At 40.1% G+C, this 66,995-nt stretch overlaps 2 protein-coding genes across 2 annotated transcripts; both read left to right on the top strand.

Moving 5' to 3' along the window:
- Positions 1-8,652: 8,652 nt before the first annotated feature.
- Positions 8,653-9,420, top strand: LOC112734731 (uncharacterized). The gene has a single exon (XM_025784177.1). It carries the CDS (start codon positions 8,653-8,655, stop codon positions 9,418-9,420), a length of 768 nt encoding a protein of 255 aa, XP_025639962.1.
- A 2,141-nt stretch (positions 9,421-11,561) lies between these two features.
- Positions 11,562-12,188, top strand: LOC112734729 (uncharacterized). Its single transcript, XM_025784175.1, has one exon. The coding sequence runs from the start codon at positions 11,562-11,564 to the stop codon at positions 12,186-12,188; it is 627 nt and encodes a 208-aa protein (XP_025639960.1).
- The last annotated feature ends 54,807 nt before the right edge of the window (positions 12,189-66,995 follow it).

Genomic DNA, 66,995 nt, shown 5'->3' with positions numbered 1-66,995 from the left:
CAGTACCTGACTTCCGGAGGTAATTTCTCTTTCCTAAACACCAATAAATGAGGATATTTAGTTAGATTTTTCTTTTGTAGAATAGGATAAATTGCATAGTAATAGGTTAGTTGCATGCATGTTCTGCTTGATTGAAAAGATAATAGATTTCTTCGAAGACCCTATCTTTGGAACAAAATTTCACTAATTTTAATCAAAATTTTTATGCTAAATTTGATTGAAGTTGTATTTGGAACATAATTTTTGAGCTAAAGAACACACAACCTATGAGATTTGAGCCTTTATGAATGGTTACATTATTTAACTATAACTATTTTATTCTTGTGTGTTTACTTCTCTATAATTGTAATCTATATTTTGTTTCATCCTCTATGTCCAATGTTTATTATATTTATATGTTTGCATATGATTGAGGCCATTATTTGTTTAGCCCACTTATCCAAATTAAGCCTACCCCTTTTAATTATCTTTGTTAGCCACTTTGAGCCTTTAAATCCCATTTATTCTATATTTTACCACATTACTAGCTTTAAGCGGAAAAACAATTATATATCCCAAATTGAATCTTTGGTTAGCTTAAGATAGAATTGTGTGAGTCAATCAAGTATGGGAAATTGTGGAAACAAAAAATAATAAGGGAATGTGTTATGATAATATAATGGGATTTTGGATACCTACTCATGTGGAACTATAAGAATTAAAAATCTATGTGCATTGATAAGCTATGTTTATTTTTATGTTAATTAAAAAAAATTAATAAATAAATAAGGGGACAAAATTATCCCAATGTTAAGTTAAGAATTCAAAGGTCAATGCATGTATGATAAAATTAAAATAAAAGGTTGAAACATGAGTATTGAATGTGAAAGGAATTTCTGGGTAGCTAGGTATGCATTCTAAAGTTATATAGAATATACATAGAGGTTAGGCGAAAGCTTGGGTTAATTAAAGATTCAATTTATAAGCTTACTTAGCCATATATATATCCTTACCCTTACCTTGGCCCCATTACAACCTTGAAAAGACCTCATGATGTTTGCATTGGTATATTAAATGTTGTTGATTGGTTAGGAGAAGAACAAAAATTTAGAAAGCATGATTAGAGAAGGATAGAGTAATTACCCTATACACTAGAGAGACTAGAGTGTACATACATCTTCAGTGAGGGTTGAATGCTTGAAATTTTATGTTCCCTTCTTTCATGAGTTGTCTTCTTGCATTTTTAGCTGTTCTTGCTGTATAAGAATTGAATTAGTGGAATTTGATTTGTAATTGTTTTTGAAGAGCTTATTTACTCTTGATCAAGTGGACAAGAATCATATAGTTGCCTTTACATATATGGGTTGCATTGCGTTGCATGAGTTTCGCATGTTCCTACTCATTTATTTTATCTCCTTCAACTAAGCATGAGAACATGCTAATGTTTAAGTGTGGGGAGGTTGATAAACCACTATTTTATGGTTTATATTGTGTTTAATTGTGTGGTTTTATCATGATCTTTACCCACTTATTCATATGATTAGCATGCATTTATATTTCCTTCCTAAATTTATTACATGATTGAAAACTTGCTTCCTAGAGACTTTTAATTATGTATTTTAATTCTCCTTTATTCCATGTGATGCTGTGATCTGTGTGTTAAGTGTTTCAGGCTTTATAGGGCACGAATGAGTTGGAGATTGGAAAGGAAGCCTGCAAAAATGGAAGGAACACAAGAAATTAAGGAGATGACCAGCGAGAAGTGACGCGACCACATGGCTCACGCGACTGCGCGAAAGAGAGGAAATCGTAGTGACGCGGCCGCATGGCTGACGCGACCGCGTGGATTGGAATAGCATAAGTGACGCGGAGGCGTGGACGACGCGTCCGCGTGGAGAAGCAAAACGCCGAATGACGCGTTCGCATGAATGACTCGATCGCGTGACGTGCGCGATTTGCATAATCTGCAGAATCGCTGGGGGCGATTTCGGGCCCTATTTTGACCCAGTTTTTGGCCCAGAAAAGCAGACTAGAGCCAGGAAACATGCAGAAACCAACAACAAGATTCATTCCGTATAGTTTTAGTTTTTTAGATCTAGTTTTCCTCTCCTCTAGGTTTTTTCTCTCTACACATTCATAGTTTTTAGGATTCTTATTTTCGATTGCTTTTTGCATTGGGATTTTGAGAAGAGTTATTACCTCATCAAGACTTCGTCATTCTAGTTCGTTTTCTTTACTTGGCTTTACTCTTCCATGTCCTTTAATTTACTTAATTCTACTATTGGATTATTTTAGAATTTACTAATACAAGAGTTATTTTTATTTTTAATTGATTCTTTTGAGTTTTATTTATCATGTCTTTCTTTAATTCCCTTTCCTATGTTATGAGTTCCACATTCACAATGAGTGAGTAGTTCCCTAACTTGATGGGGAGTTGATTGAAAGGAACCCTTGAGTTGGAATGCTCAAAGGAAAAATTATAATTGGGTTTATTATTGGATTGCCCTCTAATAACTAACGCCAGTCCTTCCAAGTAAGCAGACTGGGACCTGTGAATAGAAACAGCATTTCAACTTGTTTGACTTTCCCTTACCTAGTAAGGGATAAATAAACAGAACAACCCCCAATTATCAATTAATCTTGAAAGTACTGCAACAAGAATAGGGCTTCCAACTAATCTACTCCCAGTCAAGGCTTTTATTTAAATCACATTAATGCTCTGATTTAATTTTCTGTCATTCAACTCAAATCTTTTTGAAAACCATCCGATTAATAAAATAGCACACATTCCTGGGAGACGACCTGGGATTCATACTCCCAGTATATTAATTTTAATTTCTGTGACACCCTTTTTTAAATTGAAAAGCGGATTTCTGGTTGGTTGAGGACTATACTTGCAATGCATTTCTTATAACAATTCTTAACTCGCCAATTTCCGCCCACATCACCCATGCATTAGCATAGAACTCTTGCACTATTAGGATCCCAACCTCTTGGTTGGAATTGGTTAGGACTTCCCAACCTCTTGTCCGGATCTCTCTTTGGATTTCCGGATCCTCATTCTTCTTGAGCCTGAAAGGGACCTCAGGGATCACTTTCTTCTCAGCCACTACTTTATAGAAGTGGTCTTGGTGAGCTTTGGTGATGAATCTCTCCATTTTCCAAGATTCAGAGGTGGCAGCTACTGCCCTTTCTTTCCACTTTCTAGAGGATTCTCCAACCTTGGGTGCCATAAATGGTAATGGAAAGAAAAAAGCTAGGCTTTTCCAACACCAAACTTAAAACTTTGCTCGTCTCCGAGAAAAAATAAAGAAAAGAGAATAATGGAGTAGAAGAAGAAGAAAATAGAGGAGGACAGAGGGAGAGAGAGGGCTCGGCCGTGGGGTGTTTTGGTGGTGTATGATAGGTTTGTGTATGAAGGGTTAGAATGAGGGGTATTTATAGGGAGTGGGTATGGTTGGGTTCGGCCATGGGTGGGGAATTGGGATGGAAATATGATTTTGAATTGGGTGTGGGTTGGTAGGAGTTATGATGGTTTTGGGAAAGTGAAATGGATGTGATTGGGCTAGGATTTATAGGAAAGTGTGTATGAAAAAGTGTGAAAATAATAAGGAATAAGTGGGGTAGGTAAAGATGTTGTGGGACCCACTGGTCCGGAGAGGCTAGGGAATTCATATTCCGTGCCTTCTGCACTGGTGGTTGAACGCCCAGGGTCTGCTCCCTGGCTGGCGTTCAACGCTAGCTATGCTGCCATTAAGGGCGTTGAACGCCCAGGGTCTGCTCCCTATTTGGCATTCAACTTTAATAACACTCCATTCAAAGTGTTCTATTTTCACTGCTGACAATTCTGTCTCTGTTCTGACTGCTTCACATGATTATGAAGCTAAAAACAAAACTTTAAAGAAAATAAAATTAAGAAATAGAAATAATTATTTAAGTTGGGTTGCCTCCCAACAAGCACTTTTTTAACGTCATTAGCTTGACAGTTAGCTCCTTACGGAGGTGCGTATGGGCTCAGAGATTCGCCCCTTACAGTGAACTTTCTTTCTATCTCCTCATGAATGAGCTCCACATGCTCTAGAGACAGGACGCGACTCACTGTATATAGTATGACCGGTTTCTTGGTGAAGACAACTCTCATGCCAGGTGAGAGGCCTTCAGTTGGGACTTTCTTGTCCCTCCAGCCTCTAGGTGCTTTCTTCCTAGTACCTTTGTGCTTAGAGCTTGTTGATGGCTGCCCAACACCAAACTTAGAATTGATGTCTGGGGGCTCTGTGAAGCTCTGCACAGAAAGAGAGGGTCAGAACACTAGGTGTTGCACAGTTATCTCTCTTTTCTCAGAGGGAGAGTTAGGATGAGGCATCTTAAACAAGATGTGATCCTCCCCTTTTTGTAGAGTCAGTTCTCCCTTAGCCACATCAATGATAGCATTGGCAGTGGCTAAGAAAGGTTTTCCAATGATGACAGAGTCATCCTCATCCTCTCCTATGTCCAAGACTATGAAGTTTGCAGGGATGTAGTGGTCTTCAACCTTTACCAAGACATCCTCTACTAAGCCATATTGCTTCTTCATTACCTTGTCTGCCATCTCTAATGAGATGTTTGCTGCTTGTACCGCAAAGATTCCCAAATTCTCCATTACAGAGAGTGGCATGAGGTTTATACTTGACCCTAGGTCACACAGTGCCTTCTCAAAGGTCATGGTGCCTATGGTGCAAGGAATCAGGAAGCATTCAGGATCTGGAAGCTTCTGAGGTAGCTTCTGCTGAACCAAAATATTGAGTTCTTTGGAAAGCAATGGAGGTTCTTTGATGCACCACTATTTCATGGTACATTTTGTGCATAATTAAGAGGATTTTATCAACATTCTATCACACTTATCCATATAAAATGCATGGTTTTGTGTTTCGTTCCCAGTTTTGCTTGATGGTTGAAAACATAATTTTTAGGCCCTAAATAGGCTATATTTTGATCTCTCTATTACCATTTGATGCCGTGATCTATTTGTTGAGTGATTTCAGAGCTTATAGGGGCAGGAATGGTCTAGAAGAGGGAAAGGAAGCATGCATAAGTGGAAGGAGTATAAAAATGGAGTTTTGGAGCAGTGGCACCGATGCGCACGTGCTGCCGACGCGCACACGTGGGAGTTGGATCTTGGATTGGTGCGCGAAAAGGGACGCATATGCGTGGTTAGCCAGAATTTTCATCGACGTGTATTCACGCTTGACGCGTACGCGTGGATCGCAAAAACCCATCGACGCGTACGCGTGACCCACGCGTACACGTGACGTGCGCACGTGACCTCTTTAATGAAAACGTGACCGGCGATTTTAGGGGAGCTTCAGACCCAGTTTTGAGTAGAATTCTGGCAGGAAAAGACATAAAGGACCAAGGATTGAAGGGGATTATGATATTTTACACATTTTTAGTTAGTTTTGGGGGAAGTTACATTTTTTAGAGAGAGAAACTCCAACTTCTCTCTACGTTTTTGGCTTTCTCAATTTCAATTACACTTGGATCCTTTGGTTAGATCTAAACTTTGATTCAATTTTACACTGTTCTAATTGTAGATCTTTCTCTTCTACTCTCAATTTAGTGCTCTTGTTACTCTAGCATTGTAGATCTTGGATCTAGACTTTGTTACTTTGATTTCTATGAATGCATTGAGGAATTTCATGTGCATTGTTGTTAATTGTTTGATTGTTGTTAATTGTTTGCAATAGATAGCTTTAATTTACATTCTCTTCTCAATTTTATGATGTCTTCCATTATTGCTCACCAATTACTTGAGAAAATGTCAACTATAGCTATGGAGTAGATTTTCACTCTTAGCTTAGAGGTTGGGTAATTGGAGACACTTGAATTGTCAAGGTCTTTTGTTGATTGACAATTGAAAATTGCTAATTGATTTGAATGACACTAACTCTAGTCTCTCCCTAGGATTAGACTAGGACTTGTGGACTCAAATTGATTATCTCTACTTGACTTTCCTTCATAGCTAGAGGTTAACTAAGTGGAACAATAACCAATTGATGTCACAATTGATGGAGATAATGATGATAGGACTTCCAATTCTCAATCCTAGCCAAGGCTTTTATATTGATTGATTGTCATTCACTCTTGCTTGATTTCATATTCTTGTGTCCCTAAGTTCATTGTTATTTTTTCATTACCTTTATGCAAGCTTGTTTACATTTCTTGCATTCAAACTCAAATACCAAGAGACTCCTAGCCAATGATGTGCACCTTAGGGCAACTCCTAGGGAGAATGACTTGAGACTAATACTCTCGGTTATTAATTTGAATTGTGGACACACATTTTCTTTGTTTGCTGCGTTATAGCTTGCCGGTTTAGACTATACTCATGACGAACTTATTTGGTAAAAATTCTATACCGACAAAATATAGCTCATCAAAATGGCGCCGTTACCGGGGAGTTGCATATGTGTGCCATGTTGTTGGTTAGTGTAAATATGTGGATATGTGAATACTTGCATTTTCATTGATTGTTTGATAGTTTGATTGTTACTTAGGATTAATGTTTGTTTAGTGCATCTTATTGTTATGAGCTCTATGCTTCTTCCATTAAATGACGTGTTCACTACCGGATCCATGCTTAGACACTTTTGATCCCGAAATTGAGAGAACTTTATTCCATATTAGGCAAGCTCGGAGACGGTTAGCCTTTGGAGGTGGTGAAAGGGTTCCTACCAATTCACCAACCTTATCCGAGGTTGAATCGGAATCGTCATTCGAAGAAGGAACGATACACTCTTCCATCGATACTACTAATACCTCTTCTATTGATCTAGGTAATGAAACTATGGCCGCTCCAAGGAGAGTCACTCTTAAGGAAGCCGGTGCTCCGGACTTTGTTCTTCAACCGCTTTATGTGCGTCATCTGGAGTTAAATGCTAATTTTGAGCTCAAGACCGCCTTAATTAATCTTCTACCCAAGTTTCATGGAATCTCCGCCCAAGACCCTATTAGACACCTTAGAGACTTTCAAAGTGTATGTTCAACAACTAGGCGGGAGGGTTCCGATGAGGTTGCTATTTGGTTGTTTGCCTTCCCATTCTCACTTGAGGGAAGAGCCAAAAGAGTGGTTTTACACTTTGCCCGATGAGATTGTTGGTGATTGGAATTTTCTTAGAAGGGAGTTCTTAGATAAATTCTTTCCTCTGGAAGTGACCGATCGATTAAGGAAAGAAATTTCATGCATTGTCCATGGTGAAATGGAAACTCTATACGAGTATTGGAAAAGGTTTCGGAGACTTCTTAACTCATGCCCTCATCATATGATTGACACTCTAGTGTTGATTAGCTATTTTTGCCAAGGAATAAAACCACAAGACAAGATCCTCTTGGATGCCTCAAGCAATGGTTCCTTGACAAAGTATAGAATGGCGGAGGAGGCATGGCAATTGATCACCGATTTGGCCGAGTCCACCCAACACGCTAGACAAATAAACCATCATCCAAGAGCCATAAATGAAGTTTCTTCTAGTGGTGAGACCGCCGCCCTTACCAAGACCTTGGGAGAAATGACAAACATTCTCAAGCAACTCCAACTTAATCAACAACAACCTCCACCCCCTCAACAGCAAAGTCAACAATTGGTCCCCCAAAGAGTGTGCAGAATTTGCTCTTGCTACTCCCATTACACCGATGAATGCCCAAACCTCCAAGAGGATAATACCTTGGCGGCTACTAATGCCTACTACAATTGTCCAAACCAAGGGTATCACCAACAAGGGGGCAATTTTAATCAAGGGTGGCAAGATAACTCCAACCAAGGATGGAGGGACAACTCCAACAAAGGATGGAGGGACAATTATAATCAAGGAGGAAGGGACAATGGAGGAAACCAAAGATTGAACAACAACAACAACCAACAAAATCGATACGAACAAAGCCCTCCATACCAAAACCAAAACCAAGGAAGAGCCTACCAAACCTACCAAGCACCTCATCAAAGGCAAGCACTGCCACCCAACCAATCACAAGCCCCCCAAATCACTTATCCTTCTCCTTCTTCCAACCAAGATGAGACACTCCGCTCAATCCTCCAAGGACAAAAGGAGCTTCAAACAACACTTGTCTCAAGCCTTACCGGTCTTACTTCCACGCTCCAAGCCTTTATTTCCCAAATGGAACCCCCCCTCAAGCTCTACCTCTACCTCTAATGTTTAACCCTCAAGATCAAGTGCCTTACCCTCTCAACCGTTACCCAACCCCAAGGGTGGCATAAATGCCATCACCTTGAGGCCTGGCACCAAATTGCAAGAGAGAAGTTATGAAGAGCCAAGTCCAATAGAGGTCGTCCAAGATGAGGATGTGGTTGAGATAGAAGAAGTCGAAGAAGAGGATGAGGCCCAAGAGGTAGTGGAAGACGTGATTGCTTAACCAAGGGGCAGAATCTCTAAGGATGGGGATGTCGTGCAAGAAGCTACTCCAATTCCGTTTCCTACATTGGCAAGGAAGACCAAGAAGCAAGTTGAGTTAGACCCCAAAATGATGGAGATGTTCAAGAAAGTTGAGGTAACCATTCCTCTCTTTGATGCTATCCGCTAAGTGCATAAATATACAAAGTTTCTAAAGGACTTATGTATGAACAAGGAGAAAATTTGTGAATTAGAAACTATTCCATTGGGGAGCTCAATTTCTGCTTTAATGGATGGTGTACCGGAAAAGTGTGGTGACCCCGGCCCTTGCCTAGTAAGTTGCACCGTAGATGGAGTCCAATTTGTTGATTGTATGTGTGATCTTGGCACTTGTGTGAGTATTATGCGCTTGTCCGTCTATGAGGTCTTAAAGCTTCCACCGTTGAAACGGTTGGCCGCCCGATTTGTTTTGGCGGACAAAAACATAATTTCCATGGTTGATATAGCGGAGGATGTTCTAGTGAGTATAAAGGGGTTAGTCTTCCCTATTGATTTTCATATTCTTAAGATGCCCCCTAGTGACTCCGGTAGGACATCATTTATTTTGCTTGGGAGGCCATTCTTGAAGACCTCCCGGTTCAAATTGGATGCATTTTCGGGCACATACTCGTTTGAGATCGATGGAAGAGAAGTGAGCTTTAATCTTGATGAAGCCATGAGAAATCCACCGGAGGATCACTCTATCATCCGGTGTGATTTGATTGATAATGTTGTAGCCGAGGTTCACCAAGATAATGTTGATGGGAAGAGTATGATTCAAGACCCAAGCGTGGCGAATTCCCATGTATGTGAAGAAGATGCCTTATCACCTCTGATGATACCGGAAGACAAAGTGCCAAGTCATGAACAAAATGTGGATTTGACGCCACTCCTAACCCACCTAAAATATGCCTTTCTTGAGGAGAACCAAAAGTTCCCGGTAATAATTGCAAGGGAGCTCACCTCCTACCAAGAGAAAAAGTTGCTTAATATCTTGAGAGGAAAAGAAGGCCATTAGGTGGAGCTTGGCGGACTTAGTTGGCATTAGCCCCCAAGTATGTGAACACCAAATTTTCTTAGAAGAAGGAGCCAAACCCATTTGATAACCTCAAAGGCGTCTAAATCTTACCATTCTAGAGATTGTGAAGAAGGAGGTCACCTGGTTATTAGAAGCGGACATTATCTATCCGATTTCGGATAGTGAGTGGGTGAGCCCCATCCAAGTGGTTCCAAAGAAATCCGGTGTTACTACAATCAAGAATGAACAAGGGGAGCTTATAGCCACAAGAGTTCAAAACTCATGGAGCGTATGTATTGACTATCGGCACTTAAACTTGGCCACTAGGAAGGATCACTTTCTGTTGCCCTCCATCGATCAAATGCTTGATCACCTATGTGGTAAATCTCATTACTATTTTCTAGATGGATATTCTGGTTATTTTCAAATCCACATTGCTCCCGGAGACCAAGAAAAAACAACCTTCACATGGCCTTTCGGAATGTATGCGTATAAAAGAATGCCATTTGGTTTGTGCAACGCACCGGCTACGTTCCAAAGGTGCATGATGACTATATTTGCGGATCTTTTGGAGCAATGCATGGAGGTGTTCATGGACGATTTTAGTGTTTATGGGGACTCCTTTGATCCTTGCCTAGACAATCTTGCAAAAGTATTAGAGAGTTATACTAAATCAAACCATGTGTTAAATTTTGAGAAATGCCATTTTATGGTTAGACAAGGTATTGTTTTAGGGCACATTGTCTCTAATGATGGGATCTCTGTTGATCCGGCAGAGGTCAATGTTATTTCTAGTTTGTCTTACCCCTCTTCTGTGAGGGAAGTTCGTGAATTTCTTGGACATACAGGTTTTTACCAGCAATTCATTAAGGACTTTAGTAAGGTAGCATTACCTCTCTCTTGATTATTGCAAAAGGATGTGGAATTTCAATTGAGTGAAAAGTGCATGGAGGCATTTGACAAGCTCAAAATTGCTTTGACCCAAGCTCCCACAGTGAGAGGGCCAGACTGGGCTAGACCATTCGAAATCATGTGTGACGCCTCAAACTATGCGGTGGGAGTGGCGTTAGCTCAACGCGAGGGTAAAATTCCTTATGTCATTGCCTATGCCTCTAAGACTTTAGATGGAGTGCAATCCAATTATACTACCACCGAGAAGGAATTGTTAGCTATTGTCTTTGCCTTGGATAAATTCCGGGCTTATTTACTTGGCTCCAAGGTGGTAGTATACTCGGATCATGCGGCATTGAAATATTTGTTGGCCAAAAAAGAATCCAAACCAAGGTTGATACGATGGGTGTTGCTATTGCAAGAATTTGACCTTGAAATAAAAGATAGGAGTGGTTCGCAAAACTTAGTGGCGGACCACTTGAGTTGCCTTAAGCACACAAAGGGTGATTCCACTCCTATTAATGATACCTTCCCTCTTGAGGGCTTGCTAGAAATATCCGAAGTTATCCCCTGGTATGCACCTATTGCCAATTACTTGGTTGCTCACACCTTTCCTCCCGATTTCTCTCAACTTCAAAAGGATAAGCTTAAAAGCAATTCCAAATATTATGTATGGGATGACCCGTACTTATGGAGATGTGGTGCCGATCAAGTAATTCGAAGGTGCATACCACAATCCGAGCATCAAGCTATCTTGGAGGCTTGCCACTCTTCCGAGGGTGGTGGCCATTTTGGTCCTCAAAGGACGGCTCGGAAGGTCTTGGATTGCGAATTTTGGTGGCCTACACTTTTCAAAGATGCATCTCTCTTTTGTAGCTCTTGTCCACAATGCCTTAGGTTTGGAAATATCTCTAAGAAGAATGAGATGCCCCAACAAATAATGTTGTTTTGGAAAATTTTTGATGTTTGGGGTATTGACTTTATGGGGCCTTTTCCAAATTCTAATGATTTCATGTATACTCTTCTAAATGTTGACTATGTTTTCAAGTGGGTGGAGGCAATACCCACTAGAACTGATGATGCTAATGTAGTGCTTTCTTTTGTTCGGAATAACATTATTTGCCGCTTTGGATCACCACGAGCAATTGTGAGCGATCAAGGCTCACACTTTTGTAACAAAAGGATGGCAAGTTTAATGAAGAAGTATGGCATCATCCATAAAGTGGCCACGGCATACCACCCCCAAACAAATGGCCAAGCCGAAGTCTCCAATCGGGAAATCAAGCGTATATTTTCGAAAGGTTGTGAAGCCTCATAGGAAGGATTGGAGTTCTAAGCTCGGCGATGCGCTTTGGGCCTACCGGACCGCTTACAAGACGCCAAGCGGTATGAGCCCATTCCGGTTGGTCTATGGGAAGGCTTGCCATCTCCAGGTAGAGATAGAACATAAAGCGTATTTGGCCGTAAAAGAGTGCAACACCGGATTTGGGGTTGGAGTTGAAAGGAAGTTACAGTTAGTGGAGCTTGAGAACCTTCGATTGGAAGCCTATGAGAATTCTAGGCTCTACAAGGGGAAGATGAAAGCGGTGCACGATAGAAACATTAGAAAAAGAGAGTTTAGAGTGGGAGAGTTAGTTCTCCTCTATAACTCTAGGTTGAGGTTGATGCCCGAAAAGTTGAGGTCAAGGTGGGAAGGTCCTTATAGAGTGGAGAAAGCGGAACCATATGGAGTCTACCACCTAAGGCACCCTTCAAGCCCCAACTTCTTCAAAGTGAATGGTCATCATCTAAAGCTACACCATGGAGAGAAGATGAAAAGCAACAAAGAGGTTGAAGTATTCCTTCTTGAGGACGCACCCAAAGGCGAGGAGATTTGAGCTCATGACTGTCCACCTTAAAGACGTTAAATAAAAGTGCTAGGTGGGAGACACCCCACCACGGTATGATCGTTCTTTGTTTCTAGTTCATTGTACATAGCCTTTTTTTGAGTCTTTGTGCTTTTGTGATTGCTTGACTTGTGAGTTTGTTCTTAGTATAATTGCTTTTTGCTTGAATTTTGTGCTAAATTGTTCATGAGGAGTCCATTGATAATAGTTTGATTGAATTGAGATGTTGAAGAAATGCTTAAGGTTGAGTGTTACATGGTATTTTTGATGTTTTTGACCCCTTTAGCATGCATTACTACCAATTTTGTGCTTTAATTGACTCTCCTCATGTGTATGAAAAAAAAGGCATCCACGCGTAAGCGTGACAGACGCGTGCGCGTCGATTGCACATTTGCAACTCTCGGTACATTTTCCCAAGAGTTGCGCGAACATCGCGTGAACACTGTGCGAAACGCGTAACTCCAACCCACGCGTATGTGTGGGGCACGCTTACGCGTCATCTTTCCTCCCTTCCCATCCACGTGTGCGCGCTTATGGCGCGTACGCGTCGGTTGCTTGGCGTGCCAGCCCTGGTACATGAAACCCGAGAGTTGTACGAACCTCGCGTGAACACTATAAGAAACACGCAACAGCCTCCACGCGTGCGCGTGCTTTGGTGCATACGCGCCCTTTACCAGTCTACTAACCCACGCGTACGCGTGGATGGCACTCGCGCGTCCCTCTTTTTTCCCGCTCATCCGCACGTACGCGCATATGGCGCGCACGCGTCGTTTCCACGACGCCACTTATAGTGCAGCGTACCCTGTTTGAGTTTCCTTCTTCCATTTTCTTCTTCTATTCCTTCTTCCTTTCTTCTTCACCCCTTCCTATCACCCTCTCTCCGCTAACTACCACCGGCGGCATCACCTACCGCCGATCACCACCTCCGGCGGCCCCACATTCTCTCGTATCTCTTCCTTTTATTTCTCTTCTCCTATCTGCACTTGCACTACACCTTGCCTCCTCTCTCTACTTAATGTTTTCCACTACTTCTTCTTTTCTTCCTTTTGTTTAAATTTTTCTCTCCTTATTTGCATTCCATTGTTTTTTTCTCATTTCTTCTTAGTTACATTTTGATTAATGCATTCATGTTTATTTACTTGCTTTCTTTTCCCATTTTCCATGGGTATTGAGGTTGGACTTATCTCTTGCATTGATGGGTTATTTTTATATGTTTTGACTTCTTTGTGATATGTGGTGTTGTTTGATGATTGGTATTGCATTTTGGGGGTACTACATTGCTAAATTTCCTCCACCTTCTTATTGTTTGAGGGTTGCACACCAAGTGTTCGATGAAAGGCACCAATGAGTTATTGTTTCAAATTTGACACTATGCTTTCAACTTGGTGCCCTTTCTCATTACACTTGCTTATCTTTATGTGCGTTGAGCCTGTTATTCTTTATGTTTCTCATTCACATGCTCATTACCTATGTCTTGCTTCTTTGAGGCATATTACAAGAATATTAGTTCCACTTTCTCTAATTCCACCTTACTTCATTTGTATCTCATTGCTTCTTTGAGTGTATGACTTTCTTGTGATTATTCCCTTCTTGCATATGCTACTTTGTATTATTATTGATGCTTGAGCTTATTCCTCTCATGCCTTTTACTGCATGCTTATCTCACTCTTGCATCCCATTCTAGTGCATTGCCCCATGTTTCAATTGTTGTCTTGCTTGCATGTTGCAGCTGTCATGTTTTCAAGACACCCATTCTTTTGTGGCGTTTGTCTCACTTGCAAATTATAATTCAAGTGTTGTTTCTTTGAATTTAATGTCTTCTCTTTTCCTCCCCTTTTTCAGATGGCTATCAAAAAGGACAAGGAAAAGGCACCGAAGTAGCCGCCTACCAAAAGGACACCTCAAAGATCCACCGCCAAGGCGCACCATGCGCCCAAAGCTAAGCCTCTCCCCAAGAAGGCGCGAAGCATCATTAATATTGATGAACAAGAGAAGGACAACCCTGCGAGGGATCCCACTAGGTTTCCCAACCGCTATTGTGAGCTTATGTTCCCATCATGATTGCAAGGAATTATCATTCTAAACCCCTTCTTGCCCCTCCAGAGCATATAATTCAGTTTGTCATACCTCGCATTGAGCGGCAGCAATGGGGATTTCTCTTGCGAAGACCACAAGAAGCCAATCTCTCGTGGGTAGTGGAGTTCTACTCCAGTTACCACTCTCCCTCTCTTCAGACTATTTTTGTGCACCGGAAGCAAGTCCCAGTCTTGAAAGAAGCTATTCAAGGGATCCTCAAGGTCTTGCCATGGCGGCTGAGGTAGATGGTTACCAAGAGGTCCTACACCAGCGTGATGACTTTGATTTTGTTTTTGATTGGGATGCTATCCGCCGAGTCATTGCTAGACCGGAGTCATTTTGGACCCGAGGGAGACTTAAGCCCTGACCTAAGGGCATTCTTGTGTGCTATTTTACCGTAGAGGGTCGAGTATGGACCCAGATCTTGTCTCATTATGTGTTTTCCAGCACTCACGAGACGTTGATCACTGCTGACCTAGCCCTGCTAGTGTGGTGCATACTCACGGAGCAGCCGGTCGACATCGCTCACCTCATCTGCCAAGCCATGGGTCGTGTTCATGCCAAGGGTAACCTCTCTTTCGCCGCCCTGGTGACGGAGTTAGTTGCTGCTGCTGGTGTTCCCCAGGAGACTAAGGATCGAAAAGTAATAAATCCGGTAGAGGGCGTCATCATCCTAACCGAAAAATATCTCAAGCCTCCCATGGACACCACAAGCCTTGACATCACTCCCCCGTCCACCATTCCTACTACCTCATCCGCACCACCAAAGTCAACCCATCAATTGCTTGTGGAGCTTCATAAGAAGATAGATCGATATGAGAGGCGTAACAAACGTCGATTTGCTTACGGAAGAGCCGGTCATTTCCACATCCGCTTCAGACCACAGTGAAGCAAGCACTAAAGGCTCGGATGATGGAGAAAGTGACCTCGATTCCCCTTTGCGTATCACCCAAGGCACGGAGGACTGTGCAAACTTTTAAGTATGGGGAGGTCGGTTACCGACTTCCATAGGTAACATCTCTTCTCTTTTCAACTCCCATGATTTTGATTTTTTTCATTAGTTAGAATAAAGTGCATGGTTATTTTTTGTATTTGAATACTTCTTGCATGTTAGGACTACTTGGTTAGTTAGGGTGATAACTTCTTTTCCAAGAAATCATCTATAGGGCACACTACCAATTTGAAAAAAATTTTGTGTTAATCTTGCTTGAAGGATTTATTTTGGAACATGGTTTTTGAGCTAAGAACACAAGCCTGTGAGCTTTGAGGCTAATTGTGTGGTTACATCTTATAACCACTTATTCCCATTCTTGTGTGCATTGTTCTCTTTCTATGAGTGTGATCTTTGATTTGTTTGATTCTTTATGTCCACTATTCCATGTATGAATGCATATATATAATTGAGGCCATCATTTCATTTAGATCACTTACCCTAAAATCCTACCTTTCATCAACCATTGTTAGCCAACTTTGAGCTTATTTTAATCCCCTTTGTTCTCAATATTAGCACATTACAAGCCATAAAGCGAAAAATAATGAATGACCTTAATTTGGATCTTTGATTAATTAGCTTAGGCTAGTGAGTGTATGCATCATTCAAGTGTGGAGAAACTTGGGGCATTGGTTGGGAAAAGGTGTGTGTTGTATTTTTATTGAAAACATTGGGAATTAGGTACATACTCATGTGTTAATTAAATGTAAAACCATATGCATTGATGTTTTTGTATATGCTATATTGCAAAAAGAAAAGAAAAAAATGATGATATATATATATATATATCAAAAGAAAAAAAATTAGAAAAAGAAAAAAAAAAGGGAAATAAAAAGGGACAAAATTCCCCAAAGTGAAGTTCAATAATAATCAATGCATATGTGTTGTGATAAAAGAAAGAATGCATGAGTATGTGAAAGAGTGAAGAATGGGTAGTTAGGCTTGTCTTAGATTGTTATAGGTTGTTTTATAGGTTAGGTGGGAAGCTTATGTTAATCAAAGATTCAAATTTCGAGCTCACTTATCCATATATAACCTTACCTTGACCCTAGCCCCATTACAACCTAAGAAAAGACCTTATGATATGTGTACGCATGCATTGAATAAGTGTTAATTTTTAGATGAAAAACAAATCTTAGTAAGCATGATTAGAGGAGGATTGAGTGAATCAACCCTAAACACTTGAGCGACTTGAGTGCAAACACTTCCGGTGAGGGTTTGATGATCAACTCTTTATTTCTGGCTTTCACAATCTTTCTTCATGCAAGTTATATACAGTTCACTTTGATGATTGAATTGGTAGAGTCATGAATTATTTTTGTCACTTTGGCCCTATGTGCTCATATGTATATTCTTGGGAGTTGATTCACCTTTACCCAAGTAGGTAGATACATTTGCATGAGTTGCATGCATATAGGTAAATTGCATATCAATAAACCCCCTCTCCTATGTTCTTTGATCTTTCAATCTTTAGCATGAGGATATGCTTGGTTTAATTGTGGGGAGATTTGATGCACCACTATTTCGTGGTACATTTTGTGCGTAATTAAGAGGATTTTATCAACATTCTATCACACTTATCCATATAAAATGCATGGTTTTGTGTTTCCTTCCCAGTTTCACTTAATGGTTGAAAACATGCTTTTTAGGCCCTAAATAGGCTATATTTTGATCTCTCTATTACCATTTGATGTCGTGATCTATTTGTTGAGTGATTTCAGAGCCTATAGGGGCAGGAATGATCTAGAAGAGGGAAAGGAAGCATGCATAAGTGGAAGGAGTATAAAAAAAGAGTTTTGGAGCAGTGGCACCGACGCGCACGCGTAGCCAACGCACACACATGGCAGCTGGATCTTGGATTGACACGCAAAAAGGGACGCATATGCCTGGCCAGCCAGAATTCTCATCGACGCATACGCGTGACCTACGCGTACGCGTGACGCGCGCACGTGACCTCTTTAATGAAAACGTGACCGGCGATTTCAGGGGAGCTTCAGACCCAGTTTTGAGTAGAATTCTGGCGAGAAAAGACATAAAGGACCAAGGATTGAAGGGGATTAAGATCTTTTACACATTTTTAGTTAGTTTGGGGGAAAGTTACATTTTTTAGAGAGAGAAACTCAAACTTCTCTCTAGGTTTTTGGCTTTTTCAATTCCAATTGCACTTGGATCCTTTGGTTAGATCTGAACTTTGATTTAATTTTACATTGTTTTAGTTGTAGATCTTTCTCTTCTACTTTCAATTTAGTGTTCTTATTACTCTAGCATTGTGGATCTTGGATATAGACTTTGTTACTTTGATTTCTATGAATGCATTGAGGAATTTCATGTTCATTGTTGTTAATTGTTTGATTGTTGTTAATTGTTTGCAATAGATAGCTTTAATTCACATTCTCTTCTCAATTTTATGATGTCTTCCATTATTGCTCACCAATTGCTTGAGAAAATGTCAACTATAGCTATGAAGTAGATTTTCACTCTTGGCTTAGGGGTTGGGTAATTGGAGACACTTGAATTGTCAAGGTCTTTTATTGATTGACAATTGAAAATTGCTAATTGATTTAAATGACGCTAACTTTAGTCTTTCCCTAGGATTAGACTAGGACTTGTAGACTCAAATTGATTATCTCTACTTGACTTTCCTTCATAGCTAGAGGTTAATTAAGTGGAGCAATAACCAATTGATGGATATAATGATGATAGGACTTCCAATTCTCAACCCTAGCCAAGGCTTTTATATTGATTGATTGTCATTCACTCTTGCTTGATTTTAAATTCTTGTGTCCTGATGATTGGACTTTTGTGTGGTTTAGAATTCACAATTGAATTCTCGTTGCAAGTATAGTTTCTAAACCAAGCAATAGTCCTTTCATACAAAAATTTGTTTGTCACAAGTACAAACCCCTAAAATCTATAAACCGAAGTATTTAAACCTCGGGTCGTTCTCCCTAGGAATTGCAATAAAGTGTCTTGTTATTCGTTATGGAGTATGTTTTGGGGTTTTTGGGATAAGAGGCATGAAAAGTAAATGGCAATGAAAATAAACTAACAACTAGAAAGCTCTTGGCAAGGTTGTGAGAATTAGAAATCCTATCCTAGTTATCCTCCTCAATTGTGACCACAATTGTCCATTGCTACCACTTAGTTAACCTCTAATCAAGGAGGAAAGTCAAGTGGATGAATTAACTTGATTCCACAAGTCCTAGCCGACTCCCAAGGGAAAGACTAAGTTTAGTGGTATCCAAATCAATTAGCAACTTCTAATTGTCAATCAACAAGGGAATTAGATAACTCAAGCGTCACTAATTACTCTACCATAGCCAAGAGGAACAAATTCTACACTAAAATCCAACCAAGCATTTTATCAAACACTTGGAAGGAATAAAAGTAAAGTAAAGTAAATTGATAACAACAATGAAATCTAACAACTACTTATTGCAAGGAATTAATAACAACAATCAAAAGAAACACAATTATTATGAATTACCTCAAATTGAATTGGAAGAAAATAGAAGGAACAAGAGTAGATTTACAATAAAGCATGGAAACAACATAAAGGAAATTACAACAAAATAATAGAGGAAGATGAATGTAACAACAAGAATTGAGAATCAAAAGTAGAAGAAGGCATGAATCTAAATCTAGATCTAAGAACTAAACCTAATCCTAATCCTAATTCTAGAGAGAAGTGAGAGCTTCTCTCTCTAAAACTAACTTTCCCTCCAAAAATTAAACTAAACTAAACTAATGTGTGGAAGTATGTAAAGTATGATGATTCCCGTTCAATCCTTGGCTTAAATAGCATCAGAAATGAGTTGGATTGGGCCCACAAGGCTTCTAAAATCGCTGGCCACGGGTTGCTTTAAGTGAAGCATGTGCCACCATCGGCGCGTCCGCACACCGTGCACGTGCGCGCCCCTATGCGCGAATGCAACTATGGCAAATCTTATATCATTTCGAAGCCCTAGATGTTAGCTTTCTAACACAACTAGAACCACATCATTTGGACCTATGTAGCTCAAGTTATGGTCGTTTAAGTGCGAAGAGGTCGGCTTGACAGCTTTTGCGATTCCTTCATTTCTTCATGAGTTCTCCATTTTTACATGCTTTTCCTTCATTCCCTTGATCCAATCTTTGCCTCCTAAATCTGAAATCACTTAAAAAACATATCAAGGCATCTAATGGAATCAAAGGTAAATCAAGATTAAACAATTAAGGACCTAAAAAGCATGTTTTCACTCTTAAGCACGATTAAAGGAGAATTTACAAAATCATGCTATTTCATTGGATAAATGGGAGAAAGGTTGACAAAACCCTCTAAATTCAACACAAGATAAACCCTAAATATAGGGTTTATCATGTCCCTTAGTTTATTGTTATTTGCTCATTACCTTTATGCAAGCCTGTTTACATTTCTTGCATTTAACCTCAAACACCAAGAGACTCCTAGTCAATGATGTGCATGATGAATGGATTTTTGCTAGTAAAGAATTCACAATAAATTCTCATTGATAGTATAGTTTCTAAACCAACAAAGAATTCTTTCATACAAAAATTTGGTTGTCACAAGTAACAAACCCCTAAAAATAATAACCAAAGTATTCAAACCTCAGCTCGTATCTCAAAAGAATTGCAGGGAAGTGTTCTTGTTATTGGTTATGAGATGTATATTTTGGGGTTTTGAATAAGGAACAAAAAAAGTAAATTGCAAGAATAAAACTAATAGCTAAGAAAGCCCTTGGCAAGGAATGAGAACTAGAAGTCCTATCCTCATTATCTTCCTCACTTATGACATCAATTGTCCATTGCTCCCACTTAGTCAACCTCTAGCTATGAAGAAAAGTCAAGTGGATAAATCAACTTGATTCCTCAAGTCCTAGTCAACTCCTTAGGAAAGACTAGCTTTAGTAGAATTCAAATCAACTGGCAACTTTCAATTTTCAATCAACAAAAGAGATTGACAACTCAAGAGTCTCCAATTACTCAACCAAAGCCAAGAGGAGAAAAATCTACTCTAGCATCGTTTCAAGCATTTAACCAAACACTTGGAAGGCACAACATAAAAACAGAGAAAACTAGCTAAACCTAAGAATCCTAAAACCTAGAGAGAGGTGAGAGCCTCTCTCTCTCTAGAAACTACATCTAAATCTAAAATTCTGTGAATGAAAAGTTGTCTTTCTGTCTCCCCTACTCTGCAGCCTCTATTCTATGTTTTCGGGCTTGGAACTGGGCCAAAAGGAGCCCAGAAATCACCCCCAGCACTTTCTGCAGATTGCAGCACGTGATGCTTTGTCACGCGTACGCGTGGTCCACGCGAATGCGTCGCTTGGTAAAAATCCTTATCACGCATACGCGTCGCTCGTCTTCTATGCCAGTCACGCGTACGCGTCACTACTAGCTTCTCAAAACATCATTTTCTTGCGTTCCTTCCACTTTTGCATGCGTCCTTTGAAGAACTGAAGATTGATGGTTTAGAAGTTATAATAAACTCTCGTTGTAAATATAATTACTAAACCAAGCAATCAACCTTTCTTACAAAAGTTTTGGTTGTCACAAGTAATAAACCCCTTTGAAATTGATAACCGAAGTATTTAACCTCAGGTCGTCTTCTCAAGGAATTGTAGGGAGGTGTTCTTATTATTGGTTATGCAAAGGTATGTTTTGGGGTTTTGGATCAAGGTAAAAAGTTAGTTAAATGACAAGTAAAATAAAATAATAATAATAAAATAAATAACTATAAAATAGAATCTTGGCAAGGTATGAAAAATTAGAAGTCCAGACTTAGTTATCCTTATCAATAATAATAAATGTTGAATCTTAATTCCACTTAGTTGACCTTTACTAAAGCAAAGGAATGTCAATGGACTAATTAGTTTGATCTTCGAATCCTATTTATTTCCTAAGAAAAGGTTGGGATTATTGAAGTTCAGTTTAATTAGCAAAGATAACAGTTATCAATTATGTTGAGCTAAGATAACTCCTGAGTTACTGCTTTCTTAACCAAGGCCAAAAAGGAAAAAAGTAAATTTGTTGGAATAAAAATGTCTTCAGATGGGAATAACAATAATGTAAACAAAAGAAAGCAATAGTAATCTGAAATACCTCAAATAACATTAATTCAAAATAGTAATCTGTAACATGGAAGAGTTCATAAATTAAATTAGAAAAATAAATAAAAGGAACATTGAACCTGGGAAGAAGTTGAAATAATAAAGTTGAAATAATAATACATCCTAATTCCTTTAAGAGGAATCCTAATCCTAAATCCTAAGAGAGAGGAGAGAACCTCTCCCTCTAAAAACTACATGAAAAGTGAATTATGGAAGCGTGATTATGAATGGATGCATTCCCCCACTTTATAGCCTCTAATCTGTGTTTTCTAGGCCGCAAACTGGGTTAGAAACAGCCAAGAATTCGCTGGTTGCGAATTCAAACACGCTGATTTTCATCACTGCGACGCGGCCGCATGGGTCACGCGGTCGCGTTGCCTAGTGTCAGAGCAACTATGGCATATTATATATCAAATCGAAGCCCCAGACATTAGCTTTCGAACGCAACTAGAACCGCATCATTTGGACCTCTGTAGCTAAAGTTATAGCCGTTTGAGTGCAAAGAGGTAAGGCTAGACAGCTTAGCAATTTCTCAAACTTCTTGTATTCCTTCCAATTTTGCATGCTTCCTTTCCATCCTCTGAGCCATTCCTGCCCTGTAATCTCTGAAAACACTTAACACATATATCAAGGCATCTAATGGTAATAAGAGAGAATTTAATATTAGCAATTTAAAGGCCCAGGAAACATGTTTTCAATCAAAGCACATAATTAGGAAGGCAAATGTAAAACCATGCAAATAGTATGAATAAGTGGGTAAAGAGTTGATAAAAACCACTCAATTGAGCACAAGATAAACCATAAAATAGTGGTTTATCAACCTCCCCACACTTAAACATTAGCATGTCCTTATGCTAAGGTCAAGAGAAGCTATAAAGGAGTGAAGTAGAATGATAGAATGTATGAAATGCAACCTATCTAGATGAATGCAACTACATGCAAAATATTTCTACCTACTTGGTTAAGAGTAAATAAGTTCTCCAAGAATAAATATGAACTGGATTTCACTAATTCAAATCATGAAAATGAAGTACAAATAGACTTGCAAGAAGAAAATAGCTCATGAAAGCAGAGAACAAGGAATTGAGCATCGAACCCTCACTGGTAGTGTATACACTCTAATCACTCAAGTGTTTAAGGTTCGATTCTCTCAATTCTCTACTAACCTTGCTTTCTAAGGCTTGCTCTTCATCTAACAATCAACATAAATTTAATGCACAGATACACATATCAAGAGGTCTTTTAAGGGTTGTAATGGGGTTAGGGTCAAGGTAGGATTGTATTTGGCCAAGTTGACTAAAATCTGAATCCTTAATTAACTTAAACTTTCCACCTAACTTTAGACAATCCATGTAATCATAATACCACATCTAACAATCCATTAACTATGTTTTCCACATATTCATGCATTCTAATTTCAAGTACAGTACATATGCATTGCTTTCAACATTTACTTTGGGGCATTTTGTCCCCTTTTTTCTTATTTGCTCTTTTTCTTTTTTTTTTCTCTTTTTCTTCTTTTTTTTTCTCCTTTTTTTTTCTTTTATTATATTTTTTTCTCATTTTTTTAATGTATATGATTAAATTTTTGAATGCATGACATGTTCTAAACATTTCTTTCACATTTTCAGAAAATTCTAACATAATCAATTCTCAAACCAAATGTTTTCAATCCCAATTTTTCCACACTTAATTCATGAGCACTCTCACTAGTCTAAGCTAACCAAGGATTCAAATTAAGGACATTATTATTTTTCGCTTAGAGTTAATGATGTGTTAAAAATAAAGAACAGAGGGGTAAGAATAGGCTCAAATTGGTTTGCAAGGGATAATGAAAGGGTAAGGCCATATGGGTATGTAAGCTCAGTGAAACAAAGGCCTCAATCATATAAGTGCATGCATACATCAAACCATGGAAATATAGAATTAAGCAAGACAAAGATCACAATTTTAGAGAGAAAAACACACACCAAAAATAAAATATTGGATGGTAAAATGCAACCAATCAAATAGGCTCAAAATCTCACTGGTCTTATGTGTTCGGGCTCTAACCCATGTTCCAAAATAATATTTCTTCAAACAAGTGTAACATTAAATTTTATTCAAATTAGTGAAATGCTCTAAAAGGTTTCTTGAAAAAGAAAATATTACTTCAACCAAGGGATAAAATATGCAAAAAAATCAAACAAATATGCAATTAAACATGCAAATGCAGCAACTAACAAGGAAAATAAACCATTGGTGTTGAGATAGAAGAGTAACTAACCCATGGAGATCGGTATCGACCTCCCCACACTTAAAGATTTGCACCATCCTCGGTGCATGCTGAGATGTGCAGGTGGACAGGTTGTTCCAACTGATGCTTTTCTTAAAGAATTGTGAAGATGGACTTGTTTGTCTCTCCCATGTAACGTCTTCCGGTTCTCTTCCTGGTGGCCATCCTGAAAGAAAAAGGGAAGAAAAGTAACCCAATAATAGAGATAAGAAAATAAATGAAGTATGGTTGGGTTAATGCCAAATGATAAGGGTCTCAACGGTGCCATTTTGAAGAACTGAAGATTGATGGTTTAGAAGTTATAATAAACTCTCGTTGTAAGTATAGTTATTAAACCAAGCAATCAACCTTTCTTACAAAAGTTTTGGTTGTCACAAGTAACAAACCCCTTTGAAATTGATAACCAAAGTATTTAACCTCGGGTCGTCTTCTCAAGGAATTGCAGGGAGGTGTTCTTATTATTGGTTATGCAAAGGTATGTTTTGGGATTTTGGATCAAGGTAAAAAGTTAGTTGAATGACAAGTAAAAAAAAATAATAATAATAAAATAAATAACTATAAAACAGACTCTTGGCAAGGTATGAAAAATTCGAAGTCCAGACTTAGTTATCCTTATCAATAATAATGAGAGTTGAATCTTAATTCCACTTAGTTGACCTTTACTAAAGCAAAGGAAAGTCAAGGGACTAATTAGTTTGATCTTCGAATCCTATTTATTTCCTAAGAAAAGGTTGGGATTATTGAAGTTCAGTTCAATTAGCAAAGATAACAGTTATCAATTATGTTGAGCTAAGATAACTCCTGAGTTACTACTTTCTTAACCAAGGCCAAAAGGGGAAAAAGTAAATTTGCTGGAATAAAAATGTCTTCAGATGGGAATAATAATAATGTAAACAAAAGAAAGCAATAGTAAACTGAAATACCTCAAATAACATTAATTCAAAATAGTAATCTGTAACATGGAAGAGTTCATAAATTAAATTAGAAAAATAAATAAAAGGAACATTGAACCTGGGAAGAAGTTGAAATAATAAAGTTGAAATAATAATACATCCTAATTCCTTTAAGAGGAATCCTAATCCTAAATCCTAAGAGAGAGGAGAGAACCTCTCCCTCTAAAAACTACATAAAAAGTGAATTATAGAAGCGTGATTATGAATGGATGCATTCCCCCACTTTATAGCCTCTAATCTGTGTTTTCTGGGCCGCAAACTGGGTCAGAAACAACCAGAATTCGCTGGTTCTGAATTCAAACACGCTGATTTTCGTCACTGCGACGCGGACGCATGGGTCACTCGGTCGCATCGCCTTGCGTCAGAGCAACTATGGCATATTATATATCAAATCGAAGCCCCAGACATTTCCAACGCAACTGGAACCGCGTCGTTTGGACCTCTGTAGCTAAAGTTATAGCCGTTTGAGTGCAAAGAGGTAAGGCTGGGCAGCTTAGCAAAACATCTTGTATTCCTTCCACTTTTGCATGCTTCCTTTCCATCCTCTGAGCCATTCCTGCCCTGTAATCTCTGAAAACACTTAACACACATATCAAGGCATCTAATGGTAATAAGAGAGAATTTAATATTAGCAATTTAAAGGCCCAGGAAACATGTTTTCAATCAAAGCACATAATTAGGAAGGCAAATGTAAAACCATGCAAATAGTATGAATAAGTGGGTAAAGAGTTGATAAAAACTACTCAATTGAATACAAGATAAACCATAAAATAGTGGTTTATCATCCTTCCTGCCCTATAAAGCCTGAAAACACTTAACACACAGATCACGACATTGAATGATAATAAAGGGTAATTAAAATTGACAATTTAAAGGCCTAGGAAACATGTTTTCAACTATATCACAGAATTAGGAAGGAAAATGTAAAACACGCAATTTATATGCATAAGTGTGAGAATAATGGATAAAATCCGCTCAAATCAATACAAAATAAACCGTAAAATAGTGGTTTATCAGTGTACCTTAGGGCAACTCCTAGGGAGAACAACTCGAGACTAATAGTCTCGGTTATTAATTTGAATTGTGGACACACATTTTCTTTGTTTGATGCGTTATAGCTTGCCGGTTTAGACTATACTCACGACGAACTTATTTGGTAAAAATTATATACCGACAAAATATAGCTCATCATTCTTCCTCTAAATGCTTTGTACTAAATAATTTTGCATTCAGCTTTATAAGAGCTCCTAGGTACCGAGCAACTTGCTCTTCCTTAGTGTCTTCATCCTCATCAGAGGATGAGTATTCATCAGAACTCATGCACTGCAGAAGTGCATGCAAAGGAACTTCTATGGTCTCTATAAGAGCCTTGGTTTCCTTTAGTTCTAGGATAGGGATTTCTTGAGTGGGTATTGAGCACTTAGAAGGTGTGCTTTTACTAGTATTCAACGCCAGCTCTGATAGCTTATTGGGCATTGAACGCCCATTCTGTGCACCCTTACTGGCGTTAAACGCCAGTCCCTTTAGCATCTTGGGCATTGAATGCCCAGCAGGGGTATCCTAGCTGGTGTTGAACGCCAGCTTCCCTGCCTGGTTGGGCGTTGAAAGCCTGGCTTGCTGCTAGGATGGGCATTGAATGCCCAGTGAGGGGTTCCTCACTAGCATTCAGTGCCAGGCTTGCTACCAAAATGGGCGTTGAACGCCCAGTGAGGGGTTTCTCACTGGCGTTCAATGCCTTCCCATTCTCTCCAGATTTGTCCTCTACCTCAGTGGTTATGGCCTTGCACTCTTCTCTTGGATTCACTTCAGTGTTACTAGTAAGAGTGTTAGGAGGAGTTTCAGGGATCTTCTTGCTCAGTTGACCAATCTGTACCTCCAAATTTCTGATGGAGGACCTTGTTTCATTTATGAAACTATGAGTGGTCTTAAAGAGACTAGAGACTAGAATGGCTAAGTCAGAAAGGCTTTGCTTAGGAGTTTCCATGTTCCCTTGAGAAGATGGAAATGGTGGTCTATTGTTGAACCTATTCTCGTTCCTTCCACCTTGATAGTTGTTGAAACCTTGCTGAGGTTTCTGTTGATCCTTCCATGAAAGGTTAGGATGATTCCTCCATGAAGGGTTGTAGGTGTTTCCATAGGGTTCTCCCATATAATTCACCTCCTCCATGGTGGGTTGATCAGGATCATAAGCATCTACATCAGGAGATACTTCTTGGGTACTGCCAGCTGCAGTTTGCATCCCAGTCAGATGCTAAGAGATCATGTTGACCTATTGGGTCAAGATCTTGTTCTGACCCAATATGGTATTCAGAGTATCAACCTCAAGAACTCCTTTCTTTTGAAGTGCCCTATTACTTACAGGGTTACTTTCAGAAGTGTACATGAATTGGTTATTTGCAACCATCTCAATGAGTTCTCTAGCTTCTGGAGGGGTTTTCTTCAAGTAAATTGATCCACCTGTAGAGCTATCCAATGATATTTTGGATATCTCAGACAGACCATCATAGAACACGCCTATGATAGACCATTCTGAGAGCATGTAAAGAGGACACCTCCTGATCAGTTGCTTGTATCTTTTTCCAAGCTTCATAGAGGAATTCACATTGTCTCTGTTTGAAGGTTTGAACTTTCACTCTAATTTTGCTCATCTTTTGAGGGGGAAAGAATTTAGCTAGAAAAGTATTAACTAGCTTTTCCCAAGAGTCAAGGCTCTCTCTGGGTTGAGAATCCAATCATAACTTACCTCTATCTCTTACAGCAAAAGGAAAGAGCATAAGCTTGTAGACCTCAAAATTTACTCCATTCGTCTTAACAGTATCACATCTGCAAGAACTCAGCTAAGAACAGATGTGGATCTTTCATTGGAAGTCGATGAAACTTGCAGTTCTGTTGCAGAAGAGAGACTAACTGAGGCTTAAGCTCAAAATTGTTAGCTCCAATGGCAGGTACATAGATACTTCTGCCATAAAAGTCAGAGGTAGGCATGGTGAAGTCACCAAGAACCTTTCTTGCTTCCTCTTGAGGTTCGGCCATGTCTTCCCTTTCTTGCTCCTCCTTAAAGTCCTTTCAGGTTCAGGATTAAGAGTAAAGAGCGGTTCTTTATTCCTGTTCCTGGTCATAAACAAGAAAAGAAGAAATGAAGCTTCTATGTCTAATTTGAGTATAGAAGGCTCCCAGTGAGATGTGAAGAAAGAAGAAGAAGATAAAAAAGTGAAGATGGAAAATGAGAGAGGAGAAGAAGAATACTTTGAAAATAGGGGAAGAGGAGTTCAAATAAATAGAAGTAAATAAGAGAAGAATTAGAAATAGAAAAGATAAATAAGAATTAAAATATTTATTTTATTTTATTTATTTATTAATATCGAAAATTAAGTTAAATAATTTAAACAGAATTGAAAATTAGTTAGTGTATTTTCGAAAACAGAAGAGAGAAAAGAAGAAGAGAGTTTTCGAAAATAAGAGAGAAGAATTAGTTAGGAGGTTTTCAAAAAGAAGAGAGAGAAGATAAGTAGTTAATTAAAAAAGATTTGAAATTAAGATAAGATAGAAGGTTAGAAAAAATTTAATTTTAAAACTGTTTGAAAAAGTCAACAAGATAAGAAAAGAATTAAAAAGATTTGAAAAAGATTTTATTTTAAAAATTGAAATTAGAAAAGATAAGATGAAAGTTTTAAAAAGATTTGAAAAAAATTTTAAAAATATAATATTTGAAATTTGATTTTGAAAAGGATAAGATATTTAAAGTTTGAATTTTTAAATTTTTAAACTTTAATTTGAAAATTGAATTTTAAAATTTGATATAAGAAAGATAAAATTTTTGAATTTGGAAGAAAGATAAAAAGATAAAATATGATTATGAAAAAGATAAGATTTTTGAAAAGATTTGAATTTTGATTTTTAAAACTAAGATACGATAAGAAAAAATTTTGAAATTAAAATCTGAATTTTTATTTAAAATTTTTGAAAATTAAGTTAAAATAAAAATGCAAAAGATATTTTTTTATTTTTGAATTTAATCTGAAGAGAGAAAAACAAGTAAAAGACACAAAACTTAAAATTTTTAGATCTAGTGCACTTAATTTTTGAAAATTTGGAGGAAAAATACAAAGGGACACCAAACTTAAAAATTTTAAGATCAAAACAAAAAGAAAACACAAAAACACCTTGAAGATTGAGAAGAACACAAAGAACAAGACTCAAAAACTCAAAGAACACAAGAACATATAAAAGATACCAAACTTAAAATTTTTGAAAACCAAACATAAAATTTTCAAAAATTATAAAGAAATACACAAGAAAACACCAAACTTAAAGATTTGACACAAGATTTAACCAAAGAAACAATTTATGAAAATTTTTTGAAAGAAAGACTCATAAAAATAGAAAAACACAACAAGAACAAAAACAAAAGACTCAAACAAAAAAAGAAAAATATTTTTGAAAAAGTTTTTTTTTATTTTTTTCGAAAAATAAAGAAGAAAAAAATAAAAATAAAAAACTCAAATAAAATAAGAAAAATTACCTGATCTAGGGAACAAGATAATCCGTCAGTTGTCCAAACTCAAGAAATTCCCGGCAACGGTGCCAAAAACTTGGTGCACGAATCCCCACACTCCGTACAGCTGTACTAGTAAGTGCACTGGGTCGTCCAAGTAATACATGAGCGAGTCAGGGTCGATCCCACGAGGATTGTAGTTTGAAGCAATCTATGGTTATCTTACAAAGTCTTAGTCAGGCAGATCAAGAGGCTATTCTTAATTTGTATTTGTGAGATCTAAACTAGGTTGACATGTAAAAGGAATAATGTATAAAATACTTTATGGATTGGAATGTGAACAATAATAAGAACATGGTTAAGGATTGGAGTTGCTTTGTCTTTTTGAATTAACTCTGGTATTCCTGTCTCCTTTGCTTGGGAATGATTTCTTCTATGGCAGGCTGTATGTGATCAACGGTGTACGGCCGCGGTCGACAACCTCCTCCAGATCTGAACACCAGGGTTAGTGTGCATCCAGTCTGATTGAGGGTGAAGTTCTTACAGTCCATTCTTCTTAATGATCCTACTCAAAATGCCACAGACAAGGTCGGATCTTCCAGATCAGAGAATGCTGCATCTTTGGGTTCTAGCCTTTACCACTGAGACGCTAATCTCCCCAAAAATCGGCTAAACTGGTGTCTCGAGAAGTTCCCAACGAGGTCGTGGATTAGCTGAGAGATGTATAAACATAGCTGGCAGTTCGATGCTTTCTTGGCTCGTATTCACACGAACCCAAGTAGACACGGGTGGTTGTCAGGCATGCATTCTTAATATGATGAACAGAGCTGATTATCATGGATCATCCTATTCACCATGTTGAAGAAAGAGTATACATCTTAGAATTAAATCAAACACGGATCGAAGGAAAACAGTAGTACTTTTATCAATTCATAGGACTCAGCAGGGCTCCTCCCATCAACCTAGGAGGTTTAAAAACTCATACTGAAAGGAAAATACAATGTAAAACTCGAAATATAGATGTAAAGTATGTGTCCTCCCCTTGTGAGATGTAAAATAAGTCTTAAATACTAAATAGATGACTAGTAAGGGTAAAAAAGTCTATTTAGCGCTAAAATCCACTCTTGGGGCCCACTTGGTGAGTGTTTGGACTGAGCTTTGATGAAATCCATAAGCTAGGGGACCTCTAGGGTGTTGAATGCTGGCTAGGGATCCTCTCTAGGCGTTTGGATGCTGATCTCTGCTCTTTGGGTGCTGGACGCCTGGAAGGGGGCAAGAGGCTGGCATTGGACGCCAGTTTTAGGCCTTCTAATCTAAAGCAAAGTATGAACTATTATCTATTTCCAGAAAGCTCTGGAAGTTAGCTTTCCATAGCCGTTGAGAACGCTCAATTTGGACTTCTGTATCTCCAGAAAAGCTCCTCCGAGTGCAAGGAGGTCAGATCTGAATAGCATCTGCAGTGCTTTCTCTGTCTCTGAATCAGATTTTTGCTCCAGCTCCTTAATTTTAGCCAGAAAATATCTGAAATTACACAAAAATACAAAAACTCATAGTAGAATCCAAAAATGTGAATTTAACACTAAAACCTATAAAAACTTAATAAAAACTAAACAAAACATACTAAAAACTATATGAAAATGATGCCAAAAAGGTTATAAAATATCCGCTCCAAGGTCTGCTCCCTGGCTGGGGTTTAATGCCAACAACACTCCATCCAGAGTGTTCTGTTTTAATTGCTGAACAATTCTGTCTCTATTCTGACTGATGCACATGATCATGAACCTAAGGAATTAACTTAAATAAAAACAAAATTAAGAAATTAAAAGAAATAGAAAAAATTATTTAAGTTAGGTTGCCTCCCAACAAGCACTTCTTTAACGTCATTTGCTTGACGGTTAGCTCCTTACAAAGGTGAGTATGGGCTCAGAGATTTTTCCCTTATAGTGAACTTTCTTCCTGTCTCCTCATGAATGAGCTCCACATGCTCTAGAGACAGGACACGACTCATTGTATGTGGTATGACTGGTTTCTTGGTGAAGACAACTCTCATGCCAGGTGAGAGGCCTTCAGTTGGGACTTTCTTGTCACTCCAATCTTTAGGTACTTTCTTCCTAGTACCTTTGTGCTTAGAGCTTGTTGATGGCTGCCTAACACCAAACTTAGAATTGATGTCTGGGGTCTCTGTAAAGCTCTGCACAAAAAGAGAGGGTTGGAACACTAGGTGTTGCCAGTTATCTCTCTTTTCTCATAGGGAGAGTTAGTATGAGGCATCTTGAACAAGATGTGATCCTCCCCTATTTGCAGAGTCAGTTCTCCCTTAGCCACGTCAATGATAGCATTGGCAGTGGTTAGGAAAGGTTTTTCAAGGATGACAGAGTCATCCTCATCCTCTCCTATGTCCAAGACTATGAAGTTTGTAGGGATGTAGTGGTCTTCAACCTTTACCGGGACATCCTCTACTAAGACATATGGCTTCTTTATTGTCTTGTCTGTCATCTCTAATAAGATGTTTACAGTTTGTACCTCAAAGATTCCCAGCTTCTCCATTACAGAGAGTGGCATAAGGTTTATACTTGACCCTAGGTCACATAGAGCCTTCTCAAAGGTCATGATGCCTTTGGTGCAAGGAATCAGGAAGCGTCCAGGATCTGGAAGCTTTTGAGGTAGCTTCTGCTGAACCAAAGCATTGAGTTCTTTGGAAAGCAATGGAGGTTCTTCCTCCAAAGGCTTTGCACCAAATAGTTTGGCATTCAGCTTTATAAGAGCTCCTAGGTACCGAGCAACTTGCTCTTCCCTAGTGTCTTCATCCTCATCAGAGGATAAGTACTCATCAGAACTCATGCACTGCAGAAGGGCATGCAAAGGAACCTCTATGGTCTCTATATGAGCCTTGGTTTCCTTTAGTTCTGGGATAGGGGACTTACCCATGAAATTATTTCGATAGATTTGTAGAACTCGACGCGGTGGACGCGAGGCCGCAAACGGTGCGGCAATCGGAGCTTGGATTAGCAAGATATGGTAGTTAGAAGTGGAGGTTAGGGTTTGAATTCTTTTCTTCTCTACCTCTTGGCTATTTCAGCGTTGTGCTGAATGGGGAAGAAGAAGAGTGTTCTCTTCTTTTGGTGAGTGTGGTAGCTTGTTGGGCTTGGGCCCGGTTCAATCGGTTCGGCCCGTTCGGCCTAATCTTGGGCCAAATTCTTTGAAATTAGTGTCGAAATTCTTGTTTTAATGAGCTCTATCCTAATTTAATATAATATACACATTTTTAATTTTCTTTATTAAAATTTAATTTGTTGACTAATTATTTACTAATTCAGTGGGGTTTACAAAGAGATAAAGAGAAAACGAGTAATATAGATACAGTGAAAAGAGTAATCAGAGCAGAGTAAAGAGATACAGAGAACAGAGTAACCAGAGCAGAGTAATGAGATACAGAGAAAAGAGTAACCAAAGCAGAGTAAAGATATAAAAAAATAAGAGTAATATAATAAAGAGATATTTATTTGCATGTTTGTTGCTTGAGACAACCCAGAGTTCTGTAGGGAATCTAATATACCTACAGCCATTTTCCATTTTCCCAGAGCAGAGCAGAGTATATATATTATCCTGCGAATAGAAAGCAGAGGCTATCTCAAATGAGCAGCTATTGATATATGCACATTTATTAGGAACGGAAAATCGTATCGGGGAAATCGTGGACTCGTGACCAGATAAATGTCGGGATTGCGGGCAGCTAACCGACACATGAGCTCATGGCCTATACTAGGGCTAGTCATGCATCATTCTTATCTGTGCATCATTCTCTGTTGCATTCCTTTTTGTGTGTGATCTATTTCTCTAGAATTGTCTGCTTGTATGCTATATATGTGTTTTATTTTCTTGTAATCTTCTGTTCATGTTCTGTGTTCTGTTTTCACTATTTTCTCTATTTATCTTTATCCTTTGTTTAGTGCCTTGCTGTATTCTGTTATTTGTCTGCTAATCGACACCGAATTAATGAATGTAACTAATAACCCCGGCCCTACTAAGAACTCCCCAGTTCTTACCCCCATCTGTCCCTTCCTCCCCTCCAGATGGAGACGGGCGTGATATTCTATGAGTTCGAGGACCCTTATATCTATGAGGATATCCAGTATACCACAGTTACTTCATTATGGGATTAGAGCCTCGTATCAGATGATATGCGTTACAAGGTCGAGACTTTTAACTTCTTCTGTCTAGCCTGCTTTTTGACTTCGATGCTCCTTACGACTTTCCCTTATCCTGGTTACACCTTGACACACTTGGACATCCTTTTCCCGATGGTCCCAGACACCGTATACCAGCTCAACCCTTGAATAAGGCGGCACCTGAGCCTATCATTCTTGATGAGCCCGAGATAGTTGGAGAATATATAGCTGTGATTCCACCAGAGTGGGACTTTCTCCCTGAGTCGATTCCTGACTTTCCACAGCATGATGAGCTGGCACAACTGAACGATGGGGTAGCTCCTATATACGCGAACGGACCTGTGCTCACGAATGGTTTTGTACATAGTGACAGTAGTGCTTTTAGTGGTTCTGAGTGTATAGCTGTAGCTGCTGACGACAACGAGGAGGAGGACCCAGAGATAGAGATAGAGCAGGATGACGAGATGGACGAGCCTCATGACAATCTACGGAGGGGCCACGTGTAGATATAGACTGACAGTAGTAGAGACATTCTTTTGATGACACTCTAGTCTGACATTGACTTTTTGTTAGTCTTTCACTTATGTTAGTACACCCGAGAGCCCACTATAAAGTGGTTAGGCTAGCCTGGGTGCCAGTTTAGCGGCTTTTTGTATGGGCCAGGCCCTGGGAGTGTCGTGTATATGTTACCTATATAGGTTTGATGAGGATGTAAACTGACTTGATCTTTTGTAAATACTTCATGTTTTGTTATAGTGTACATGATGTATATTATCAACTGTGTTCTCTGTTTCTTTATGCTTCTTTATTATTTCTATCAATGTATGCCTATTTATTTTACTCCATCGCTCGCAACAATATATGTTACGTAGAAAAAAATTACTCATATATTGGCTACGTTCTAACAAGGCAGGCTCATATGTTAAATAATAGTTAATAACTAGGAAGGATAAGTTGGTAACACTTGGCTTCTTGTATGACCATGGCATATTGGTATTTGGGTCATTACATGTTACATGCTAGGATGAATGGGCAAGGATAAAAAACACACCTTCAAGGCCTCAAGTTGCCAAGAGTAGTATGTAACACGCTACAAATGTGAAACATGGTCCCCAAACATGCCAATGATCACTGGGAACCTTCAAATTTATATCATTGATTAAGTCAAGAGAAATTGAATTACCAATGAATTGGAGTTCAATTACTTATGATTTGCCAAAGATCTCACTTTGCATGATTGAGAAGGGAGTATCATTAATCATGAAGATTAAACATCTCCAACTCTTAATGTTTTAATTCATATTACTCTTCCCAGTCATTCGCTTGCTTTCTTATAATTCACGTTATTTAATAGCTTTCCTTTAATTCTTGTCATTTAATTACTCTCTTGATTCCCTATCTTTAATTCCTTCAATCTATTTATTGAAATTTAAATTCTATCATTTATTGCTTTCATTTAATTACCGTCAATTAATTATTTTAATTTACTACCCCCTTATACGGATTCTAGAAACTCAATATTCGTTAAACTACCGGCAAGTGCACTGGATCGTATCAAGTATACCACTGTGAGTGGGTTATCGTTCTCATGAGGATTAATAGATCACGCAACTTTAATCAATTGGCTATTCTAGTTAAACAAATCAAATTCGAGAAGATTCAATCAAACATCAACATATAACTAAATACTTGGCAGTGAAGTAAATAACTAAAAATTAAAGAGCAAGGGAATAAATTATGAAAATGAAAGAGCAAAAAAATAAATGACTGAATTATAATTGACTAAAAGTAATAATTAAACTAAGAACATAAGAAAGAATTAGATGTATGGAAGAGATGAAGATTGGTCTCTAATTTATAACCATACAACTCTTAAGATCTAGATTTAGTTGATTAAATGTAAATTCAAATTCAAATTTTCTTCAAACTATAATAGAAATTACATTTCTAACTAACTCATGATCTTCATGTTTGCATTTTGGATTTTTTTTTCTTAAGGAATTATGGGCCCAGTTTTGTTGAGTGAAGAAAGGGTTGAGTGGCGTGCCATGCAGGTGCCACTTTGGTGGCACGCCCAAGTTGCTAAAGCTTTGGATCTCCACTGTAATTTTTTTGCCCAGATTGCCATGCCAGAGACACACCCAATGCACGCCCAAGTTGAAGAGCTAGCGTGCCACTTTTGAAGCCACGCCCTTGGCAAGCCCAAGATGGAGGATTGGCATGCCACTTTAAAAGACACACCCAATGTGGAGTTAAGAAGGATTGCCCAGTGTACCACACCCTTGGCACGCCCAGGATAGTGCTTCTATAATAATGGCGCAGCGTACCATGCCAAATGCACGCCCAATGCACGCCAGATTGGAAAGATTCGAAGACGTGTGGCTTTTGGCACGCCATTGCGATGCCACAGTGCATGCTAGTGTTGACGATTCTTGGGACACCCTTTGAAAATATCTCCTAGCGTGCCACGCCAGAGACATGCCCAGAGGCACGCCAGGTAGAGATGGGAATTGGCTTGAGAGCGTGCCACGCTAGATACACGCCAGTATGCCCGTTAGTGTTGAAGACTCTTGGGACACCTTCTTGAAATATTGCCAAGCGTGCCATGCCAGAGATACGCTTAGTGGCATGCCATATGAGGTCTCGAGGGTGTGTGACTTTTGGCATGCCAACCACATGCCATAGTGCATGCCACACTCAAATTGACTTCAAAGGCTCCTGTCTTGTTAGCCTAGCGTGCCACGCCCTTGGCACGTTGGTGCGTGAAATATAAAACTCCGTACAACTTAACCGGGAAGTGCACTGGGTCATCCAAGTAATACCTCAGGTGAGTGAGGGTCAATCCCATGAGGATTGTTGGACTAAGAAAGCAATGGTTATCCTACAGATCTTAGTCAGGAGAATAGAAGGTTGATTGATTATTGTTGAATATGCATAAAATAAATACAGAAGCAATAAAGAAATAGCGAAGAAACAATAGTGAGAAATCAGTTGAGGCTTTGGGAATGCTTCATCTTTCTGAATTAACTTTTCTTACTGTCTATTCCAATAATTAATGATTCATTCCATGGCAAACTGTAAGTGATTAACGCCATGTCAATGGTCATTAATCTGCTCTGATCCACATCAAATGCCACGTCAATGGTCATTCAATCTGAACAAGGGTGAAACTCTAGCAATTCAATCTCTGTTGATCCTACTCAAAATGCCACAGATAAGGTCAGATCTTTTGGATCAGAGAATGAAGCTTTATGATTCTAGTCTATACTAGGAAGGCCCTATTCGCCCCAGATTCGGTTGAACAGATGTTCCCATGTCCCCAACGAGTGCGTGGATTAGCCGTCTAAGAGACGTATTCTCAAGCCTATTGTAACACCCTAATTAGCCTAAGCTTTACCTCGCACCGTAAAGCAAAGGTTAATCAAAGGTTACGACATTTCTAAGCTCATACATATAATGTATAAAAATAATTAATATAATCTAGAAGCCCGATGAAGGATATAACTCAAAAACAAGATTTAAAAGCTCAAAACATACTAACGGAGCTTCTAAGTTAAAGCACAAGAAACAAATATAATATAACAAAAGATAATAGTATAATATCATAAGAATCTAGCCATGGCTCGCGGAGTTTAGGCCGGCTAGTCATATATACAGACAAACAGAAATCTAAAGTTTAAAATAGCTTATACAAGTTTCTCTCTCAATACAAGCCTCTGGTCAAAAGCAAAATACAAAAGTGAGAGATATATAAACAGAATAAATAAAAAAGACTCCAAGAGTAACAGGGTCCTCTGCTTCTGTTACCATCTCAGCAACTCACCGAGGTCGGTTGTGACCCGCATCTGAAAAACACAATAGAAATACGGTATGAGAACCGGAGGTTCTCAGTATGGTAGCAGTGCCCAGTGATGTAGGATATAAGACCCCGGGATGCCAAAGGCAATCCTAGACTTCATATCCATCATAAGATTCATCTTAGGCATACTAAAACAATAAAGCATAAATATATAAATCTTAACATAAATAAACAGGGTACTCTATCTTAAGGAATTTCTATTCTAACCAAACACCGCAGTCCCACAGCCTTCACCAACCTATCCTCCATGCGATCCCATCGCCACCGCCTTCCGAACCTCCTCAATCCCAGTAGAAATTACAATTATATACAATGCAAGTAAAACACAAGTATTGGCATGTAAGCCAAATAATTCAAACAGCAATTAGGCATGTTATTCAATTAGGCAAGCAATTACAAGTCGGCAAAGCAAACATACAGATAGAAGATATATGATGAATGCCTGTCCTACTGGCTGTGATATCACATTGTCGGCTCAATTGCCAACCCGACACATCTCCATGGAGACGTTACCCTTCGGAATCATCATTGGGAACCCCCGAGATATGGTGTTCAGATCACCGTCCAGAATTTTGTGCCTGCACACTCTATTGATCCGAAGAGATGCGAGCGGGATACTCTTACCATAGACCTCACATCTCAATGTAAGCGGGATTAACCACCGTCCTTATGCCACCGCTGCTACCTCGACAGGAGGGATTAACCACCATCCCTGTAGGGCGCATAGCGTCTCATAATCTCAATATAAAACAGTAGTTCAGTGGTTTTTGAGAAAACATTTTCAATACATCAATGGTTTATCATTGCATATTCGAGTCCTCGACTCATCTCAACCACCGTCAAATCAACATTTCCATTCCGAGTCCTCGACTCATCTCACTACTGTCAATTTACATTTCAGTTCCGAACTCAACAGTTCATCAGTTCTCATTTCACATACCAGTCTACCTTCACACGCCATCAGACCATCCTCAGTGCACCAAAAACCTAAGCCTCCGTTTTCTAATTTTTCAAAATGACATCAACTAAATCTCTAAAGTTCTTTCCCATGTTATCATACCCAAAATTATGTCCAAAAGTCTTAAAATAGTGTCATAGAAGCTTACAATCTTGTTGGGAAGGTGAAATAGTTGAAAAAAAAATTTAAATTTGAGAAACAAGGCGTGTGCGTACGCACAGGGGTGTACGCGCGCATGCCCAGGAAGATTTTTAAAAGTGTGCGTACGCATAGGTATCAAATTTTACAAGGTCTGTTCGCTCGCACAAGGTGTGCTAGCGCCCTTAACAGACTGCTCTTCCATACTTGTGCGTGCGCACAGGGCTGTGCATACGCACAGGTTGTAAAACTTCGTTGGTTATGTGCACGCACCAGCTGTGCTAGCGCTGTAAACAGAAAGCCTTTCCCTGCCTGTGCATGCGCACAGGTCTGTGCGTGCGCACAGGTTTAAAATTTTGCAGGGTTGTGCGTGTGCACAGGTTTAAAATTTTGCAGGGTTGTGCGTGCGCACAAGGCTGTGCATGGGCACATACCAGAAATCACAAAATTCTGCAACTTTGCAAAATTTTAGATTTTCAACACCAAATTTTGAATGATCATAACTCCTTCTACAGAAATCCAAAATTTTCAAACTTTATATTAATTTGAATATTTTTCAATGAATTTTAATTCTATACCAATTTCAACCAATTTTGAAAACTGAGGCATAAGTTATGATCAGACAAAGTTCACCAAAAACCAACTTTTACCGACACTCACAGAATCTCAATTTACCAACTTTCACAAACCACATCCAACCAAAATAATACGAAACTTCCAATTACAACACAATCTACCCATTTGGGTCACCATTCATCATTCACACAAATTTTCCATCACACATCATCATTCTCAATCTCAATTATCAAACATATAACATTACAAAAAAATTTCCCACCAATACATTCACCAATCATCATTCTATCATCAATTTCAATATCAATATTCCATATCAAACTACCAACATTAATATAGCAATTTATCAATCATTCCGAATCATCAATTACCATACAACCATTTCATCAACATAACCAAAGCTCATCAATTCATCATAAATCATCATACCTCAACATTTAACAACTCAACAACCATTTTAATTCAAACCTATCCTATAGGTCACTATCCTAAGTGTCCATGAATATTATATACCACATAGAGAAAACCGAAACCATACCTTGGTCGATCCCCAATATGCACCAAAACCCCAAATTGAGCTCAAGATAAGCTTTCAACCACAAGCAAGCCTTCAAATTCCATTCCGACAAGCTCCAACAAGTTCCAAAGGCTTCTAAACTCACAATAAATACGCTATAATACACATAAATCATCACTAATCAACCTAGGGCTCAATTTAATCATAATCTAACAAGGGTTTAAAGAGACCTTACCTTACCCAATAGTTTTGGGAAGCCAAAACCACAAGCAATCAAGTGCTAGAGTATACCTAAACACCTAAAACACAACATTTCACTCAAAACCATAACCCAAAATTCGAATTTCTCAAGGGCACGAAAACTGGGCAGAAAAATTCGAAAATCTTACAACAAAGCTTGGATAGAAGTGACGGGCTCGGCGAGAGCTTCGCGTAACCGCTGACGGTACGCGAATCGGAGTACCGTAACTCAAGATATCGCAGATTGAAGTGAGGAGTGAATAGTGTTTTAATGGAACCCTCACTCTCTTTTTCAATCGCACTTCAGCTGGGTTTTGGTGTTTATGTGGCTGAAGGGTTCACTTAAAGGACCTATTTATATGTTGGGCTTGGGCCCAACTTGAGCCCGGTCCAACCCATTAGCGTTTTTAGCCCGTTTGGCCCAACTTCGGGCCAAAACTTTAAAATTAACGCCCAATTTTTGACTTCTATTATTTTTCTAAGGTTTCTGACTGTTTTCACTTTTTCTCAGGTAGTACTGCGAAGACTTGAACCGGTTCAACCGGTTCAACTGCCGGTTCGTGGTTTTTTACGATTTTTCGCAGAAAACACATTTTCTGACTCAAAAAAAGCCACTGAGTCCAAAAATCATATTTAAATCCTCTGATTCCCGTTCTAACTTTTTAGATTCTATTTTGGGGCAATTAATTATCTTATTAGGCGGCTAATTAGTCGCGGTTCTTACATTCTCCCCACCAAATAAGAAAATTTTCCCTCAAAATTTAGTGATTACCTGAGAAAAGCTCGGGGTAATCCTTTCGCATCTTGGACTCCAATTCCCAAGTATGCTCTTCAACTCTTGCTTGCTCCCAAGCAACTTTAACCAATGAGACTTCCTTTCCCTGCATTTTCTTTACACTAGTGTCATCGATACACACTGGTGTACTTGAAAAGTCAAGTTCTCCCTCAACTCGACTGACTCAGGTTCTAACACATGAGCCACATCCGACGTGTACTTACAGAGTAGTGACACATGGAATACGTCATGTAAGTTAGACAGATGAGGTGGCAAGGCTACTTGATATGCCACCGGCCTGAATCACCGTAGAATCTCAAACGGTCCAATGAACCTTGGATTCAACTTCTTGGTTTTTATCGCTCTTCCAATCCCAATTGTCGATGTAACCCTGAGAAACACGTGTTCTCCTACTTCAAATTCTAATGGTTTCCTTCTTTGATCCCCGTAACTTTTCTGTCGACTCTGAGTGGTTAAAATCTTTTCCCGTATCTTCTTAAGATTCTCCGTAGTCTCTGCTATCAAATCATGTACTAAAACGCTTGCTTCACCATATTCATACCAACAAAGTGGAGATTGGCACTATCGTCCATACAAAGCCTCATACGGAGCCATCCCAATGCTCGCATGAAAGCTATTGTTGTATGCAAACTCCACCAATGGCATGTAATGGTCCCAACTTCCGGGATGATCCAATACACACGCTCTTAACATATCTTCCAACGTCTGAATAGTCCTTTCTGACTGTCCATCCATTTGTGGATGATATGCGGTACTGAGACATAGTTTCGTACCGAAAGACCTTTGGAAAGCTCCCCAAGACCTTGATGTGAATTAGGGATCATGGTCCGACACTATGCTCGATGGCACACCATGCAACCTTACGATCTCCTTGATGTACAATCTCGCCAACTCCTCCATTGAACAAATGACGGAGCTCTCAAGTTGCGTCGATAAAGAATTTCTCAATAAAGTCGCATTGCAAGTATAGCTCTACCAACAACAATCCTTGAGTATCAAATTTAGAAAGGGAATTGGTTGTCACAAGTTCAACCCCAATAAAAATTAACCGAAGTATTCAAACCTCGGGTCGTCTCACAAGGAATGGGCAAACATGCGCTTCAACATTGGTTAGAAATCCGGGGTTGTGAGTCATGAGCAAGAAATTAAATGAGAAATCTTAACAAGCAAGTAATCTTAAAATGCAAGAAACTAATTCAATTAACCAAGGCAAGATATGAGCAATTCCAAAATAATGCGATAACATTCAATGTAATTCTACACCAAACTAAACAACAACTAACTATAACTAGAATAAAGCAATCAAGAATTTTTGGTTTTCGAATATGAATAATAAAAGCAACTCTTGGCTAGACATGGGAATTGGGGTCACTATCCTTGCCTAATAACCATATCTTGACAATTATGAGGAACCAAACTCATTAAGTTTACTTCTATAATTGAAGTACGTTAAATGGTTTGCTCAACATCAACCCATAAGGTCTAACCTCACTACTAATTAACCTAGTAGTAGGCTAGTGTCAATGGCTATCAAATTGACCACTAAGGGTTCCCAAATCATCAAATCTATTAGACCCAATAACTCAAGTTTACCCAATTCCCTTAGCCTAGGCCAAGAGTAAAAAGAACTACTCCATAATCAAGGTAAACAATTCATCAAACACATGGTAAGCATTAACAAAAGACATGTTCAAAATGCAATTAAATTGAAATTAACAAGTACCCACTAACAATTATCAACATATAATCATTCAAACAACACAATTAATCATGGAAATCATCAATGTAACATTAACAAGTTAAGATTCACAACATTCATGCAATGGGTATAAAATGACAATTGACAAGAAATCATAAAACTAACACAAGATCTAAGCAAAATTATACTAAGGAATTCAAATTAAACATTCAAACTAGTAATTAACAAGATCCAATTTAGAATTCAACAAGGGAAGATAAAATTAAAGCTAGATCTAGAGAGGAACAAGGGTTTCTCTCCCTAGAAGAACAAAGAACCAAAAACTAGCTAAAATTGTGTCTAAGTGTAAAATGATTGATCCGCCTTTTCCTCCTTGCATCCTTGGGTCTTTTCCATGCAGAAACAGCTTGAAATTGGACCTCCCGAGCCTCAGAAATCGCCAGGCATGATTTCCTTTAATGAGGTCATGTGCAGCTTTCGGCGCGTGCGTGCCGATTGCTTTTGTGATCCACGCGTGCGCGCCAAGTGCGCGTGCGCGTTGGTGGGATTTCTTTGACCCGCGCGGATGCGTCCATCCGTGCGCGCCGCTCCCAGCTCTCCTCATCCATGCGTGCGCGTGAAGTGCGCGTGTGCGCCGGTGCTGAAGTTTTCAAAATCCAAATCTTCATGTTCCTTCCTCTTATGCATACTTTCTTCCTCCCTTCTAGGCCATTCTTACCCTATAAGTTCTGAAATCACTCAACAAACATGTCACGGCATCGAATGGCAATAAAAGAGGATTAAAATATAGCAATTCTAAGGCAAAATAAGCATGTTTTTCATCATAGAGCAATATTAGGAAGAAAACACAAAACCATGCATTTCTTGTGAATAAGTGCAAAAAATATTGACAAAACCTCCCAAATTCTACACAATATAAACCACAAAATTGGGGTTTATCAAATCTCCCCACACTTAAACCAAGCATGTTCTCATGCTTAAAATAAAAAGACCAAAGATCATGGTGAGAAAGGGTTTATGAAATGCAAACTACCTAAGTGAATGCATGCAACTACTGTAAAATCACCTATCTATTTGGTCAAGGGTAAATCTATCCACCAAGAACACATATGAGTATATAGGGTTAAAATTATATGTAGTTCATGGATCCTACCAATTTGAACATCAACATAAAGTGCATACAACTTGCTAAATGAATGCTTATGAAAGCCGGGAATAAGGAGTTGAGCATCGAACCCTCACCGGAAGTGTATCCGCTCTATTCGCTCGAGTGTATAGGGTTCGTCACTTAATCCTCTCCTAATCATGCTTTCCAAGATTTGTCTTTCATCTAACAATCAACAATTACTTAATGCATGCTTACAAGTATCATGAGGTCTTATTCATGGGTTGTAATAGGGCTAGGGTGAAGGTAAGGATGCATATGGTCAAGTGAGCTTAAAATTTGAGTCCTTGATTAACCTAAGATCCCACTAGACACATAGAACAACCTATACAACTATAATACATTACCTAGCTACCCCTTAAGTTTCACTTTTTGCATACTCATGCATTCTTTTCAATTCACATCCCATATGCATTGTTTTTATTATTTTGTCTTGGGGCATCTTTGTCCCCTTTCATTGCTTTCTCTTTTTCTATATTTTTGTTTCTTCTATTTTTCTATTCCTTTTTCTTACATTCTCATATATACACATAAGAATTTTTCTCTTTTTTCTTTTTTTTTGGTCCTCCTTTTTTTTCTTGGGGTTTCATGTACAAAAGTTCCAATGCATATGGTTTAATCATCCAATATATGAGCATGTTCCCAAATCCTATAATTTTCTATTACAACTACAATGCACCTCTTTACATCTACCCAATTTCCCAAGTATACCCTCCCATTTGAATGATACACACCTTCACTTACCTAAGCTAATCAAGGATCCAAATTTAGGGACATTTATGATTTTTCACTTAGGGTTGTTGATGTGCTCTATTTAAGAACAAAAGAGGGTTTATCATGGGCTCAAAATTGGTTAGCAATGGTAGATAAAAGGGTTAAGGCCATTTGGGAGAAGTGACTATTGAAACGACGGCCTCAATCATGTAAATGCATTCATACACAAGTAATGGACATATAGAATCAGACAAAGTAAGGATTATAATCATAGAGAGATAATAATGCACACAAGAATGGAAAATAATGGTTAGAAGATGTAACCATACAATAAGCTCAAAACTTACATGCTTGTGTTCTTAGCTCAATCACTATGTTCCAAAATACATTCTTAAAGCAAGTTAACTACAAAAAAATTTTCAAAATTTTGTAGGTACGCCGAAATCACAGTTTCTTGGGGAAGAAGTCATTATTTTGACCAAGCAACTCTATATAAACTAACTATCATGCAAGGAGTATTTACAAGCAAAACTAACTACATATACAATGTACTATCTACTAAGCAAGAGATAAATCCATGGGTATTGAAAGGAAGAGATTGTTACTTATGGAGATCGGTCGAACGACCTCCCCACACTTAGAATTTAGCACGGTCCTCCGTGCTACTAACAACGCGCAAAGGGCGGTCGGGACCGGAACCGTCACTATCACCTTCATCAGAGCTCCCATCACTTGTGTTTGAGGTGGATGTGAATATTTCGGGTTCCTCCATGCTAGGGGTAACACAACGCAGAAGCTGCTTGATGTAAGTGTATCGGCGTTGGTTGCGCTGCTCATATCTATCAATCTTCCGGTGTAGATCTTCTATCCTTTGATGTGTGGATCTTTGTCGTGGTGGTGATGATGAGGTAGAAGGGATAGTAGATGGAAGGGCTATGTCAATGCTTGGGTTGTTCATGGGAAGCTGCAAATATTTTCCTCTCAGGACAACGTCGCCCTTAGCCGGAACTATAGTCTTCTTGTCCTTCGCTTCCCAAGGAACACCCACAGCAGCAACTAAGTTAGATACCAATGTTGGAAATGGCAAATTACCCCGGGCGTAGACTTGACTCATCGCTTGCTTGACAAGAAACGGAATGTTCACCGGTCTCTCCGTGAGAACACACCAAACAAGCAAGGCGAGATCCGCCGTGAAGGAAGACTTGTGGGTGCTAGGTAGCACACAATGAGATAGGATCTGGGCCCAAGCTCTAGCTTCTATAGTGAGGAAGTGAGCGTCAATGTACTTGGGCCTCATCCGGAGTCGACCTTGGGTCCAAAATGCCCCTGGCTCAGCAATGACTCGGAGGATCGAGTCCCAATCGAACCCAAACTTTTCTCACTGACGTAAGACTTCTTGGTAGCCATCCATGTCACTTGGTACCGGTAAGACATTAAGAACTTGTTGAATAGCCTGTTCTGAAACTGAGACTTGCTTCCGGCGCATGCATACCAATTGAAGAGAGGGAAGATGGTAGTTAGTGTAGAATTCTTCCACCCAAGAGAGGTTGATCTCCCTTGGTTTTCTCAAAAGAAACTCTCATTTTCGGTGTTCAACGCGGGGTAGAATGTAAGGAGACACTTTGTCCGGTGGAGCGAGTAGATGCTCAGGATGATAGTTCCTCACAACTATGGAGGGAAACATAAGTTCACAGAAGCGGTTGGGAAACCTTGAAGAGTCCCTTGCCAGTTTGCTCTTCTCTTTTTCATAAATAGGAGCGGGTGCCTTCGCCTTCTTAGATAGGGGTTTGGCTCCTAATGAAGAGTGCGCCTTAGAGTTTGGCCTTTGAGGTGCCCTCTTTGTGGCCGATTTCCTTGGAGCTTTCTCCTTACCTTTCTTGGTAGCCATCCTGAAAAAGGGAGGAGAAGAAGGAAAACATTAAACCCAAAGAATCATCTCAATTAAAGCATGCAAGTGAGAAGTAGTACCCAAAAGGAGTTGTTCAACAAAACATTTATAGAGGAATGGGTCACCACAGTTGGCATGGGATGCAAGAGTAAGTAAAGCATGCAATATGGCATAAGAAGTATGAGCTCAAGCATCTATCACAAAAAGCAAGTCATATTCACTGAGTAACTAATTAGCAAGCAAAGTGCACTCAATGCATATAGAAGAAAGAAAGTGAATGAGGAGAAGCACCAAATTGAAAGTACATGATAAAAATAAACCAAAATGGCATTCATGCATTTCCTCGAACACTTGGCGTGCAATTAACAAGAAATGAACAATTATAAAAACTCAATCAATTAGAGGCCCAAAATGGAACATCAATCATCATATAACATCACTAACTCACAAAGATAATGAAAAATAACAAGAAGATCTATCAAAACAAATCAAAGTTCAAGTTCAACATCCAAGGAAAACTAAGAAGAAGAAAAAGTAAACAGACAAAAAGCAAGTAATGTAATAATGCAACTAAAAGAGGGAATTAACAAGAAACATCTAAGTAAAAGAAGAGATTAAGAAAAGAAAGTAAAAGAAGTGATTGGAGAAGAATTTGAACCTTGATATGTGTAGAAGAACAAGGTTGAGTTTTCTTTTGTGAAGATAAGAAAGAAATAGAAGAGATGTAGTGCCACCGGAAGAGGTGATGGTCGCCGGTGAGTGGCCGGAGACGGTGGTGAAGTATGGAAGAAGAAGGGGAAGAAAAGAGAGGTGATGGAGAAAGAAGAAGAAAATAAGAAAAGAGATAGGAAAGAGATAGAAGCAGGGCACACAGCTTTAAAACTGATTCGCGCAACCGACGCGCGCGCGCACGCTGCGCTGGCCCGTCGGTGAGGGTGAAGCGAAGGACACGTACGCGTCCTAGGCGCACACGCGTGAGGGCAGTTGTGCCCCTAGCATGGAGTTGGCACAAATTAGGCCTAACTCTCGGGTGAGTTGTACCAGGATGTTCACGCAGTACAAGCGCGCGGACGCGCACAGTGCGCGGATGCGTGCCTGATTGAATTGGCGACTGGCGCGGACGCACCAAGTACACCGACGCATGGGTGCAGGCACATAATGGGCACACTCATGGCACAACTCTTTGGTTTTTTGTACCAGAGATGTCAAATTGCACCATCGGCGCGCGCGCGCACAGTGCGCTTGCGCGTCGATGGCTAAATTACAAAGGGCGCGCAGGCGGCAAGCACGTGGACGCGTGGGTGCCTGGCGCGAGATGGGCATAAAGTGGGCATGACTCTCGGGTTTTTGGCCTAGGAATTAGAAATGCACCACCGGCGCGCACGCGCCATGTGCGCCGGCGCGCGGATCCCTTTTTTTCCTTGTTTTTTTGTTTTTTTTTTGTAAGCATAAAAAAAAGAGCTACTCTAACACATTCTTGGCATGTGTTTAAGCTAGTAGTCAAGAGAACACTTCACAAATTCATGCATTATTCCAAACATAGCATTCTCTCTACTTCAACAATTCATCCATACCAAAATGATGAAAATCATACCAAAATGATGAAAATATATGAACATCCTATTTTTCCAACAAGAACAATAAAACTAGCATTCCTATGAAATCAACAACATCAACAAGGCACAAAATTCACAAGAATCCAAACCTAAAGACAAGATGGTATACACAAGGAAGATCTTACCACGGTGGGGTGCCTCCCACCAAGCACTTTTCTTTAACATCCTTAAGTTGGATGCTCAGTCGCTTAAGCTTCTCCTTCCTTAGGTGCATCCGCCAATAGGAACACCTCTAGCTCTTTTGGGAGCTTGTAGCCATGATACTTCTTCACTCTATGTCCATTCACCTTGAAAGTTGCTTCACTTTTGGGATCAAACAACTCCACCACTCATAGGACTTTATCTCTTTCACCTTGAAAGGTCCTTCCCGTCTAGAGCGGAGCTTGCCAGGCATGAATCGAAGCCTCGAGTTGTGGAAGAGAACCTCATCACCTTCTTGAAAATCCTTCTTCTGGATGTGATGGTCATGAAATGCTTTAGTCTTTTCCTTGTAAATCCGGGCATTTTCATACGCTTCGTTCCTCAAACACTCGAGCTCCTCTAGCTGTAATTTTCTGGCCACTCCTGCTTGGGTTAAATCCATGTTGCACCGCTTTACCGCCCAGTAGGATTTGTGCTCAATTTCCACCGGAAGGTGGCATGCCTTACCATAGACGATCCAAAAGGGACTCATCACTAACAGAGTCTTGTAGGCCGTTCTATACGCCCATAGTGCATCTCCTAGCCGGAGGCTCCAATCCTTCCTTTGTGGATTGACTACTTTCTCCAAGGTTTTCTTGATTTCCCGGTTGGACACTTCTGCTTGTCCATTGGTTTGCGGATGATAAGCAGTAGCAACCTTATGCGACACTCCATAGCACTTGAGCAATGCCTCTACTTTTCTGTTACAGAAGTGGGATCCTTGGTCGCTCACGATTGCTCATGGCAACCCATAACGGCATACAATGTGATTCCTAATAAAAAAAATGACGGTATTGGCGTCGTCAAGGCGGGTAGGTATTGCTTCTACCCACTTTGACACGTAGTCAATCGCTAACAGAATATACAAATACCCACTTGAGTTGGGAAACGGCCCATAAAGTCAATGCCCCATACATCAAATATCTCACAGAACAACATAGGTTGCTGAGGCATCTCATCCCTTTGGGATGTGTTTCCCGACTTCTGACACTGATGGCAAGACACACAGACATGGTTAGCATCCTTGAATAAGGTAGGCCATCAGAATCTACAATCCAACACCTTTTTAGCGGTCCTTTGTGGGCCAAAATGGCTACCACATTTGGATGAATGGCAAGCTTTAAGAATGGGTTGATATTCAGATTCCGGCACACATCTTCGAATTACTTGGTCTACACCCCTCTTCCACGAGTGAGGGTCATCCCAAATGTAGTATTTGGAATCACTCCTCAACTTGTCCCTTTGGTTTTTAGAAAAGTTGGGAGGGAAGATCTTCGCAACCAGGTAGTTTGACATTGGGGCAAACCAAGGAATGCTATCCGACACAGCATGCAAACTATCCAATGGGAATGAGTCATTGATCGGAAATGGGTCAAATTTTAAATTCTCAATGCGGCTTAAATGATCCGTAACCAAGTTTTGAGACCCACTCCGGTCCCTAATCTCAATGTCAAATTCTTGCAAAAGCAAGATCCAACGTATGAGTCTAGGCTTTGACTCATTCTTTGTCAATAAGTACTTTAAAGCTGCATGATCCGTGTATACCACTATCTTGGATCCTAGCAAATAAGATCTGAATTTATCTAAAGCATGAACAATAGCTAGGAGTTCCTTTTCAGTAGTGGTATAGTTGGATTGTGCTGCATCCAGCGTTTTAGAAGAGTAAGCAATGACATAAGGGAGTTTACCATCGTGCTGTGCAAGCGCGGCACCTACAGCATGGTTTGACGCGTCGCACATTATCTCGAATGGCAACGTCCAGTTGGGGCCTCGCACAATCGGTGCTGTGGTAAGACCTTTCCTTAGCTCTTCAAAAGCTTTCACACATTCAATGTCAAACTCAAAGTCCACATCTTTATGGAGTAGGCGCGACAATGACAAAGCAATCTTGCTGAAATCTTTAATAAAGCGCCTATAGAATCCTGCATGTCCTAAAAACGAGCAGACCTCCCTCACAGATGAGGGGTAAGGTAAAGTGGTGATAACATCGACCTTGGCCGGGTCTACAGAAATGCCTTCATGAGATACTACATGTCCTAACACTATACCTTGCTTTACCATAAAGTGACATTTTTCAAAATTCAAGACAAGGTTAATGTCAACACATCTAGCTAAGACCTTGGCCAAGTTCTCTAAGCAACAATCAAATGAAGTTCCATACACATTGAAGTCATCCATAAAGACTTCCAGATAATTCTCCATCAGATCGGAAAAGACACTCGTCATACACCGCTGAAAGGTGCCAAAAGGTTAAGTGAATATGGTCTTTTCCTGATCTTCAGGAGCAATGTGAATCTGGAAGTAACCAGTGAATCCATCAAGAAAACAATAATAGGATTTACCCGCCAAACGGTCCAATATCTAATTGATAAAGGGCAAAGGGTAGTGGTCCTTCCTAGTAGCGGCGTTCAATCTTCTATAATCAATGCACACTCGCCACGCATTTTGTACTCTTTTGGTGACCACTTCACCATCATCCTTTTTAACCGCAGTGATGCCCGATTTCTTGGGAACAACCTGGACCGGGCTCACCCATTCACTGTCAAAAATTGGGTATATGATACCCGCATCAAGTAGCCTAGTGACCTCCTCCTTTACTACATCGAGGATAGTTGGGTTGAGCCTTTTTTGCGGTTGCCTAACCGGCCTAGCTCTCTCTTGGAGAAATATACGATGCATACACTTGCGAGGGTCAATCCCCACAATATCATCTAGGCTCCATCCAATTGCCTCCTTGTACCTTCTTAGGACATCTAGGAGCTTTTCTTCTTCTTCAATCGAAAGCTCATTAGCGATAATGACCGGAAATTTTTGGTTGTCCTCTAAGAAAGCATACTTCAAATGAGATGGAAGAGGCTTCAGTTCACTCTTTACCTCAAGCTGAGGTTCCTTTTCATCAAGCTCACGGAGTTCATTCTCAACAACTTTCTCTTGTTCATCCTCTTGGTCATCCGTCTCTTCAACAATAGGGTAGCATAGCTTGTTGTGGTCTTCTTCTTGCACTTCCGCTTCTATTTCATCAATTACATCACATCAGAGAACGGAATGCTCTTCAGAAGGATGCTTCATGGCTTCTTCCAAATTGAACTTGATAGTCTTGTCTCCAACCTTAAAGGAATATGTGCCAGTGAAGGCATCTAACTTGAATTTAGAGGTCTTGAGAAAGGATCTACCAAGTAGAATGGAGGATGAGCTTTTATTTTCTGTTGGAGGCATTTCAAGGTTGTAAAAGTTAACCGGAAAAACCAAATCCTTAATTGCCACAAGTACATCTTCTGCTATTCCCATCACCGTGATCACACTTTTATCGGCTAAGACAAACCTCGCCGCTGACTTTTTTAATAGAGCTAAATTCAACCGCACAAAGATAGAAAGTGGTATGATGCTTACACAAGCTCCCAGGTCACACATACAATCATGAAAAGTGCGCCCACCAATACAACAAGACACCAAACAAGGTCCAGGGTCACCACATTTCTTTGGAATAGGTTTCATCAAGGAGGAAATTGAACTACCCAAGGATAATGTCTCCAATTCTCCTATCCTATCCTTGTGTGTACATAAGTCTTTCAAAAATTTTGCATACTTTGGAATTTGTTGAATAGCATCAAGAAGTGGTATGGTTAACTCAACCTTCTTGAACACTTGAAGCATGTTCAAATCAAATTCTGGTATTTTCTTTGCTTTCTTCACCATGGAAGGGAATGGCATAGGAATGGACTCATCCACTATAGCTTTCTGATGAGCGGATAATTTATACACTTTTTGGCATTGTTTTTACATAGTTTTTAGTATGATTTAGTTAGTTTTTAATATATTCTTATTAGTTTTTAAATAAAAATCACATTTTTGGACTTTACTATGAGTTTGTGTGTTTTTCTATGATTTCAGGTAATTTCTGGCTGAAATTGAGGGACTTGAGCAAAAATCAGATTCAGAGACTGAAGAAGGACTGTAGATGCTGTTGGATTCTGGAGCTATAGAACTCCAAATGACACTCTCGTAATTGCGTTGAAAAGTAGACATCTAGGGCTTTCCAGCAATATATAATAGTCCATACTTTTCCCGAGTTTAGATGATGCAAACTGGCGTTCAACGCCAGTTCCATGTTGCATTCTGGAGTTAAACGCCAGAAACAGGTTGCAAAGTGGAGTTAAACGCTAGAAACAGGTTACAAACTGGCGTTCAACTCCAAGAGAAGCCTCTACATGTGTAAAGCTCAATGCTCAGCCCAAGCACACACCAAGTGGACCCCGGAAGTGTATTTCTGCATTATTTACTCATTTCTGTAAACCCTAGTAACTAGTTTAGTATAAATATGACTTTTTACTATTATATTTACATCTTTAGTTACATCTTTGGATCATCTTTGGATTATCTTTTGATCCTTTGATCATGTTTAGGGGGCTGGCCTCTCGGCCATGCCTAGACCTTGTTCTTATATATTTTCAACGGTAGAGTTTCTACACTTCATAGACTAAGGTGTGGAGCTCTGCTGTTCCTCATGAATTAATGCAAATTACTATTGTTTTTCTATTCAATTCAAGCTTATTTCTATTCTAAGATATTCATTCGCACCCAAGAACATGATGAATGTGATGATTATGTGACACTCATCACCATTCTCACTTATGAACACATGCCTGACAACCACTTCTGTTCTACATGAAGATGAGATAGAATGAGTATCTCTTAGATATCTAATACAGAGGACCGAGTCTGAGATATTGAAATCTTCGTGGTATAAGTTAGAACCCATGGACGGTCATTTCTGAGATCTGGAAAGTCTAAACCTTGTCTGTGGTATTCCGAGTAGGATTTAGGAAGGGATGGCTGTGACGAGCTTCAAACTCACGAGTGCTGGGCGTAGTGACAGACGCAAAAGGATAGTAAATCCTATTCCAGTATGATTGAGAACTGACAGATGATTAGCCATGCAGTGACAGCGCATTGGACCATTTTCACAGAGAGGACGGGATGTATCCATTGACAACGGTGATGCCCAACATACAGCTTGCCATGGAAAGGTGTAGGAATGATTGGATGAAGACAGCAGGAAAGCAGAGGTTCAGGAGGAACGAAAGCATCTCTATACGCTTATCTGAAATTCTCACCAATGAATTACATAAGTATTTCTATCCTATTTATATTTCAATCATATTTTAATTATCAAATCTCCATAACCATTTGAATCCGCCTGACTGAGATTTACAAGGTGACCATAGCTTGCTTCAAGCCGACAATCTCCGTGGGATCGACCCTTACTCACGTAAGGTTTACTACTTGGACGACCCAGTGCACTTGCTGGTTAGTTGTGCGGAATTGTGACAAAGTGTGATTCACATTTGAGAGCTCCAAGTTTTTGGCGCCATTGTTGATGATCGCAATTTCCTTCACCACTTTCCTCTTGTGTTCCTTGAGGCTTACTCCTTCTTCCTCATGCCTTTTGTCTACCTCCTCTTCTTCATGTGGAGCCTCAACAACCACTTCTTCCTCATGAATGTATTCCATGACCCTTGGAGGTATCTCCTCCAATGTAATCCCCGACCGTAGAGTGATAGCGTTGAGAACACCCTTTGGGTTTGGTTAGGGTTGGGATGGAAGGTTAGAAGAGCTTGAGGGTTGGTTTGACATGGTTGTCTTTGAAAGCATGTTGGTGAGGTTAGCCAATTGAGCGCCCAAGACATCAAATTGAACCTTGTTGCTCTCGTCCTGTTTCTCCATGGCGGGTCTAAGCTCATCAACTTGATTGGTGGAGGATGGAAAGGTTTGGTTGGATTGTTGTCTATGGTGTGGTTCTTCGTATTTGGTGTAGTTATTTTGGTTTTGGTTGGAGTGACTTTGGTTGACTTGGTAGTTGGTGTTTTTATGGTGATATTGAGATGAAGATTAGTTGTTGTTGTGATGAGAAGAAGAGTTGTTCCATCTTTGGTTTTGATTGCTCCCTTGTGCATTGTCCCTCCACCCTTGATGTTGATTACCACCATGAGGGTAGTTATTTTGGCTTTGAGAAGGATAGGGCAGACGGTTGTTGTAATTTACGTTGGCCACTACAAGGGCGTGTTCCTCTTGAATTTGATGGCATTGATCGGTGTAATGTGTGGTGCTAGAGCACAAACCATAAATCCTAGAAGGGCCTTCAAGTTGAGCAACTAGAGGTGGGGCTTGGATGGCTTGTGTTCATACCCTGGGTCGAGCTACCCGATCCGGGATGTTCAGTAATAAAGCAACCGATCTCTTTAGGTCAGGCTATCTGACCTCTTCTTAAAGAGGTCAGTCGAATCGACAGGAAAGCACAGTAAGGGGCCCAAATAGAGGAACACGACCCAAATCCAAAGGCAGTCCAAGCCTATAGAGATGAGGGGGGTTCCCTTAAAAGATAAGCTGACCTCAACTCAAAGATAAGATAAGATAAGATAACTAACTTATCTTATCTAAAAAGGTCACTTATCACCATTATAAATATACTAGAGCACCCAGGTATAACTCATACTCTGATTCTACTAAAAAACTGTTTAATACCCAAGCTAACTTAAGCATCGGAGTCTCTTGCAGGTACCCTCCACCCTCCGGTGACTAAGGATCAGCAGTGCAGCCAGTCCAACAAGTCGGATACGATAGCTCCGGCCGCCACCCATCAGCCAGACACGTCATCTCCGACCAGTATAGAAGATCTCGTCCGAGATCGACCTACAGTTTCAGGTAACCCTCGGAACATTGGCGCCGTTGCCGGGGAACTTGGAAGTCATCCCATCACCATGGCGGATGATCACGACAACGACCATGATTCAGATCTAGAGGATAGAACACCGCATAAAAACACGGACACTATGCTAAAAGATACTCCGAAATCCAACGGGGACAAAAATTCATCAAACCCGGAAGTGATAGAAGCACTTCAAGATCGTTTAAAGCAACTTGAAAGAGAAACCCATCATCAACCGGAAGTCGGGAAGGATCTACAGAGAGAAGTAAGGTGATGTCGAGAATTAGAAGATAAACTTCTAAAACTCGAAGCCGATCTCAAAGCCAAAGCTACTCGATCTACCCCTGAGGATAGCCCACGCAAAGATCAAGATCCATTCACTAGGGAAATTATGAAGACCAAAATTCCTAAGAACTTCAAACTTCCGGACATGACCTTGTAAGATGGCACTACAGACCCCAACCATCACCTCAGTAATTTTAAAAGTAGAATGTACCTCACCGACGCCTCAGATGCAGTCTGTTGCAAAGCTTTTCCAACAACTCTCACAAAGACAACAATCAGATGGTTTGACAACCTACCTCCAAAGTCCATCTCAAGCTTTGATGATCTAGCCAAAAAGTTCCTGGCCAGATTCTCCATCCAAAAAGACAAAGCTAAGTACGCCCCCAATCTACTAGGAATCAAGCAAGGAGATCGGAAAAGTCTTCGCAACTACATGGAGAGATTCAACAAAACATGCCTAGACATACAAAGTTTACCAACAGAGGCCGCCGTCATGGGCCTCATCAATGGTCTATGAGAGGGACCTTTCAGTCAATCTATATCAAAGAAATACCCCACATCCCTGGACAAAGTGCAAGAACGGACGGAGAAGTATATCAACATGGAAGAAAATTCTCGGCTAGGAGAAACCTCAAAATCCGGATTCTCCTACCGAGATAAATATAAAGAGCCCAAAAAGAAAGAAGACCGACATGGGAAAAAAATTAAAAAATATCATAATTACACCACCCTTCGGGTGTCTCTTGTGGACGTGTAAAAAGAAGTCTGCCACACAGAAAAAATACCCCAATTTGACCACTCAAAGGCAAAAGAGGAGGAGGAAACCGAAACGAGTATTGCGAATACCATCGTGTCCGTGGACATTCCACCAACGAATTCTTCGATATAAATAATGTCATAGAAAAGTTAGTAAGAGAAGGAAAACTAGATCGGTATTTGGCCACCCGAGACGATGAGCAAAGAAAAAGGAGGAGGGATGAAGAGGCCGGGCGAACTGAGCGATCACCTCATACACCAGAAAGACATGTTCATATGATACACGGAGGATTTGCAGGAGGAAGAATCTTCAAATCATCCTGCAAAAGATATCTTAAAGAAGTATATCATGTCGAAGGAAAGGAGGGAGCGCCCGACATCCCTGCAATTACGTTCACCAAGGAAGATGCATCCGGTATCATCTCGGGACACGACGATCCCATGGTCATCACCATCATACTGGCAAACGCTAACCTCCACCGTACATTAATAGACCAAGGGAGCTTCGCCGACATCTTATTCAAAACTGCCTTCGACAAGCTCGGCTTAGAAGAAAAAGAGCTTAAAGCATACCCGAACAGCCTGTTCAGACTCGGAGATACCCCGGTACAACCATTAGGATACGTACCACTACACACAACCTTCAGAAAAGGAAACCAATCTAGAACACTCAAAATAGACTACATCGTGGTCGACGTGAGTTCAGCCTACAATGCCCTAATAGGACGGACAACCTTAAATCAACTCGGCACAATAGTCTCAACTCCGCATCTATGCATGAAATTTCCAACTATAGAAGGGATAGCTACAATAAAAGCAGATCAAAAGATGGCACACCACTGTTATAACGAAAGTCTAAACCTCAGAGGCAGAGGAGAAGAATTTCATACAATTGAGCTTGGTGGAGTTCAGAGACGAGAAGAACTTTGTCCACAGCCCGAAGGTGAAGTAGAGAAAGTCTAGATCGGAGACACCTCGGACAAAACAACTAATATTGGCACGATCCTACAAGAAGGCGCAAAAGAATCACTAGTACAGTTCTTACAAGATAATGTCAATCTCTTCGCATGGAAAGCTGCAGACATGCCAGGCATAGACCCCAAACTAATGTGCCACAAGTTGGCGGTCTATCCAGGATCTCGGCCGGTACAGCAGAGACGAAGAAAACTTGGGCCAGAATGATCCCAAGCTGTGGAAGAACAGGTACAAGCATTACTGGAGGCAGGATTCATAAGAGAAGTCAAGTACCCACTATGGCTAGCCAACGTCGTCTTGGTGAAAAAATCTAATGGGAAGTGGCGAATGTGCACCGACTACACCGATCTCAACAAAGCCTGCCCAAAGGATCCTTATCTACTCCCAAGTATCGATGCTCTAGTGGATGCCTCATCCAGATATAAATACCTCTCGTTTACGGATGCATATTCTGGATACAACCAAATCCCAATGTATCCACCTGATCAGGAAAAAACCTCATTTTTAACACCAAAAGCAAACTATTGCTACATCGTAATTCCTTTTGGTCTTAAAAACGCGGGAGCAACTTATCAAAGGCTAATGAACAAAGTCTTTTTAGACCATATCAGAAAAATCATGGAAGTCTATGAGGACGACATGTTGATAAAGACTCAAAGTGAAGAGACATTATTGTCCGACTTGGTCCAAGTGTTCGACACTATAAGGAAGCATGGCATGCGATTCAATCCTGCAAAATGCACCTTTGCAGTAGAAGCTGGCAAGTTCTTGGGTTTTATGCTAACACAAAGAGGAATCGAGGAAAATCCGGATAAATGTCAGGCTATACTCAACATGAAGAGCCCAACTTGTGTCAAAGAGGTACAACAACTCAACGGGAGGTTGGCGGCCTTATCCAGATTTCTAGCGGGATCAGCAATAAGGTCTCTCCCCTTCTACGCCACTCTAAGGAAAGGAAAAAAGTTCGAATGGACAACAGAGTGCGAGCAAGCCTTCCAGGATTTCAAAAGTTTCCTGGGACAACCACCTATCCTAACTCGGCCACGAGAGGAAGAACCACTCGTATTATACCTCGTGGTAGGAAGTCGGGCAGTAGCCTCAGCACTGGTTCGAGAGGATCACAAAGGGCAACAACCTGTATACTTCATTAGTAAAGCGCTTCAAGGATCCGAGTTGAACTACCAAAAAATAGAAAAATTTGCCTATGCGCTCATACTAACATCTTGACGTCTCCGTCCGTACTTCCAAGCTCACACCATTAAGGTTCGGACCAACCAGCCCATAAAAGGGATATTGCAGAAAACAGATCTAGCAGGCAGAATCCTACAATGGACAGTTGAATTGTCTAAATTCGACCTCTAATACGAAGCTCGGACAGCCATTAAATCATAATACTTAGCCGACTTCATCACAGAATTTACAGACACCCCAGAGACCCCCATAGAATGGAATATTTACGTGGACGGCTCCTCGAATAAGACTGGAAGTGGCGCAGGTGTGATAATTGAAAGCAACCAAGGAACCCAAATTGAGCTTTCCCTCAAATTCGGGTTCCCGGCTTCAAACAACCAAGCGGAATATGAAGCACTACTAGCTGGTTTGAAGCTGGCTAAGGAGGTTGGAGCTCAAAAACTCAACATCTTCAGCGACTCACAAGTAGTCACCTCACAAATAACAGGGAGCTACCAGGCCAAAGATCCCACCATAAAAAAATATTTAGATAAAACCAGGGAACAGCTCGGACAACTCGGGGAATATAAGACCCGCCACATACCCCGCGAACAAAACCCCCGAGCTGACGCACTCTCAAAACTAGCCAGCACCAAACCAGGGGGCAACAATAGAAGCATCATCCAGGAAATGCTACAGAACCCATCAATCTCTGAAGAGGAAAAAGTCCTAGCCATAACAAGTCAGGATCAAAGATGGATGACCCCCATAATTAACTATCTCAAAACAGAAACACTCCCCACAGATGAAAAGGAGGCAAAGAGGTTAAAACGGGAGGCACAGTACTACACTATCATAAACAACACCCTATACAAAAGAGGGATTTCAATACCATTATTAAAATGTGTGCCGACCTCCAACACAAGGGAAGCCTTAGAGGAAGTACACAGTGGCATTTGTGACAATCATCTCGGCGCACAAGCTCTTACCAAAAAAGTACTCCGGGCGGGATTTTATTGGCCAACTCTACAAAAGGAAGCTATAGAGTTTGTAAAGACATGTCCACCATGCCAGAAACATGCCAACTTTCACATCGCCCCGCCAGAAGAGCTCATCAGCGTAACCTCACCTTGGCCATTTGCAAAATGGGGACTCGATCTTCTCGGACCCTTTCCCCAGGGATCGGGATAGTAGGGGTAGACTATTTCACAAAGTGGATCGAGAAAGAGCCCCTAGCCAACGCCACTGCTCAAAGAAGCCAGAAATTCCTATATAGGAACATTGTCACAAGGTTCGGGGTTCCATACTCCATCACCACAGATAATGGCACTCAATTCACAAATGCAGGCTTTAGAAAATTAGTAGCCGACTTGAAAATAAAGTACCAGTTCACCTCCGTCGAACATCCCCAAGCCAATGGACAAGCCGAAGCTGCTAACAAAGTCATATTGGCCGGGTTAAAACGGAGGTTACAAGACACAAAGGGAGCTTGGGCCGAAGAACTTCCACAAGTCCTATGGGCATATCGAATGACGCCGCATTTAACTACAAAGGAATCACCCTTCCGATTAGCATACGGAACGGAAGCAATGATCCCAGTAGAGATCAAGGAAGGATCGCCTAGAGTGGTCCATTACAATGAAGAAGCCAACTCCCAACTTCAAAGGGAAGAGCTCGACCTACTTCCTGAAATCCAAGAAAGAGCTCGGATCATGGAAGAAGCACTAAAATGTCGAATGGCTTCCAAATATAATCAAAAGGTAGTGCCAAGAGGTTTCGCTAAGAACGATCTCATCCTAATCTGAAATGATATTGGAACAACTCGGCCCGGAGAAGGAAAGCTGGCAGCAAACTGGAAATGACCCTACCAAGTCATAGAAGTACTTGGGAAGGGCTACTACAGACTAGCCGAACTCGACGAACGAGAACTTCCTAGGTTGTGGCACGCCTGCAACCTAAGAAGGTACTATAGTTAGAGAAGGTAAAAGATCTCATCATAGGATGCACTCTTTTTCCTGAAAAGGTTTTTTAACGAGTCACCAAGTTGAGATCCAGAAATTATCCGACTCAAAAGGATAAAAACCCTATATGTATATATTTTCATTTTTCATTTTAAATAAAATATATTAGACGTTCTACAAGTCTTCAAGACGCATTAATCTGAAACATTCATCGTCCGATTATAAAGCGACAGATTGGCAGAAAGTGAAACAAATTCACTGCACAATCACGATAAAAACCAACAAAGATGAAAACCAAATTCATCTAAAGGTCAACTAAACGAGGATTTAACCCACCTTCTACAAATCGGCAAAGATGAAAACAGAATAATGCAAGAAGTTATTGAAAGTGATCCGGAGAAAGGACCTGACGAGGTCCTGATGGATTGCTAAATAATAACTTAAAAGACTGGCTGACGTTAAGAAGTCGGACCAAGTCAAACCAAGTTATAAGTAATCCCTGGAAAGAGGTCTAGCCAACCCAATAAAAGAGGATTACTTTAACTTAGAAGGGCTCGACATGACAAAGTCGGCCCAAAACATAAAGTTATAGAAAGTGATCCCTGAAAGAGACCTGAACAAGGTCCAAGAAAGAGGATTACAAAAATAACTTAGAAGGGCCCGACATGATGAAGTCGGCCCAAAACATAAAGTTATAGAAGTGATCCCTGAAAGAGACCTGAACAAGGTCCAAGAAAAGGATTACAAAAATAACTTAGAAGGGCCCGACATGACGAAGTCGGCCCAAAACATAAAGTTATAGAAGTAATCCCTGAAAGAGGCTTGAACAAAGTCCAAAAAAGAGGATTACGAAATAACTTAATCCGACATGACGAAGTCGGCCCAAGACATAAAAGTTATAAACGTAATCCCTGAAAGAGACCTGAACAAAGTCCAAGAAAGAGGATTACAAAAGTAACTTGGAAGGGTCCGACATGACAAAGTCGACCCACATAAAGTGCGAAGGCTACAAAAAGTAATACTTGGCAGAGACCTCACAAAAGGTCCAAACAAAACAGGATTCTGTTTGTTGCCTCAAAAGAATCAAATCCACAAGCACAAAATCAACTCAAAGAGATCGAACAACAAGGCTCCAGCACTACCAAAAGCCTAGATAAAGTGCCTCGACAAGATAAAGATCGACATAATACTAAAAGCGCAAAGTTGTGATAAAATCAAAACCAAAAGGGCTACCTAAATCAACCCCAAGAACTTGGAAGCTATTTTTGTTTTTCAGCCTAAGGTTACTAAACAAGCAACTAAATAAGTGTCAACAGTCAGGAAAATAAAATTTACAAAATAAAGAGTTTAAAAGCCCACAAGCCGGGCTATCTACATAATCAAGATAAAAAAGTCCAGTTAAACATCAGAAGCCTTCCCGGTAACATCAGCATGGGGAGAAGGAGGGCGAGTCTGAATGGGCACAGCATCCACGGTCCCATCATCTTGATTCAGGATTTGACAGTCCGGATCGGATATGGGACGACCGACCTCTGCTGAAGGAACTGAAGAAGTTGACACTTTAGTGGCAGACACAGGGGGAGGTTCAACATCATCATCATCTGAGTCATTAGGGACAATCTTACCATCCCTCACAACATTGTCCAGGCTGAAGAGAGACAGATCGACCTCGGGAGCTAGAATTCTAACCTGCTCCTTCAGGTTCTCATAAGCAGCATTCACGCTGCCGACAATGTGACCTTGGAGCTCGGAGTAATCAGTTCGGGCAGACTCCAACTCCTCCCTCAGACGCATTACCTCCCGATAGGATGTAACATAGCTGTCTTTATGCCTCAATGTCGTGTCCTCGGCCAACCTCACAAAAGCCGCCAAGGCAAGGGAGCTAGCCTTCTCGCTCTCCAACTCTTTCTCTAGTTTGGACACTTTCACTTCGAGCCCCTCCTTCAAGCCTTTCATCCAATTAAACTCCTGTTTAGCCTCCTCTATGAAGGCTTTGGTGGCATGAAGAGGAAGATTTTGGGCAGTTTGGTACAAGGCAGCCCCCATGTGTGCCATCTTAACACTACTCCGAGTTATAAAGTCCAAATGGCGAAAGAGCGATACATCATCCATAGGGAGGACACCGTAAGGACCGATTTGCTGATCTACGAACTCGACCGCGTCAAAATCCGGGGCATCAAGGTTGAAAGGCTCAATGATTTTTTGCTTTTTGTTGGGAGCAGCACCAGAAGTAACAACAGAGGCTTGGGGAGGATCAATCAAATAAACTTAGGGAGTTAGGATTACCTTCCTCGCCCCAGGAGAGCTCGGAACGGACGGCTTCGACTAAGCCTGGGAAGATCCCTCCCCAGCCGCCTTGGCCGAGATGTTTTTTGCTGTGGTATCTTTCTTCGCCCTTTTGAAGGCTTTCATAGATTCATTATCCTTAATCATCTCTGTAAAGCAAAACACAAGCAGTAAGGAATCAATTAACAAATCAGAAAAGAGCTTGCAGATAGTATAGGAGCAGACAAAAGAGGAAAATCAAAAAATTAACTACTCAGCTCAGTTCGGAGGAGAGAAGGGTTGGTTAAAAACTTCTTTGTGTCGAGATGAGGAGGCTGACCCCAGGTTTCTTCCAGAACAGTCACGAAAGCTTGCTCAGCCTCATCCAACATTTCCCAAGAATATCTAGATACCATCACGTCCTTTTGCCATTCCACTGGAAAGGCGGGCTCATCATTTTCATGCAGAAAAAATGGCCGAGCTCCTTCAACAGCTCAGACTTTCAAAAAGTAATTTTTAAAATCACAAAAAGATTCATCAAACATGGAGAAGAACTTCTTTCCCTGGGAAGCTCGGAAAGAAATCCAAGCAGCTTTTTTCTTTACTACCCCAGGCTTCGTCAAAACAAAGAGATAGAAGAAAAGAGATTGCGAGGCAGGAATACCCAATCCATGACACAACAATTGAAAGATTTTTATGAAACCCCAGGAATTGGGGTGAAGTTGGGAAGGAGCAACATTACAGGACCATAACAGGTTGGTCTCAAAATCAGTAAAAGGAAGGGTGATACTCATCGGGCCAAAAACGAAATCGTAAGCATAGAAAAAAGGGCGATCTCCAGCAACCCAAGTAGAGAAACAAACTCTCTCTTCAGAAGTGGGAGATACAAGTTCGTAATTCTTTTCCTCACCAGCACTACTACAAACCCTATGAAATTGCCTAAGCTGCTGACGAAATTCAGAATCAACCAAAGAAACACACAAAAGAACCATTGAATCCACCCAATCAGCCATGCCCTCATCAGGGACCTGGGAAGATGTCTCAACAATGTTCTTGCGAGAAGACATGAAGTCAACTAGTCCTACAGCAAGAAGAGAAGAAAACAAATTACTAACCCAAAAACATCTTGGATAAAAACAAAACATCTCAGAATAGCTCGGACAAGCGCGATTCAGAGCAATACAAACAAAAGGAAAACCCTGGGACTTACACTAGAGATCCAGGGGCATCTTTTTGGGGGCATGTTAGGGAGCGAGGACTCAAGGAAACACTACAAGTTTACATTTCTACATGACCTGACAGGAAGATAACACTCCGAGAAAAAAAGTCGCGAGTTACAAATCAAAAATCATCAAAATAATTACCTCCCAAAATTCACAGTCTCAAATAGAACTAACAAGCAACAAAAGCATCCAGAGGAAGTCAAGAAAACACACTCCGAACAAAAGGCGAAGATTAAATTATGGGTATCGTTATCTCCTACAAAGGTACAGCAACAAGGAAAGCCACCAAAACAGAGCAGAAGTCAAGGGGCAATCTTTTGAAATTATGAGCAAGATACAGTTTCTTTCAAAAAATAGCTAGAAGCAACAGTAGAACATGCAAAGCCCTAGGAAGCCTCAAACAGAAATACCAGGAATATGCATAAAAACGAAAAAGGAAAAACACATCACAGCGACAAGTAAACACAAGATCATAGAAAGGTTCAAGCTTTTTTCAACATGCAGTCAAATGACAAAGAAAACCAAAGGCAAAGCAACCAAAAAAGTGAAGAAACTGTAAATAGAACCAACCTGAAAAAAGCGGAAAGCTTCAGAAGAATTGAAGATGAAAAGGCGGAATCACCGGATCGCTGAATGACGCCGCAACACAAAGGAAAGGCCAAGCTATAGGCAAAAAATAGAAAGCGAGAAAACGAAGGGAGAAGTTACAAAGAAAAATGAAGGAGAAAAACCGTTTCTGATTGCAAAAATTCAAAATAAAAGCCAAGGGAAACGGGGCAATTAATATCAATTAATGAAGGTATTAAACCCTCACACGTTCCCAAGAACAAAGCGCTGATATAAAAAGTGCGCGCTTTTAGAAGAAAACGTTCCACATTCAAAAAAGGCTCTACAAAGAAAGGAATCGACAAAATGCTCGAGTTCGGCTTTACTAGAGAAAGATCGAAGTCAAAAATTCGACCTCAAAGCAGAAGACCGAGCTCAAGCAGGGGCACTGTTCATACCCTGGGTCGAGCTACCCGATCCGGGATGTTTAGTAATAAAGCAACCGATCTCTTCAGGTCGGGCTATCCGACCTCTTCTCAAAGGGGTCGGTCGAATCAACAGGAAAGCCCAGTAAGGGGCCCAAATAGAGGAACACGACCCAAATCCAAAGGCAGTCCAAGCCTATAGAGATAAGGGCAGTTCCCTTAAAAGATAAGCTGACCTCAACTCAAAGATAAGATAAGATAAGATAACTAACTTATGTTATCTAAAAAGGTCACTTCTCACCATTATAAATACACTGGAGCACCCAGGTATAACTCATACTCTGATTCTACTAAAAACCTGTTTAATACCCATGCTAACTTAAGCATCGGAGTCCCTTGCAGGTACCCCCCACCCTCCGGTGACTAAGGATCAGCAGTGCAGCCAATCCAACAAGTCGGATACGACAGCTCCGGCCGCCACCCATAAGCCAGACACGTCATCTCCGACGAGTATAGAAGATCTCGTCCGAGATCGACCTACAGTTTCAGGTAACCCTCGGAACAGCTTGGATGGAGTAGTATTCCTTTTGATCTTTTTGTATTTGCATGAGGATGGTAGTCATATTCCCAAGTGCTTTGGTTAGGCCTGCTTCATAAGGGGATGGTTCTACCATACACTTGAGAGGATTACTTCTCACCCTTGTATGTTGTGTATCCTCGGCAACATCCTTTATCAAATTTCAAGCTTCTCCCTCCATCTTATTTTTCGAAAGGGAACCACCACTAGAAGTGGTGAGCAATCTTCTATCTTCCACACAAAGACCTCTGGTGAAGTAGCTAATGAGCAAGTGAATGTTCATGCCATGGTGTGGACAATATTCCAATAGCCACTTGAACTGAGACCAATACTCGTACAAACTCTCTTGGTCTTTTTGCATTATACCCAAAATCTCCTTCCGGATGTAGTCGGTCTTCTCCGGTGGGAAAAATTTATCTAGAAACACTCTTCTCAAGAAATCCTAATTGGTCACAATCTCATCCGGTAGCGAATAAAACCATGTCTTTGCTTGCCCTTCAAGAGAGAAAGGGAAGGCAAAAACCATGATAGCCACCTCATCGGCTCCATGTCTTCAAGCCATAGAACAAGCAACTTGAAAATCTCTTAGATGTCGGATGGGGTCTTGACCCGGCAACCCATGATATTTAGGAAGTAGATGTATCAAGCTACTCTTCAACTCAAAGTTTGGATCAAAGTTAGGATGCCTTGCTTGCAACGGTTGAAGTATAATATCTGGAACTCCTTACTCATGCAAAGTGATCCGTCGTGACTCCGCCATGTGTGGTTCACCTATAGGATGCAAAGATGTATTAGTAGTGCCAACAGAAGAATAGGAAGTAGCGGACTCCAATTCACTCTCGGTACTGCCTAGTGATTCGGTATGTTCCTCAAGAGAGGCCGAAGTACTAGCCGTATAGTCCAACTGCCGTCTAGCTTGCCGAGTGTGTAACAAAGTTCTCTCAATCTTAGGATCAAAATCGGCTAAGCTAGAATTCGGTTGAGACCGAGTCATCAAACTTGAGAGTGATAGCACAAATATAAAAGAAATCTAAACTATAGCTAAGTATTAATAGAAAGTAAACTATCTACAATATTCACATATTCACATAACCAATATCAAGGCACATGTTGCAACCATTCCCCGGCAATGGCGCCAAAAATTTGATGGAGCTCTCGGGTTGCGTCGGTAAAGAATTTCTCAATAAAGTCACGTTGCAAGTATAGCTCTACCAACAACAATCTTCGAGTATCAAATTTAGAAAGGGAATTGGTTGTCACAAGTTCAACCCCAATAAAAATTAACCGAAGTATTCAAACCTTGGATCATCTCACAAGGAATGGGAAAACATGTGCTTCAATATTGGTTAGAAATCTGGGATTGTGAGTCATGAGCAAGAAATTAAATGAGAAATCTTAACAAGCAAGTAATCTTAAAATGCAAGAAACTAATTCAATTGACCAAGGCAAGATATGAGCAATTCCAAACTAATGCGATAACATTCAATGTAATTCTACACCAAACAAACAACTAACTATAACTAGAATAAAGCAATCAAGAATTTTGGGTTTTCAAATTTGAATAATAAAAGTAACTCTTGGCTAGACATGGGAATTGGGGTCACTATCCTTGTCTAATAACCATATCTTGACAATTATGAGGAACCAAACTCATTAAGTTTGCTTCTATAATTGAAGTACGTTAAATGGTTTGGTCAACATCAACCTATAAGGTCTAACCTCACTACTAATTAACCTAGTAGTAGACTAGTGTCAATAGCTATCAAATTGACCACTAAGGGTTCCCAAATCATCAAAACCATTAGACCCAATGACTCAATTTTACCCAATTCCCTTAGCTTAGGCCAAGAGTAAAAAGAACTACTCCATAATCAAGGTAAACAATTCATCAAACACATGGTAAGCATTAACAAAAGACATGTTCAAAATGCAATTAAATTGAAATTAACAAGTACCCACTAACAATTATCAACATACAATCACTTAAACAACGCAATTAATCATGGTAATCATTAATGTAACATTAACAAGTCAAGATTCACAACATTCATGCAATGGGTATAAAATGACAATTGACAAGAAATCATAAAACTAACACAAGATCTAAGCAAAATTATACTAAAGAATTCAAATTAAACATTCAAAACTAGTAATTAGCAAGATCCAATTCAGAATTCAACAAGGGAAGATCAAATTAAAGCTAGATCTAGAGAGGAACAAAGGTTTCTCTCCCTAGAAGAATGAAGAACCAAAAACTAGCTAAAATTATGTCTAAGCGTAAAATGATTGATCCCCCCCTTTCCCCTTGCATCCTTGGGTCTTTTCCATGCAGAAACAGCTTGAAATTGGGCCTCCTGAGCCTCAGAAATCACCAGGCACAATTTCCTTTAATGAGGTCACGTGCAGCTTTCCGCGCGTGCGCGCCATGCATGCGTGCATGACGATTGCTTTTGTGATCCACGTGTGCGCGCCAAGTGCGTGTGCGCATCGGTGG

The sequence above is a fragment of the Arachis hypogaea genome, chromosome 13, assembly GCF_003086295.3.
Source record: "Arachis hypogaea cultivar Tifrunner chromosome 13, arahy.Tifrunner.gnm2.J5K5, whole genome shotgun sequence".
NCBI lineage: Eukaryota > Viridiplantae > Streptophyta > Magnoliopsida > Fabales > Fabaceae > Arachis > Arachis hypogaea.
Note: the sequence above shows the minus strand (reverse complement) of the source record. Positions and strands in the feature narration are given on the sequence as shown.

Bases quoted from the DNA above. Each gene is read 5' to 3' on its own strand.
- LOC112734731 (XM_025784177.1), top strand. From the start codon at position 8,653: ATGGATGGTGTACCGGAAAAGTGTGGTGACCCCGGCCCTTGCCTAGTA.
- LOC112734729 (XM_025784175.1), top strand. From the start codon at position 11,562: ATGGCCAAGCCGAAGTCTCCAATCGGGAAATCAAGCGTATATTTTCGA.